This window comes from Hylobates moloch, unplaced genomic scaffold (genome assembly GCF_009828535.3).
Source record: "Hylobates moloch isolate HMO894 unplaced genomic scaffold, HMol_V3 SCAFFOLD_12, whole genome shotgun sequence".
NCBI classification, from domain to species: Eukaryota; Metazoa; Chordata; class Mammalia; order Primates; family Hylobatidae; genus Hylobates; species Hylobates moloch.
Genome location: NW_026652287.1, coordinates 11,481,433 through 11,542,380, shown reverse-complemented (window position 1 = coordinate 11,542,380; position 60,948 = coordinate 11,481,433). Strand labels below are relative to the sequence as shown.

At 43.9% G+C, this 60,948-nt stretch overlaps 1 protein-coding gene across 3 annotated transcripts; it reads right to left on the bottom strand.

The window, feature by feature from the left end:
* Nucleotides 1-7,574: 7,574 nt before the first annotated feature.
* Nucleotides 7,575-53,207, bottom strand: ANAPC5 (anaphase promoting complex subunit 5). 3 transcript variants are annotated; one of them, XM_032168483.2, is made up of 17 exons: nucleotides 52,904-53,207; nucleotides 48,374-48,453; nucleotides 47,469-47,578; nucleotides 46,408-46,600; nucleotides 42,331-42,397; nucleotides 36,206-36,307; nucleotides 34,452-34,642; nucleotides 30,370-30,451; nucleotides 29,574-29,663; nucleotides 27,314-27,495; nucleotides 26,084-26,219; nucleotides 19,776-19,850; nucleotides 19,092-19,213; nucleotides 17,933-18,040; nucleotides 17,709-17,856; nucleotides 8,927-9,089; nucleotides 7,575-7,909 (listed from the first exon to the last, which is right to left on the bottom strand). In XM_032168483.2, the coding sequence occupies exons 1-17, from the start codon at nucleotides 53,108-53,110 to the stop codon at nucleotides 7,698-7,700; spliced, it is 2,268 nt and encodes a 755-aa protein (XP_032024374.1). In that variant the 5' UTR covers nucleotides 53,111-53,207; the 3' UTR covers nucleotides 7,575-7,697. The 3 variants fall into 3 exon arrangements, with proteins under 3 accessions (XP_032024374.1, XP_032024375.1, XP_058281085.1); XM_032168484.2 differs by having other exon boundaries at nucleotides 27,314-27,456; XM_058425102.1 differs by lacking the exon at nucleotides 7,575-7,909 and adding an exon at nucleotides 10,901-10,998 and having other exon boundaries at nucleotides 9,003-9,089.
* Nucleotides 53,208-60,948: the final 7,741 nt, after the last annotated feature.

Below are 60,948 nucleotides of genomic sequence, written 5' to 3'. Positions count from 1 at the left end.
TCATGTTACTAAATTGCCTAGGTTTTATTAGAACACTGTAGCTCACACAGGCAGAAACTTAGACATACACACAGCTGTGTAAACTTAAAAGCCAATTAAGTAAGAAAGGTTGGGAAGTGCCCCTACAAATCCAAACCCTAGCTCAAGAGTTGCTTCTCCTGATAGTTTCCTGAAATGCTGTGCGCCAAGCCCTCCCTGCCCTCTCCTCTCTCTGATGTCTTAAAGCAAGGACTGTACCATTTATCTGATGCTCAGCCACCTCCCTTCCTTCTTTATTCCTTCATTTTTCACTCTTGTGTTTTGACTTGCCAGTAGACCTATATCTTCCTGGCGTCTAGGCAGGTACCACATCTGAAACCTTTGTATACTCTCCGCATTGTGGGTGACAGCAATGACCTTGAAGTCAGATAGATTTTGTTCACATCCCAGTTTCACTAGTTACCAGCTCTGTGGCCTTGGGCAAATGATTTGATCTCTCCCAATTTGGTTTCGTCAGCTGTCAAATGGGGATAATAATAGTAACTAGCTCACAGGTTTCCCATGAGGTTTAAATCTAACGATGTATATATGTAAAGATACTAGCTCTGTGCTTGGTACATAAGTCTTCAATGATGCTAACTAATTAAAATTAGCACAGAGCTAAAACTCCCATCAATGTATGTGCCTTCCTTATGAAAGTGAATTAGAACAAGACAGAAACATCACAGTTGCAATTCTTTTTTTTTTTTTTTTTTTTTGAGACGGAGTTTTGCTCTTGTTGCCTGGTTGCCTGGTCTCACAGTTGCAATTCTTCTAAGAATCATCCCACTGCCAGGCGCAGTGGCTCACACCTGTAATCCCAGCACTTTGGGAGACTGAGGTGGGTGGATCACCTGAGGTCAGGAGTTTGAGACCAGCCTGACCAACATGGAGAAACCCTGTCTCTCCTAAAAATACAAAATTAGCCAGGCATGGTGGCGCATGCCTGTAATCCCAGCTACTTGGGAGGCTGAGGCAGGAGAATCGCTTGAACCTAGGAGGCAGGGGTTGCAGTGAGCCGAGATCACGTCATTGCACTCCAGCCTGGGCGACAAGAGCTAAACTCCGTCTCAAAAAAAAAAAAACATCCCACTTAAGGAAACCATTTTCTTCTTAGAAATATGAAAATAAGAATTTGCTTTGTTTTTTGGATTTTTCTCCTCCAAGAACACCAGAAAATTCTATTCTAGGCAAACAGATCTTGTTGTCCTGACAACAGATTGCCAAGAAAATAAGTAAACAAAGCATCTGAATCATATTTTTACAGAAAACTTGAAGAGTACAGGGGAGGGGCTGGAAGCAAGAGTGTAAAATTACCTCACCCCCCAGGACAGCACTGTAATTTCCTGCGGGGGTTTCATCCTTCCTTTCTGAACCGTGTGCCACTCATGTTGCTCACTGGAATGTTCCACCTCCCAAACCTTGAACCTCCAGATGCAGACAGCAGGATTCATCACACCAATGTACTGGGAAAGGAAGAGAAATCTGGGGACCCCAAACTCACTAAGCCAAAGGGAAAAGTCAAGCTGGGAATTGGGTCATGCAAACCTGCCTCCCATTTTGGTTCCTAAATAAGGTGGCTACAAAGATGAAAAGCGACACACCTCCCTCACATTTTGCCCACAAGGAAATTCCTGGTGGTCCCCAAGATCTTTACTCTAAAGCAGTTCTGTTGAAGTTCTCCAAGGCAATGCAAATGGATAGCTTATCTTCACAGGTGCGGGGGACATAGGACAGAACTCAAAGTCATCCCTCTACTCACCTGAGACAAATGCATATCTGATTGCTTCCTCGGCCCTATCTTCTGTGTTATCTTATATAAAAATTCAGATTCACCAAGCCAGGCAAAGGGATGAATGACTATTTTTCCCCTACCCACTCTCACATGAAAATTGTGTATTTCTCAATATCCTGCCCTTTCCCCTTTAAATACTGAAGCCCTCAAAATCATTTTCGGAGAAAGGCATACACCTATCTCCCAGGCAGTTCCTTAACTTTGGCAAGTAAGCCTCCTAAAATGACTGAGATTTGCCTCGGTCATTTTCTTTGATTTACAGCACTTGTTGAACTTTTTTTTCCCATTCACCAGGACAGTAGAAAAACATTGTCACTAGCTAGGCGTGGTGGTGGGCACCTGTAATCCCAGCTACTTAGGAGGCTGAGTCAGGAGAATCACTTGAACCCAGGAGGCGTAGGTTGCAATGAGCCGAGATCGCGCCACTGCATTCTAGCCTGAGGGACAGAGCCAGATCCTGTCTCAAAAAAAAGAAAGAAAAATGCTGTGGAGCTGGGCACAGTGGCTCATGCCTGTAACCTCAGCACTTTGGGAGGCCAAGGCAGGGGATCACTTGAGGTCAGGAGTCCGAGACCAGCCTGGCCAACATGGTGAAACCCTGTCTCTGCTAAAAAATTCAAAAATTAGCCAGGTATGTTAGTGCGTGCCTGTTATCCCAGCTACTCAGGAAGCCGAGGCACGAGAATCGCTTGGACCCGGGAGGAGGAGGTTGCAGTGAGCTGAGATCGCGCCACTGCACTCCAGCCTGGGCCACAGAGCGAGACTCCGTCTCAGAAAAAAAGAAAAGAAAAAGAAAAGGAGAAAAATGCTGTCAAGTCAGGCTCAGAGGCACGGGCATGCAGTCCCAGCTACTTGGGAGGCTGAGGTGAGAGGATCACTTGAGCCTCAGATTTCAAGGCCAGCCTGGGCAACATAGCGAAACTATCTCTAAAACGAAAAGAAAAATGCTGTCAGAAAGAAGAAGAAGATCTTGAGACGTTTCCCTTCAACAGGCAGTGAGATTACTAGTCCCAAACATAAACAACATCATAGAAGAAGTGATAGGGGCACAGGTGAGGAAGCTTTATTTGTCTCAGCATACATCTTCAAGGAAAAAAAAAATGGCCGGGCATGGTGGCTCACACCTGTAATCCCAGCACTTTGGGAGGCCAACACGGGCGGATCACCTGAGGTCAGGAGTTCTAGACCAGCCTGACCAACATGGAAAAACCCCGTCTCTACTAAAAATACAAAATTAGCCAGGCGTGGTGGCACATGCCTGTAATCCTAGGCTGAGGCAGGAGAATCACTTGAACCTGGGAGGCGGAGGATGCAGTGAACCAAGATCACGCCATGGCACTCCAGCCTGGGCAACAAAAGCAAAACTCAGTCTCAAAAAAAAGAAAAAGAAACAGGAAAAAAAAAAAAGCCAGTGTAACCACCCAAAAATATTAGGACCAAATTTAAAACACTTTGAACAAGTAGAAATATTCAGAGTATGGAGGTGAATACGAAGGCAGCCTGGTGATGAGAGAAAGAGCCTGGGCTGTGGAACCCGTCACACCTGGGGCTGAATCCTGATTCTGGTCCTTACCAAGGTAGGGGCTGGGTCAGGCTCAACCTCCAGGGCCCGCTTTCCTGCCTGTAAAAAAGGGGTGATGTTTAGCTCACAAGCATTAGAGATGGTATGTGTGAAAGTATGTAGCAGTGTCTGGCCCATATTGGGTACTACATAAATAACAACTAATATTATTGTTTATGTGTTCAACAAACTGAAAAACAATGTTCACAAAAACAGGACAGTACTTTTCAAAATTCTAAGGGTAGGCCCAGCTCTGGAACCTATCAGCTGTGTGGCCTTGAGCAAGTGACTTAACCCCCTGATGCCTCCATCCTATCCTGTTCAATGGAATTCATGCTATTGCTAACTCTTGGAATTACTGTGAAGATTAAATGTGTTAATATAGCTAACAACTTAAAACAGGGCACTCGGCTGCTGGGTAGAGTTCCCACCGTGCCACCAAGTCAGAACACCTTTTTCCTTCTCTCCCTTAGAGGATATATCCTGAAGATCTCTGGTATAGACCTGAATGCTGCTGCTTAAAAAGCTTCAATTCCGGCCAGGTGCGGTGGCTTATGCCTGTAATCCCAGCACTTTGGGAGGCTGAGGCGGGTAGATCATGAGGTCAGGAGTTCAAGACCAGCCTGGCCAATATGGTGAAACCCTATCTCTACTAAAAATACAAAAATTAGCCAGGCATGGTGGCGGGTGCCTGTAGTCCCAGCTACTAGGGAGGCCAAGGCAGGAGAATCGCTTAAACCTGGGAGGCAGAGGTTGAAGTAAGCCAAGATTGTGCCATTGCACTCCAGCCTGGGCAATAGAGTGAGACTCCATGTCAAGAAAAAGAAAAAAAAGAAAAAGTTTCAATTCCCTCCTCATTTAACCCTTTCCCCATTTAACCAGATGATCAATTCTTATACCCTTAAACCACTGATCATCACATCATTATGAAATTATTGATTCCTTTTTTTCCCCCCCACCAAATGCTCTATCAGGAGAAAAGCCAGTTAGCTGTCACCCCGACAGTTCTGAGTTTTGGGATCACAAATGTCTCTACTTTTCATTCAACCCACTCTTCCATCAGGGAGGAGACAAGCCCCTCAGTCAATAAATCTAAGTCACAGATAGCAGGAGACCCCAGACCCCTTCTATTAGCTTTGGATTTAGGCCCTGTCTCCCTGCTAGGGTGAAGTTGCCATCAGCTGAGAGCCGCTCTGGGCAGGCTGACTTTTCAGGTGTGCAAACTGTGCAGGGCTGTGGGCTCAGAAGGGCCCTATATTTGTTTAAGGCTCTGCCGTTGCCGTTTTGAAATTATTTTATGTATTTTTTATTTTTTTATTTTTTTTGAGACGGAGTCTTGCCCTGTCGCCCAGGCTGGAGTGCAGTGGTGCAGTCTCGCTCACTGCAACCTCCACCTCCTGGGTTCAAGCGATTCTCCTGCCCCAGCCTCCCGCGTAGTTGGGATTACAGGTGCGTACCTCCATGCCCAGATAATTTTTGCATTTTTATTAGAGACGGGGTTTCACCATGTTGGTCAGGCTGGTCTCGAACTTCTGACCTCGTGATCCACCCACCTCAGCCTCCCAAAGTGCTGGGATTACAGGCATGAGCCACCGCGCCCAGCCTGTATTTATTTTTTTTGAGACAGGATCTCACTCTGTCGCCCCAGGCTGGAGTGCAGTGGTGCAATCTCAGCTCACTGCAACCTCCGCCTCCTGGGTTCAAGCGATTCTCCTGCCTCAGCCTCCCAAGTAGCTGCGATTACAGGCACCCACCACCATGCCCAGCTAATTTTTGTGTTTTTAGTAGAGATGGGGTTTCACCATGTTGCAAAGGCTGGTCTTGAAACCCTGACCTCAGGAGATCTGCCCACCTCAGCCTCCCAAAGTGCTGGGATTACAGGTGTGACACACACTCGGCCTTTGATATTTTTACTTTTTAATAGAGGCCTCACATTTTTAGTTTGCACTGGATTCCATGAGTTGCATAGCTGGTCCTGGTCAGGCGTGATGACATCAAGCTTTTATGTTGGTATCTGTGGGGTCACCTGACCCCATTTCTTCAACCTTCTGCTGAGGCAGAGTAGCTAAGGCCACTTCTTAAATTGAAAGGCTCTTACTTTAAATACATTAATCAAAAATGACATCAGATGAAAAAATATACTTGAAAGAATAAAAAAGGAACTGATAATAGTTATCTCCTAAGAGGAAGTAGTACTTTTTTTCTTTTTCTTGAGATGGAGTTAAGCTCTTGTCACCCAGGCTGGAGTGCAATGGCGTGATCTCGGCTTACTGCAAACTCTGCATCCTAGGTTCAAGTGATTCTCCTGCCTCAGCCTCCTGAGTAGTTGGGACTACAGGCGCCCGCCACCACACCCAGCTAATTTTTTTATTTTTAGTAGAGACGGGTTTCACCACGTTAGACAGGCTGGTCTCAAACTCCTAACCTCAGGTGATCCACCCGTCTTGGCCTCCCAAAGCGCTGGGATTACAGGCGGAAGAATTACTTTTTACTACATAGCCTTTAATATTACTCAATGTTTACCATCTCTATATATAACCTTTCAAATGAATTTAAGGAAAGATTTTCAACCAACATACCAATTAGTCTCTATCTCTCCGCCAAGTCTCTTGTTTCCAGAGCAGCTGTCTTTGGCCAGCAAATGTACCGTAATGGATACAACTGTTTTACACTGCTTCAAAGAGCCCTGAAGAGAAATTACAGAAAGTTTTTCTGATGGGAAATTTAACAGAGAAAGAACCAATAACAGGAGCTGCAAAATTTAGTTGGTTCCCTGTTGCTTTATTAAGACTATTTGGGACGGGCACGGTGGCTCAGGCCTGTAATTCCAGCACTTTGGGAGGCCGAGGCAGGTGAATCACCTGAGGTCAGGAGTTTGAGACCAACTTGGTCAACATGGTGAAACCCCATCTCTACTAAAAATACAAAAATTAGCCAGGCGTGGTGGTGCATGCCTGTAGTCTCAGCTACTCGGGAGGCTGAGGCAGGAGACTCCCTTGACCCAGGTGGATGTTGCAGTGAGTGAAGATCACACCACTGCACTCCAGCCTGGGCAACAGAGCAAGGCTCCATCTAAAAAAAAAAAAACAAAAAAAAAAAAAAAAAAAAAAAACAACTATTTGGATATAGCTGCTGCTTTGGACTTGAAACAATGGCATTTTACTGTGAACACTCAAGGATAAGAAATTCATGAATAGAAAAAGCAATTAACTGGCTCCTGCTTACTTGCAGGGTTAAGAAATGTAAACTATAATACATTGTATATTTGGTGATAGCATCTCACACCTCTGAGCTTTGGACCCTTTTTTTTTTTTTTTTTTGAGACAGTCTTGCTCTGTCGCCAGGCTGGAGTGCAGTGGCGCGATCTCGGCTCACTGCAACTTCCACCTCCCAGGTTCAAGCGATGCTCCTGCCCCAGCCTCCCGAGTAGCTGGGATTACAGGCGGTGCACCACTGTGCCCAGCTAATTTTTGTATTTTTTTTTTTAGTAGAGACAGGGTTTCACCATGTTGGCCAGGCTGGTCTCCATCTCCTGACCTCGTGATCTGCCCGCCTCGGCCTCCCAAACTGCTGGGATTACAGGCGTGAGCCACCGCGGCTGGCCCCCTTAATTTATAATCACCTTACTCATGATGAATTCCTGGACTTAATTTATCATCATCCCTCATTTATAGAGTTAAATATAGAAAAAAACAAAAAACAAAAAAAAAAAACGTGCCCATGCAGAATATGTAAGAAAGCCAACACCTAGAAAGGGACTGAAAAATGCTCCTGGTCATTGGTCCAAAAACCATGAAAAAATCTTTTCCTTCTTAATCTCCAGCCGGGGGCCAACAAGTACTCGTGAGCAGCCACGGGAACCACAAGCGCTGGTTCAGTCCAACAAGGCAGGGAGGCCTCAGAAGAAAGTCCAAGCCTCATCCCGACCTGCACTGGCCACCCTGGAGAGATCCACCAATTCCAGGAAGAGCTCTTGTCTGAGAATAGGAGCTAAATGAATTTACATAATGATGGAGTGTATACAATTTCTAATCAAGATATTGGCAATTTTGCCCAGAGAGAACATAATCTGAGATGCCTGCACTAACTTGTTAGGAAAATACCCACTTATTAACAAAAAGTTGGTGTCCTTTGCTACCAAAAGGGAAGAAAAGGGGAATAAAACAAATACGTAGTTACTAGCAACAAAATAAGACAAACTAATCAGAATGCTGTTTATTGACAAGATAGGGTGTCACAAATACATCATTTATAGGGAGAGAGGGGACATGAACAAGTCCAAAATCTTATACTCTGCACAGCAGCCCAGCAGGGATGTCCTCTCTAGAGATGGTTTATCAAGGGTACCCCGTGAGAGGGCAGCTCCTGATGCAGCTGCCGGAAGAGCATCGCACACCGGTTCCTCTCCTGGGTCTTCCCCAGGGTATGGTAGAGTCTGGCCTGGAAGTAAACGACGTCCCTGATTCGCTCTTTGCAGTCAACCTTTGCAAAATAGTTCTTGGCTTCATTGAGGTTCTCAATGGCGGCCTCCAGAGCTGATGGAAAGGGGAAAATAACACACACATTTAACTCAACACTTCACATATAGTTTTCAAAACTTGGTATTTAGTTTTATTTGTTCAACAAGTACCAGAAGATTCTTTTATATTCTCCATTCTTTGAGAGAGAAAAAACAAACCACTAGGGTGAGGTTTTCAAAAAGGTCTTTAAGACTGGGTGCAGTGGCTCATGCCTGTAATCCCAGCACTTTGGGAGGCCGAGGCGGGTGGATCACCTGAGGTCAGGAGTTCGACACCAGCCTGGCCAACATGGTGAAACCTCATCTCTACTAAAAATACAAAAATTAGCCAGGTGTGGTGGTGGGCACCTGTAATCCCAGCTACTTGGGAGGCTGAGGCAGGAGAGTCACTTGAACCCGGGAGGCAGAGGTTGCGGTGAGCCGAGATTATGCCACTGCACTCCAGCCTGGGCGACAGAGTGAGACGCTATCTCAAAAAAAAAAAAAAAAAAAAGGCCGGGCGCAGTGGCTCACACCTATAATCCCAGCACTTTGGGAGGCTGAGGTGGGCAGATCACAAGGTCAGGAGTTCAAGATCAGCCTGACCAACATGGAGAAAGCCCTACTAAAAATACAAAAATTAGCCAGTCATGGTGGTGCGCGCCTGTATATATTCAGGAGGCTGAGGCAGGAGAATTGCTTGAACCCGGAAGGAGGAGGTTGCAGTAAGCCGAGATCGCGCCACCGCACTCCAGCCTGACCTACAGAGTGACACTTTATCTAAAAAAAAAAAAAAAAAAAAGGTCTTTAACTGCCGACTTCTAGCCTGGTACTTGGCTCTATAAGGTTAAAATAACCATTCACTTGTCCTCAATCTTTCTGCCAATCATGCATGTGAAAGCACTTTAAATGCTGCATGAAATTTTAATATATATTTGTGAACACTCAGAACTTAAATGCTGTCCCAAATTTAATGTCTTTTCTTCTTCTGGGTCCTAAACTTTCAGTGCTTTCTGGAATAGCATTGCCTAACAGTCTTCGTACAGCTTCCTACCTTCTGCTTTCTTCGGCTGATCATAGGAGGCTGCTGAAGCCACCTGGCACTTGGCCACTAAGAACATGGCACGACCTTTGTCCAGGATAGCCCCATCAGCCAAGATGGGCTCGATGGCCATGTGGAGAAGACTTAAGGCCTGTTCTGGGATTCCAAGAATGAGCTGAAAAAGAAACATCATGGCATTGTACATACCCAAACCCACTGCCCTTCACCAGGAAGGGTTTCGTTTCTGGCAGTTCTCTCCTGAATGGCTATCTCTGGCTTACCTTCTACCTGACATGTACTACATTAAAACAGGAACCACATTCCTAGAAAACACATGTGACAATCTGATTTCAGACTATGACAAATATAGCAGGGGGTGGTTATTCACACTATGGAAAGGTTCCTGTCTTTACAAAAAGATCCAGCATTAATATCCTTTAGCTTGGTGATTCTGAGGGATTGAACTAGGTGGGAGAAAGGTAACAATTCAGAAAATAACTCAAAAGAATAGAGCAAAAGAAACAAGAGATTCCGGTTGGTGTTAGTATGTTAAAAAAAAAGAGAGAGACAGAGAGAGAATTAAAATGGTACACTAGAGCTGGGCACAGTGGCTCATGCCTATAATCCCAACACTTTGGGAGCATGAGGCAGGAAGATCACTTGAGGCCATGAGTTCAAGACCAGCCTGGGCAACACAGCAAGACCCTGTCTCAAAAAACAAATTTAAAACAATTAGCTGGGCATGGTTGCACGTGCCTGTAGTCCCAGTTACTCAGGAGGCTGAGACAGGAGAATCACTTGAGCCCAGGAGGTCAAGGTTGCAGTGAGCCACAATCGTGCCACTGCACTCCAGCCTGGGCAACAGAGCAAGACCTTGTCTCAAAATAAAATAAAACTAGAAAACATCTACTTAACACACAAGAAAGCAGTAATGGAGGAACTGAGGGACAAAAAAGATATGACATATAGAAAACAAGGCAGGCGCAGTGGCTCATGTCTGTAATCCCAGCACTTTGGGAGGTGCAGGCGGGCAGATCACTTGAGATCAGGGGTTCGAGACCAGCCTGGCCAACGTGGTGAAACCCTGTCTTTACTAAAAATATGAAAATTAGCCAGGCATAGTGGCATGCACCTGTAATCTCAGCTACCTGGATGGCTGAGACAGGAGGTAATGGATGCAGTGAGCAGAGATCACACCACTGCACTCCAGCCTGGGTGACAGAGACAGACTCCATCTCAAAAAAAAAAAAAATCAAATTAGAAGTAATGACATTAAATGTAAGTGAGTTAAACTCTCTAATTAAAAGGCAGAAATTGTCAGAATAAACTTTTTAAAAAAGTGTCCACTGTATGCTGTCTATAAGAGACTCACTTTAGATTAAAAGACACAAATCGTATTTTAAAAATTAGTCAGGCATGATGGTGCTCTCCTGTAGTCCGAGCTACTTGGGAGACTGAGGTGGGAGGATCCCATCAGCCCAGGAGTTCAAGGTTACAGTGAGCTATGATTGCAGCACTGCACTCCAGCCTGGACGACTGAGTGAGACTCTGTCTCTAAAAAAATAAAATAAAGACACAAATAAGCTGAAAGTAAAAGGATAGAAAAATACTCCATGCAAACAATAACCAAAAGAAAGCTGGAGTGCCTATATGAGTATCATACAATATAGAGTTTAAGTTAAAAACCGTTACAAGAGACAAGGAAAAAGGAGGACATTATATACTCATGAAACAGTCGATTCATCAAGATACAACAATTATAAACAAACCAAACAACAGTGCTCCAAAGCATATGAAGCAAAAACTGACAGAATTGAAGGGAGAAATAGACAATTCAACAATAATAGGCCAGGCACAGTATCTCACGCCTGTAATCCCTGCACTTTGGGAAGCTGAGGCAGGTGGATCTCTTGAGACCAGGAGTTTGAGACCGGCCTGGGTAACATGGCAAAATACAAAAAATCAGCTGGTTATGGTAAGGCACACCTGTAATCCCAGATGCTCAGAAGAGTGAGGTGGGAGGATCACTTGAGCTCGGGCAGTTGAGGGTGCAGTGAGCCATGATTGTGCCATGGTATTCTAGCCTGGGCAACAGAGTGAGACTCAGTCTCAAACAAAATAAAACAAAAACCACAATAATAGTTGGGGAGCTCAATATCCCACCTTTCAATCACGGATAGCAAAATTAGAAGATCAGCAAGGAAAGAGAAGACTTGAATGACACTACAAATGAACTGGCCCTAACATATATATATAAAGCATGCCACCCAATGATACATCAGAATACAAATTATTCTCAAGTGCATATGGAACATTTTCCAGGACAGACTGTGTTGGGCCACAAAATAACACTCAATAATTTTAAGAAGAATGAAATCATACAAAGAATCTCCTCTGATCACATGAAATCAAAAATCAGTAACAGAAGGAAACTAGAAAATTCACAAATATGTGGAAATTAACATACTCTTAAATAACCAATGTGTCAAAGAATAAATCACAAGAGAAATTAGAAATGCAATGAGGTGTATAAAAATACCACAGACTGGCTGGGCGCGGTGGCTCATGCCTGTAATCCTAGCACTCTGGGAGGCCAAGGCGGGTGGATCACCTGAGGGCAGGAGTTCGAGACCAGCCTGGCCAACAGGATGAAAGCCCATCTCTACTAAAAATACAAATATTACCCGGGTAGCCAGCCAGAGCGGCTCACACCTGTAATCCCAGCACTTTGGGAGGCCGAGGCAGGCAGATCACGAGGTCAGGAGATTGAGACCATCCTAACACGATGAAACCCCATCTCTACTAAAAATACAAAAAAAAAAAAAAAATTAGCCCGGTGTGGTGGCACATGCCTGTAGTTCCAGCTACTCAGGAGGCTGAGGCAGAAGAATCGCTTGAGCCCAGGAGGCAGAGGATGCAGTGAGCTGAGATCGCGCCACCGCACTCCAGCCTAGGTGACAGAGCGAGACTCCGTCTCAAAAAAAAATTACCCTAGTGTGGTGGTGTGCGTCTGTAATCCCAGCTACTTGGGAGGCTGAGGTAGGAGAACTGCTTGAACTCAGGAGGCGGAGGTTGCAGCGAGCCAAGATTGTGCCACTGCACTCCAACGTGGGTGACAGAGCAAGCCTCTGTCTCAAAAAAAAAAAAAAAAAAATACACAGACTCTCATTTATGAAATTTGTGGGATAAAGTACAAATTTATGAAATATAGTTCTCAAGGAAATTTATAACTATAAAGGCCTACATTACAAAAGAAGGAAGATCTCAAATCAATAAGCAAATCTTCCACCTTAAGAAACTAGAAAAAGAGGCTGGGCGTGGTGGTTCACGCCTGTAATCCTAGCACTTTGGGAGGCTGAGGCGGGTGAATCACCTGAGGTCAGGAGTTCGAGGCCAGCCTGGCCAACATGGCGAAACCCCATCTCTATTAAAATTACAAAAATCAGCCAGGCATGGTAGCATGCGCCTGCAATCCCAGCTACAAGGGAGGCTGAGGTAGAATTGCTTGAACCTGGGAGGTGGAGGTTGCAGAGAGCTAAGATTGCACCATTGCACTCCAGTCTCGGTGACAAGAGCTAAACTCCATCTCAAAAAAAAAAAAAAAAAGAAAGAAACTAGAAAATGAAAAGCAAACTAGACCTAAAGCTAACTAATAGAACCAAGGAAAAAATAAGGATTAAAGTGGAGATAAACAAAATGGAGACTAAGAGAATAACACAGAGAATCAATAAAACCAAAAGTTGGTTCTTTGAAGAGATCAATAAAATTGATAAACTGTTAGACTGACCAAGAAAAAAAAGAGAGAAGACTCAAATGACTGAAGTCAGGGATGACAGTGGGGACTTTACCAACAACCTTACAAAAGTAAAATGGATTATACAAGAATACGTAAAGTGAACAAATTCCTAGAAAGACCAAACTACTAAAATTGACTCAAGAAACAGGAAATCTGAATAGACCTGTAACAACTAAAGAGACTGAATTAGTAACCAAAAAAACTTCCAACAAAGAAAAGCCCAGGGCCAGACTGCTTCACTGGTGAATTTTACCAAACTTTTAAAGAATTAACACCAATCCTTCTCAAATTCTTCCCAAAAAAGGAGAGGAGAGAATACTTTCTAACTCATTTTGTGGGGCCACTATTACCCTAATACTAAAGCCAAAGAAAGATATCACAAGAAAACTACAGATCAACATCCTTTATGAATACAGATGCAAAAATTCTCAACAAAATACTTGCAAACCAAATCCAACAGCACGTTAAAAGGCACGTACACTATGACCATGTGAAATTTATTCCAGGAATGCAAGGTAGTTCAATACACAAATATATAAATAAAATGAAAGAAAAAATCGGGGCTGGGTGCAGTGGCTCACGCCTGTAATCCCAATACCTTGCGAGGCAGAGGTGGGTGGATCACGAGGCCAGGAGTTCGAGACCAGCCTGGCCAACATGGCAAAATCCTGTCTCTACTAAAATACAAAAATTAGCCGGGTGTGGTGGTGCACACCTGTGATCCCAGCTACTTGGGAGGCTGAGGCACAAGAACTGCTTGAATCTGGGAGACAGAAGTTGCAGTGAGCCAAGACTGCACCACTGTACTCCAGCCTGGGCAACAGTGACACCTTGTCTCAAAAACAAACAAACAAAAACCCATATGATCAAATCAATCAATGCAGAAAAAATATTTGACAAAATCCAATAACTTTTCATGAAAAAAACACTAAATAAACTAGGAACAGAGGGAACTTCCTCAACCTCTATAAAAAACCCACAGTTAGCATGATATTTGATGATGAAAGACTGAAAGCTTTCCCCCTACAGGAACAAAATAAGGACATACACTTTTTTTTTTTTTTTTTGAGAGGGAGTCTCGCTGTTGCCCAACCGGTAGTGCAGTGGCATGATCTCGGTTCACTGCAACCTCCACCTCCTGGGTTCAAGTGATTCTCAGTCCTCAGCCTACCTAGTAGCTGGGATTACAGGTATGAACCACCACTACCCTCAGCTAATTTTTCTATTTTTAGTAGAGACGGGGTTTCACCATGTTGTCCAGGCTGGTCTCGAACTCCTGGCCTTAACTAATCTGCCTCGGCCTCAAAAAGTGCTGGGATTACAGGTGTGAGATACCGAGCCAAGACACACATTTTTGCCACATTTATTCATCATGTATTGGAAGTTTTACTCAAAGCATTTAAGCAAGAAAAAGAAATGCAGGGCATCTAAGTGGGAATGGACGAGGCAAAACTGTCTCTATTTGCAGATGACATGATCTTATACATACAAAACCATAAAAAAACCCCAAAACGTGTTACAGGTAATAAGTTTGGCAAAGTTACAGGATATAAGATCAATATAAGCTAGCAATGAGCAATCCAAAAACAAATGTTTAAAAAAATTTCATTTAAATTACCATCAAAAAGAATAAAATACTTAGAAATAAATTTAACCAAGGAAGTGAAAGACTTATATACAGAAAGCTACAAAACATTGTTGAAGTAAGTTAAAGATCCAAATAAAAGGAAAGACATCCTGTGTTCATGGGTTGGAAGAGAATAGCATTAAGATGGCAATGTTCTCCAAACTGACCTACAGATTCAAATACAAGCCCTATCAAAATTACAACTACCGCCGGGCACAGTGGCTCACGCTTGTAATCCCAGCACTTTGGGAGGCCGAGGCGGGCGGATCACGAGGTCAGGAGATCGAGACCACGGTGAAACCCCGTCTCTACTAAAAGTACAAAAAAATTAGCCGGGCGTGGTGGCGGGCGCCTGTAGTCCCAGCTACGCGGAGAGGCTGAGGCAGGAGAATGGTGTGAACCTGGGAGGAGGAGCTTGCAGCGAGCCAAGATCACACCACTGCACTCCAGCCTGGGTGAGAGAGCGAGACTCCGTCTCAAAAAAAAAAAAAATCAAAATTACAACTACCGTTTTTGCAGAAATGAAATAGCTAATTCTAAAATCAACATATAATTGCAAGGGATGCTGAATAGCCAAAACAATCCTGAAAAAGAACAAAGAAGACTCCCACTTCCTGATTACAAAACTTACTACAAAGCTATAGTAATCAAAACAATGTGGTACTGGCATAAGGGTAACATATAGATCAAGGGCATAGAATTGAGAGTCCAAAAATAAACCTACATATCTACGATCAATTGCTTTCTTTTTTTCTTTGATCAACTGGTTTTTAACAGGGGTGCCAAAACCACTAAATGGGGAAAGAGGAGTCTTCAACAAATGGTGCTAGAATAACCTATATCTGCATGCAGAAGAATAAGAGTGGAGCCCTATCTCATAGTATATACAAAAATTAACTCAAAATTATTCAGACTTAAACATAAGCATTAAAACTATAATACTGTGAGAAGAAAACATAGAAGAAAATCTTCATGACATTAGATTTGTCAATATCTTAGATATGATACCAAAAACACAAGCAACAAAAGAAAAATAAATTGGACTTCATAAAAAGTTTAAACTTTTGTATATCAAAAGATACTATCAAGAAAGTGAAAAGACCAAACACAGAACAGGAGAAAATATTTGTAAATTATATATCTGATAAGGGTCTAGTATCCACAATATATAAACAATTTTTACAAGTGAATATCAAAAAGATAAACAACTCAGTTAAAAAACAGGTAAAGGATCTGAATAGATGTTTCTCCAAAGAACATATGCAAATGGCCAATAAGCACATGAAAAGATACTCAACATCATTAGTCATTAGAGAAATGCATATCAAAATCACTATGAGACACCACTTCATACCCACTAGGAAGGATATAATAATAAAAAATGGAAAATAACAAGGGTTGGCAAGATTGTGGAGAAATTGGAATCCTCATACATTGCAGGTGGAAACAAAATGGTGCAGCCACTGTGGCATTTCCTTAAGAAGTTAAACACAAAATTATCATGTCTCAGCAATTCCATTCACAGGCATCAAATGAAAACAGGTAGTCAAGGCTGGGCACGGTGGCTCATGCCTGTAATCCCAGCACTTTGGGAGGCCGAGACGGGCGGATCACGAGGTCAGGAGATCGAGACCATCCTGGCTAACACAGTGAAACCCCATCTCTACTAAAAATACAAAAAATTAGCTGGGCGTGGTGACGGGCGCCTGTAGTCCCAGCTACTCGGAGAGGCTGAGGCAGGAGAATGGCGTGAACCCGGGAGGCGGAGCTTGCAGTGAGCCGAGATTGCACCACTGCACTCCAGCCTGGGTGACAGAGCTAGACTCCGTCTCAAAAAAAAAAAAAAAAAAAGAAAACAGGTATTCAAACAAAAACTGTACAGAAATGTAAAGAGCCGCTATTCATAATAGCCAAAAGGTGGAAACGACTCAAATGTCCATCAGCTGATGAATGGATAAGCAAAATGTGATCTAACCATACAGTGAAATATTCTTCAGCCATGAAAAAGAATGAAGCACTGATACCTATTGCTACATGGATAAAACCTGAAAACATCAAGCTAAGTAAAATAAGCCAATCAAAAAAGGCCACATTTATATGAGTCCAATTATGCAAACTGTTCAGAATAGGCAAACTCATAGAGATAGAAACCGGTGAGAGGTTACCAGAGGCTGGGGGAAGGGAGGACTGGGGAAGGACTGCTTAATGGGTACAGTTTCCTTTTTTGTGTAATGAAAATAGTCTGAAATTAGACAGCAGTAATGGTTGCACAATGTTGTCAATATTCTCAAAACCCCTGAAATGTACACTTTAAAATGGTTAAAGTGGTAAATCTTGTGTTATGTACTTTTTTTTTTTTTTTTGAGATGGAGTCTCGCTCTGTTGCCCAGGCTGGGAGTACGGTGGCACGATCCCGGCTCACTGCAACCTCTGCCTCCCAGGGTCAAGCGATTCTCCTGCCTCAGCCTCCCGAGTGGCTGGGATTACAGGCATGCACCATCATGCCTGGCTAATTTTTGTATTTTTAATAGCGATGGGGTTTCACCATGCTGGCCAGGCTGGTCTCGAACTCCTGACTTTGTGATCTGCCCACCTCAGCTTCCCAAAGTGCTAGGATTACAGGCATGAGCCACCACGCCTGGCCATGTACATTTTATCTCAAGAAAAAAAAAAAAAGAATCACTAAGGAAGGTGGTAAGAAACAGATCCCTTAGCTCCACCCCTAGAGATTCTGACTCCGCAGGTCTGAGGCAAGGCCTCAGGTACGAAGATATTTTTTTAAATCTCCACAATAATTCTAATGTACAGCCAGTGTGGACAACCTCCGCTTTAATTAATAAATTCTTCCAGTGAGTTTGACCTTCACTCATTCATTGATTAATATTTATTGAAAGCCTTCTATGTGTAGGGCCTATAAGGTACCAGGGAATATAGATGAAAATGAAGAGTCAATTCCTTCGTGGCCTTTACTGGGGGAAAAAGAAAACAAACATAAAATACAATTTGATTTCCAAAAGCTTTCAGTGAACATCTGTGTTCCTCATTTCTTTATTCACATCCCCTTGTTGCTAAATCAAGCATCACTCTGTGTCAGCTAATCATTAATATGATGCAGGTGTTCTCACTGAAGAGGCGAGTCCTCCTTACTGAATACACAGCTCAGGAAAGCCAGTGCCACTGGAAGGTGTCAGTTTGTCACCAGGTTCACACCTCCACAGGCTTCCTTGGAGGGCTTGCACATGAAGACTACCTTTCCAGACTTCAATATGAACAAATGAAAACTCATTATTATCCTTTCAATACTCAAACGTAGTCACAGACTCACCAGCTCTTGAGCACAAATATGTGCTATAAAAACAGAGTCGGCTTACCTGCGCAAAAGCCAAGTTCAGCACTGTTTCAGAGGCCAAGTACTGTAACCGGTACTCCTTGGAGAGGGCCAGAGCCTGCAGGAGCATGGGCAGCGCGATGGTAGGGGAGGAAGATCGCCAGTACAGCTCTGCCACGGACAGTAGGACACTGACCGTAAAGAGGAAAACACAGGATGAGAAGATCCACCACCACATCTCCGTGAGATGCACAAGAGACCCCTTACCTGATCACCATTTCTGTGTTCTTCAGTTTCTGACAATGAACCAACAATTTTTGTAAAAGCTTATGTGCCTCTGACATTTGGTTCTGAGCTTGTAATACAACCGCTTTCCTGAAACAGAATCAAAATGAACACAAGTGTTTTAACTAGTCACTTTGAGGGTAAGAATCTCAATTTATTCAACTGCGCTATAAACCTCCCAAGGGAAAAAACTGTGCCTGATTTAATTTTTGTTGAAAGAGGCTGAGCACGGTGGCTCACACCTGTAATCCTAGCACTTTGAGAGGCCGAGGTGGGCGAATCACAAGGTTAGGAGCTCGAGACAAGCCTGGCCAACATGGTGAAACCCTGCCTCTACTAAAAATACAAAAAATTAGCTGGGCGTAGTGGCAGGCGCCTGTAATCCCAGCTACTCGGAAGGCTGAGGCAGGAGAATCACTTGAACCCAGGAGGCAGAGATTGCAGTGAGCTGAGATCGTGCCACTGCACTCCAGCCTGGGCGACAGAGTGAGACTATGCCACAAAAAAAAAAATTTTTTTGTTGTCGAAAGAATAAATTGTATGTGTGTATGAATGTGTGTGTGAGCATGTATGTGAGCATGCTGTGTATACACACACACACACACGCATGCAGGAAAAATTCTGGAATTATAGATAACAGCATGTTAATGATTATCTCTGGGAGATACTTATTTTCTTCATTTTGCTTATCTGTATTTTCTTTTTTTTTTTTTTGGAGATGGAGTCTCACTCTGTTGCCTGGGCTGGAGGCAATGGTGCGATCTTGGCTCACTGCAACCTCCGCCTCATGGGTTCAAGCAATTCTCCTCCCTCAGCCTCCCAAGTAGCTGGGATTACAGGCACCCACCACCACGCCGGCTAATTTTTTGTACTTTTAGTAGAGAGAGGGTTTCACCATGTTGGCCAGGCTGGTCTCAAACTCCTGACTTCAAGTGATGTGCCCGCCTCAGCCTCCCAAAGTGCTTGGATTACAGGTGTGAGCCACCACGTCCAGCTGCTTACCTGTATTTTCTTATTCCCAGTAATAAATAGGAAAAAAAGTTTTTTTCTAAGCTAAAATAAATTAATGCACATATAGAACAAAAACAAAACCATTTAACAATTATTTTATTCTGGGGTTAGAGTTTTCAAGGTTTCTTACCGATAAACACCCTCTATGCTATTGAGAGCTGTGATTCCTGTAACAAGTGAATCAGCCAAATGATATTTGCCATCATTCATTGCTCTGTCAAACTGTATTTTCTGATCACATAGCATCCATAACTAGTAAGAAAAAAACACAATTAAGTACAAAATGGCAAATGTTCATCTTACTTAATGGGTATATGAAAGTATTTTGGATTGCTTAGCAAATATCCTTACAATAATTCACACACATTCTTTTTTGGGGGGATTTAAAATTTTTTTTAAATATCTCAAGTATGTGAAGAAGCACAGAGAATAAAATAGCAGATACATGTGTGCCAACCATCAACTTTGTCAACTCACATTTTGCTTTATCTGCTTCATATACTATTAGATACCAGTGAAGTCCTTTGCAAATTCTACTTCTTTCTCTTTTTTCAAAGTAGGCACTCAGTTTGGTATTTATCATTCTCATTCATGTTTTTTACACTTTTACAACATATACCCTTGTCTCTAAACAACAGAGTATGAGCCTGTTTTTAAACTTTATATAAATAATATCATACTTGTAAGCATCCTTTGACAAGTTCCTTTTTAGCTCAATATTATTTTTCTGAGGGGAGATTATGTCCCACTTTATATTATAATCAAAGCTATTCTTATCAGAAATAAATCTATTGCCATGCAAAAGGCAGATTACCTGGGCATGCTGACTATTAGGCGGAAATCGTTCCTTCAAGTGCTTTAACACTTCAGAAGCTGCAGCAAAACAGCCCTAAAGTGGAAAGACACAATTTGATCAGCATAACCTGTGTTGAAGCCACACCTGCTGTACCATGCACAGATGGTGACAGATTCACCTGTTCCTGTTCTTGATGCAGCAACCTGAGAGATACTGGTCAGAGACTCAAATTTCTTTTTTTTTTTTTTTTTTTTGAGACAGAGTCTCGCTCTGTAGCCCTGCTGGAGTGCAGTGTCACGATCTTGGCTCATTGCAAGCTCCGCCTCCCAGGTTCACACCATTCTCCTGCCTCAGCCTCCTGAGTAGCTGGGACCACAGGTGCCTGCCACCATGCCCGGCTCATTTTTTTGTATTTTTAGTAGAGACGGGGTTTCACTGTGTTAGCCAGGATGGTCTCGATCTCCTGACCTCGTGATCCGCCCGCCTCAGCCTCCCAAAGTGCTGGAATTACAGGCATGAGCCACCGCACCCGGCCAGAGACTCAAATTTCTAAGGGCCATTTTTTAAAGCTAATACATTTTATTTTTAAAAAAATTTTAAGGCCAGGCATGGTGGCTAACTCCTGTAATCCCAGCACTTTGGGAGGCCAAGACGGGTGGATCACCTGAGGTTGGGAGTTTGAGACCAGCCTGACCAACATGGAGAAACCCCATCTCTACTAATAATACAAAATTAGCTGGGCATGGTGGCTCATGCCTGTAATCCCAGCTACTTGGGAGGCTGAGGCAGGAGAATCGCTTAAACCCAGGAGGCAGAATGCCTTGATCACTTAGGCAAAAACAAAACCGTCTAAAAAAAAAAAATTTTTTTTTTAATTACACACATAAGACATATCCATTCTAGAAAATGAGACAGGGTCTTGCTCTGTTTCCCAGGCTAGAGTGCAGCAATGGCTTGATCTCAGCTCACTGCAGCCTCAACTTCCTAGGCTCAATCAATCCTCTCATCTCAGCCTCCCGATAGCGGGGAATACAGGTGCATGCCACCACACCTGGCTACACGAAATCCTTTTTTTTTTTTTTTTTTAAACAAGAGTCTTGCTCTGTCACCCAGGCTGGAGTGCAGTGGTGTTATCTTGACTCACTGCAACCTCTTCCTCCTGGGTTCTAGCAATTCTGATGCCTTAGCCCCCACCTCCCGAGTAGCTGGAATTACAGGTGCGTGCCACCATGCTCAGCTAATTTTTGTATTTTTAATAGAGGCAGGGTTTTGCCATGTTGGCCAGGCTGGTCTCGAACTCCTGGCCTCAAGCAATCCACCCACCTCAACCTCCTCAAGTGCTGGGATTACAGGCATGAGCCAATGTGCCCGGGTGACAAATTACTTTTGGGTTTTGTTGTTGTTGTTGCTCTTTTTTTTTTTTTTTGAGACAGAGTCTCACTCTGTCACCAGGCTGGAGTACAGTGGCATGATCTCAGCTCACTGCAACCTCTGCCTCCCGGGTTCAAGCGATTCTCCTGCCTCAGCCTCCCGAGTAGCTGGGATTACAGGTGCATGCCACCACGCCCAGCTAATTTTTGTATTTTTAGTAGAGACGGGGTTTCACCATGTTGGTCAGGCTGGTCTCAATCTCGTGACCTCATGATCCACCCACCTCGGTGTCCCAAAGTGCTGGGATTACAGGCGTGAGCCACTGCGCCTGGCTTACATATATTTTTATAAATTACTTATAACACTGTTTACCACATGGTAAGCATCCAATGAATATTTGTTGAATTAATAAATCTTTCAATGTCAATAAATACAAATCTATATCATCATAGTATTTTATCGGGAAAATCAATTATGGTACATGAAAATAATCTAGTTTTTGATATTTTGGTTATTTCTAATATTTTCCATTTAAAAAATGCTACAACGAGTATCTTGGTGCATAGAGCTTTGCATACTTGTCCAATTATTTCCTTAGCATAAAACCTTAGAAGTAGGCTGGGTGCGGTAGCTCATGCCTGTAATCCCAGCACTCTGGGAGGCCAAGGAGGGCAGATCACTTGAGGCCAGGAGTTTGAGACCAGCCTGGCCAACATGGTGAAACCCCGTCTCGACTAAAAGTACAAAAAAATAAGCCGGGCGCGGTGGCGGGCGCCTGTAATCCCATCTACTCAAGAGGCAAAGGCAGGAGAATTGCTTGAACCCAGGAGGCAGAGGTTGCAGTGAGCTGAGATCATGCCACTGCACTCCAGCCTTGGCCCCAGAGTGAAACTCCACCTCAAAAACAAAAACAAACAACAAACAAACAAAAAACCTTAGAAGTAAAAATGACAGGCACTTTTAAGTTCTCTGAGATATATTACCCTATAGAAATGTACCAAGTACTTTCATACCAGAACTCTATGTGCTTTTCCTCCTCTGATACTGAAGTATCTTTGCTTATATAATTGGTGAAAGTAGTAACTTAACTGCTTTAAATTTAATTTCAATGACTAGATTGAAATGTTTTCATGTTTTTGGGCCATGCTTTTTCTCTGAATGTACATTCATGGCTTTTTTATACTCTTATATTGTCGGGATGTTTATCTTTTTTTTTGAGACAAGGTTTTGCTCTACTGCCCAGGCTGGAGTGTAGTGGTGCAATCTCAGCTCATTGCAACCTCTGCCTCCTAGGCTCAAGCAATCCTCCCACCTCAGCCTCCCTAGTAGCTGGAACTACAGGCGTGCACCACCACACACCACACCCAGCTAATTTTTGTATATTTTGTAGAGACGGGGTTTCGCCATGTTGCACAGGCTGGTCTCAAACTCCTGAGCTCAAGTGATCCGCCTGCTTCAGCCTCCCAAAGTGCTGGGATTACAAGTATAAAGATAAACAGCACCCAGCTGGGAGTTTTATCTTATTGATCCTGAAATCTTTTCAATTTGTCTCAATCCTTTCATGAGGTAATGCACTTTTTGTCTACATAGAAGCTCAGACCACAAGTGGAATTTTATTTGAAGTGAATAAGCAGAAATTACAGAGAATTACAATAAAAGATCATTATTCCCGTGATTTTAACTGGCCAGTCTTGCCAATTATTTTCATGACTGCCACAGGGAGTCGGGCATGGGGATATAGATCCTGCAGTATCCCCCAAAAATATTCCCATCGTGGCCTGCAATTCCTGAGACTGAGAGAGGAGTGATATAATATGAGCTAGAATTACACAGAAAGAGCAAAGGAGAATGGTTATATTCGAAAAAGAACTCACTCTACCTCCTCTGAGTTGCAAGAGGAAGCTCAGAAAGCAGTTCTGAGCCCCATAACTTATTTATAGGTTTACTGAAACCCCAATCACTCCCATACCACAAAACAAAGTGCACCATCCAATTTACTTGGAGGAAGTTTCAGAAGCAGATACAAAAGAAAGAAAAGAGTAACTGGAGACTCATGATAAAGCTGCCTTCTCTGCAGCTGGCCAAACTTAATTTCACAAGTATGAGTCTAACTTGTCTAATTAAAAATGTGACAGTCATCAGCCCAGTAAGTATATATATCCACATGGTTGATGTTCTAAAACTAGAAAGATCTAAGGCAAGATGAAGAAAGGGGTAAAGGACTGACTTAAAAAAAAAAGGCAGCTACCTTCTAGTTGTGTACTAAAAGGCTTCCTAACACACCCTGGCTGTTGAAGCCAAACAATGATTGGGTCAGCAGGTTTTTCACATAAGCCTAGAGGTGAAAGGGAGATGAAGATGGCATTATTAATATAGACCCAAAGAGCATGGTTACTTTTTAGGGTCTTACTCCCAGAAAAAAAAAGACACAAAATTCTAACAAATGGCCTTGAACAAAGTTACAAGGCTAAAGAATTGAGCCACAAGGCACTGCGACTCACACCTGTAATTCCAACACTTTGGGAGGCCAAGGCACGAAGATCACTTGAGGCCAGGAGTTCAAGACCAGCCTGGGCAACACAACATAGAAAGATTCCATCTCTAAGAAACAAGAATTAAAATAATTAGCTGAGTGAGGTGGTGTGCACCTGTAGTACCAGCTACTAGGCAGGTTGAGGTGGAGTTCAAGGCTGCAGTGAGCTATGATCGTGCCACCGCACTCCATCCTGGGCAACAGTGAGACCGCATCTCTTAAAAAAATAAAAAATACGCTGGGTGTCGTAATCCCAACACTGTGACGCTGAAGTGGGAGGAATGCTTGAGCCCAGAAGTTTGAGACTGGCCTGGGCAACACAGTGAGATTCCATCTCTACAAAAAGATATTTTAATTAGCTGTGTGGTAGCATGCTCCGGTAGTCTTAGCTACTCAGGAGGCTGAGGTGGGAGGATCACTTGGGCTCAAACCCAGAAGGTTGAGGCTGCAGTTTGCTGTGATTGCACCACTACATTCCAGCCCTGGTGATAGAGCGAGACCCTGTCTCAAAAAAAATTAAAAATTGGCTGGGTGCGGTGGCTAACGCCTATAATCCCAACACTTTGGGAGGCCGAGGCAGGTGGATCATTTGAGGTCAGGAGTTTGAGACCAGCTTGGCCAACATGGTTAAGACCCCATCTCTACAAAAAATACAAAAATTAGCTGGGAGTAGTGGCACACACCTGTAATCCCAGCTACTTGGGAGGCTGAGGTAAGAGAATCGCTTGAACCTAGGAGGCAGAGGTAGCAGTGAGCTGAGATCACACCATTGCACTCCAGCCTGGGTGACAAGAGTGAGACTCCCTCTCAAAAAAATAAAATTAAATTTAAAATTAAAAAAAAAAGAATTGAACCAAGACTAAGGTTTTTGAAAAGTTTTCTATTCTAATAGTAAAAAAAAATAATTTCGCCAGGCACAGTGGCTCACATCTATAATCCTAGCACTTTGGGAGGCTGAGGCAGGCGGATCACCTGAGCCCAGGAGTTCGAGACTATCCTGGCCAACATGGTGAAACCTCATCTCTATTAAAAATACAAAAATTAGCTGGGCATGGTGGTGTACACCTGTAGTCCCAGCTATTCGGGAGGCTGAGAAACAAGAATTGCTTGAACCCCAGAGGCGGAGGTTGCAGTGAGCTGAGATCACGCCACTGCACTCCAGACTGGGCAACAGAGCGAGACTCTGTCTCAAAAAAAAACTAAATACTTCAGTATGTTCACCGACTCATTCATTACCAGATGCTTCTCTTATCCAAGGCACCAGGAAAGGAAGAGAAGTGATGTTAAGGAGGAGCCAGTGCCACGAAGAGAGAAGAAACAAGTGAGAGACAGACCTGCAACATTCCCAGGGAAAGGCAACCAGCCAGCCCTTTCGACCTCAGAAAACATGGGCAGTGCTTCCTAGACATGGGAAGAAATCAGCTGGCAAAGGCGCCATGGAACCCATCAGTCAGGGCCCATCCACCCCTCAGTTTACACAGCCATGTAAGAGACTGTAAAATGCTAACATGTTTGCTATAGGGAAGTATTTCTAGACTTCTGAAAGGAGTGGAAACCACCCAAAAATCTTTAGGCTGCAATTAGGGAATGTTGAGTGTTATGATGCAATCTAACAGTAACAGGTATCACAAAGAGTAAGAGAAAAATATGATCAAGGAAACATCTGGATTGCCACGGCAGTGTTTACTGAGATGGAGGGCTTTAGATAAAATAGCTTTCCCTGACTCTTTCCCATGAAAGAAGATATTTTGAATAAAGGGAAGATAAAGCCTACAGTAGCAGAAGAGATACTTTAATTGATCCCTTATAAAGAGAATCTCGTCAAATTACTTGGGCTGTAAGTCATCAAGATTATGTCCCATTCCCACTGCTCTTCTTCGGAGTCAACCAGGTATCGGTTGGAGACCTGCCTCTGACATTTACGGGTGTTGGATACAGGATTTAGCTCCCAGGACCTCAGTCTTTAGTTCTGTGAAATAGGGATAACAACAAACCTGAGCCCATGAAGTAGATTCTATGAGACAGTACCCATAAAATAGGCACAGGGACTGGCACAGAACAAATTTACAACCAACATTAGTTATTATGATCTCATCTGTACTTCCATTATACTCTCCTCTCTCCTAAAACACACAAACCTCTACTACCTTAAATGTCAAAGAATCCTATTTATTTCCTCAGTTACATGAAACTGGCTGACCTCTTACAATTCTCTTCACTGATGCCAAAAAAAAGACCCCAAATTCAACCAACTTTGCAGACTCCATGCTTGGTCCCCTTCCACTGGTGGGATTTCACTCTTTCAGCCAGTGTCGAGCAGACCTGTCCCAAGACGTGTCCAGTGCTTTCCTCAAGCACTAGAGGAAAGAAACGGTAGAGCCTCCATTGCCCCAGAAGCACGTGGGCCTGGCCACCTGCCTACCTGCTCCGCGTGTAGCTCTGCGAGGTGGCAGAGTGCGACAGCAAAGGACTCCGTGTTGTTCTGCTGCACGCCCGCATTCACCGCCTCCAGGCTGTTCATGCTCAGCAACATCTGGGCCTGTTGCAGTGCCATGGTGCTGGGTGGGGAGAGGGAACAGGATTTCCTTTCAGCAGCAGACCTGGCTGCGCTTTGGCCATGCCCGTCAGCTATCTTGAGTGGAGGTGTAAAGTCAAACACCTCACAGGCTCTGGCTTTCTTGGGAGTAGCTGCCTCCCAGTGCCAGCAACCTTGCCCTCAGGATAAGAAAAGCAGAAAAGCATCCTGGATGTGCAGCGCGAGGAGACACGTAGTGGTTAGGGCACAGCTGGGAGTGCGTGCTCCCAGATCCCCCCGCCCCCACCCCATGTTCCCTGCAGTCATAGTATGTTAATTAGTTTTCACGGGTGAATTCAGACCCGATGCCATCCTGGCACAGGCTGCTCTGGCAATGTAAGCAGTGGCCAGTGTCTGCAGCTGTTTCAGAGCACACCGTGCCAAAAAATTATCTGAAATACAAAAACAAGACTGGTAAAAAAGGCACTTCCTTTCATTACTGAATTCCTAGAAACAGATTGTCTAAGTGAGGGGTGAGGTAGCGACAGAACTCCAGGATTAAAATGCGGCAACAAAGTTTACTTCCAGGCTAAAAGTGGCTAAATGTGAAAGTACACAAGAAGCTGAAAATATTCCACAGAAAACACCTCAGTTAACAGAAAAGCAACTTTCTTTGCACAATAGCTTTGGGGTTCAGGTGACACTCAACTAGAGCAACCATGGATCATGCCTCCTATAAATAGGAAGAAAGGTTCCTGTCACAGAGCAGAGGAGCCCGGTGCTTGGAGTCAGATGACGTGGGTTTGAGTCCTTTCTCTGTCACTTGTTAACTGCGTTTGTGATCTCGGGTAGCTCAGATGTGTGAACCTTGGTTTACTCTCCCAGCATGGAGATCACCCACCCATTACCTCACAAAGTGGTTGGGAGGAGTAAGAAGGAACATGCACGGGAAAAAACTTTTCAGTCTGTGCAAAATACAAAATGTTTTAGACTATAAAACATTTTGTCTAATCCCCTGCAGGAACAACACCTATCCAAGGCAGGTAAATCTCGTATGTATGGCCTTTCACAGAACCAGCTTGCTAGCTCCTGCTTCTCTCTAAAGAATTCACACCCCCAGGGCCTTGGGAGACCTACCTGCGGCCATACAGCCTCCAGATGGCCGTTTTCTGTGCGATGCTGATGTCGATGAGCTCTGACAGGCTGTGTTTCCAGTGCAGGAGGTCAGAGTCCTTTAGGGCATCCATCAGCTTGTTTGCCGTCTTCCCAGCAAAAGCTCTCTGTTGAACAAGGGACTGTATTCCCAGGGAGGCGAGGTACTAAGGGGACAGATATACCCACGACCCAAGATAGAGATTACATGACAGAATTTGTTTTGCTCTTCAGAAATGTGGTGGATTTCACATTTCAGCACATGCACAGTGACAGCACTATTTAAAAGGAAAATACCTATAACCTGGCCTTAACCCTGATCCATACGAGATGTGTTCCTGAAAAACTGGGTCTGGGAGAGAGGCAGAGGGTACACGGGAAAGAGCCAGCAGGGCTTTAGCATTAGATGGACCTGGACTTAAACACTGCCTCTGCTACTTACTGTGTGACTTAGGGCCAGTCACTTAGCTTCTTAGCTAAGCCTCAGCTTCCTCATCTGTAAAATGGGCATCAAACCTATCATAAAGAATTATCGTAAGGATTACAATGAAATAATAGATGTCAAACAGTGCTGTGCACATATGTAATTGGAGATCAAAACAGGATGCTTATCATGAGCAACAAAATTATCTTGTCATTAACTTTTGGTGTCATCTTCAAGGATGAAAGCTCAACTAAAAAATGCCAGCTTAAATTCATGGCAAAAATTGTAGTTAAGCCTACACTTACTTCAAGGAGCCACTTTTGTCATTGTAATCAATTCTGTACATATAAATTTCTTTCCCAAGTGTGAATCAATGGACAAGCTACAGATTTGTTTTTTGGTTTTAGGGTTGTTTTTGAGACGGAGTCTTGCTCTGTCGCCCAGGCTGGAGTGCAGTGCTGCAATCTCGGCTCACTGCAACCTCTGCTTCCCAGGTTCAAGCAATTCTTCTGCCTCAGCCTCTGGAGTAGCTGGGATGGGACTACAGGCACCCGCCACCACGCCCAGCTAATTTTTGTATTTTTAGTAGAGACGAGCTTTCACCATACTGGTCAGGCTGGTCTCAAACTCCTGACCTCATGATCCACCCGCCTCGGCCTCCCAAAGTGCTGGGATTATAGGCGTGAGCCACCACGCCAGGCCGATTTTAAAGTGTATACATTAAATTACTGCATGTAATTACTTTCCCTTTTACTGAAGTCTGTCACAAACTTCATAAGACAGAATGCTTAAGCAGTCCCACTGCCTATGGTCTAGTTTTCAACAGGTGTTTCTGAGAGAGAATAAGGTTCTCCAAGCTTGTGCTTTTTTTTTTTTTTTTTTGAGATGGAATTTCATTCTTGTCCAGGCTAGAGTGCAATGGCGCAATCTCGGCTCACTGCAATCTCCGCCTCCCAGGTTCAAGTGATTCTCCTGCCTCAGCCTCCTAAGTAGCTGGGATCACAGGCATGTCCCACCACACCCAGCTAATTTTGTATTTTTAGTAGAGAGGCGGTTTCACCATGTTGGCCAGGCTAGTCTCGAACTCCTGACCTCAGGTGATCCACCCACCTCAGCCTCCCAAAGTGCTGGGATTACAGGTGTGAGCCACCACGCGTGGCTAGATAAGCCTTTCCAATGCCCCTCTGTGTATGTCATTGAGGACTATAATTCACGGCCTTCCCTATCAAAATGAGAAAGGACAAATTTGCCTGTCAGGTTTACTGGTTCCTGGCTTTGTTTATTGTTTAAAACAAGGATCAGCAAACTTGCTCTATAAAGGGCCAGAGAGTAAATAATTTCGATTTTTCAGGCCACATTGGTTTCTGTCACATATTTTTTCTCTGTTGTTGATTTTTTTCCCACAATCACTTAAAAATGTAAAATCCACTCAGCCTGAAGTCCCTAAGTAGGCAGAAAGCCAGATTTGGCCCAAGGGCTGGGAAAGTTCACCAATCCCTGGTTTAAAAATAAGCCTTTGCTAAAATTTTTCTAAGTGACTGTGCTAAATTAATGTTGCTCAATAAACTGAACAATGATCTCTTATCAAATTGGTAAAGGGAATTTCCACAGATGTTATTAGGATACAGGGAACAGAGAGAAACCTACCACACAGAATTTAGTGGTTTGATTAATAATTAAAGTCATACGAAACTGCCAAGAATAAAACCACACTTTGAAACCCATTCTAAATCTATCGCTGGTTAATGACAGAGGTGGGCAGAAAAAGAGACAAAGGCTCGACCATTTATGGAAACAATCTCACAGAAAGATGAGCCTTACCGGTAACCCAAAATGTACTGCCTTCTTCACAGAATGCTCCAGCAGAACATAGCTATCGGATCTCTTCTGCCCCAGCACATAAAGCCAGCTCTGGCAAGAGAAATCATCAAAATATATCATAACAGTGGCAATGGCTGATGTTCTAGTGAAATATCAATGTGGTCATAAGAAAGAATTTAAAAGAGACAAAATGAATCCTCTCAAATACTCTTTCAAGAAATATCGTATAATGATAATAAATAAAAAGAAATATCAAGAATCTCAATGAGACCTATCAAACATATCAACATCATTAAAACCAGGCTGAAATAAATGAGTCATTGTTCTGCTTCACCTGACAGCCACTGAGTGGCAGGTGTTTCAGAAAAAAAGCATGAAGCTCCTATATGGCCTTTAATTGAGAAATAAGATTCTCAGGCGCTTGTCAAATAGCTTCTGTGTTCCACTTGCGCTGGTGATTTTGCTATTACAGGACAACATCTCACCCAGTTACTAAGTGTAGCATACACCTTTTGTTAATGCCAGTGCTAAATGTGATAAAGGTTTCTCTTCTTTCATGCCAAGTTGCATTAAACTTTGTAGACCAGATAGATGCCAAAAGCAAAACAGATGTCATGAATTAAGAAAAATGAGTAAAGATAGGTTGCCCTTTCTGAATTCCCACGACCACCTAACTTGTTTCCTTTTGCTGCTGAAGATCTCTGCTCCAACTGCAAAACAACCCAATTCAAATGGGGCCTTGTGAAGGCCGATTCAACCCGTGAACAAAACTCCCAAGACCAGAGGATGGCCTCACCAAACAGTGCTGGAGACACACGTGATCGTTGGACTCCTGGGCAATCCTAATTGCCTCCTGCAGGGCGAGCTCTGCCTGTTGACTAATGACAGACTAAACATTAATATCCCATTAATAATCACAAACATGCATAAGCAACCATAGCAGGAAGTCATCTGTACACAGTCATCCAAATGCAGGTCTCTGGGTTGGAAGCTGTAACTATTTCTGGGCTTATTCTCTCAGAGGCGTGCCCCAACCCTAGCAGCAGAAAACACTGACAGTGGAAATGTAGGACATGTCTCTTCTAAGGGGAATTGCTACGAAAAGGGCATAAAGCAAAGGCTTTTATCTCTGCTCCTAAGATGTTTATTTTAAAGGTCCACTGCTGAGGGGAAGGGCAAGGAGAGGACATAATATTTTACTTTTCATGGCATTCCTTCCTACATTATTTGACCTTTTTTCTTACTATGTGCATTTGTTACTTTTATCATTTTTTCAAAATCACTTTTTTGTTTGTTTTTTAGAGACAGGGTCTCCCTCTGTCACCCAGGCTGGCATACAGTGGCACAATCCTAGCTCACTGCAGTCTTGAATTCCTGGACTCAGGCGATGGACCTCAGCCTCCTGAGTAGCTGGGACTAAGGCACTCACCACCATGCTTGGTCGGCTAATCTTTTAAAAAATAGATAGAGTCTCACTATGTTCCCCAGGCTGGTAACTCCTGGCCTCAGGCGATCCTCCCACCTCAGCCTCCCAAGTAACTGGGACTACAGGCTCATATCACCATGCCCAGCTAATTTTTTTAAGGAGATAAAGTCTCACTGTGTTCCCCAGGCTGGTCTCCAACTCCTGGCCTCAAGCGATCCTCCTTCTTTGGCCTCCCAAAGTGCTGGGATTATAGACACGAGCTATGGTGCCCAGCCCAAAGCTAGTTTTAGAAAATATTTTGAGGATTCCCACTTCTGTTATATTTTTTCCTTTAAATCTCTGTTCAAATATTAAGTTGGCAGAGATCAAGGAGGGCTGATCTGTTACCTTTCTATTTAACCAGAGATTTACAAATTGAAGGAGTTGAGTGACCTATGCATGTATCTGGAGTAAGAGTGTTACTCAGGAAAACAAGAGCACTTCACCTTCACTTTCTAACCTCTTATCCTGGTCTATCACTATCTGAGATATTACAACTATGCTTAGCATTGTTTATTCCCTATTTCCCCTGATATAAGCTCTATAACAGGGTTTTTTTTCTTTGTCACTGCTGTATCCCTAGTACCTATAATAGTGCCTAGTATACAGTAAATGCTCAATAAACAACTGCAAGGATTTTCAAGAAATCCTTTTAGCTAAGTGACAAAGATTTACACAGGCCCATAGATCCAGGACCAGAAACAAAGAAGCCTGGGCCTGAGTAAATCAGGAATTAAGGAAAATGTACACATTAATAAAAATCTACCTCTCCTCGTTTATATTGTGGCAATTAGCTGTCTACCCATTGATAATATTGTAAACATAGACAAATTCTGAGATGGGTGCAGTAGCTTATGCCTATAATCCCAGCACTTTGGGAGGCCAAGGTGGGAGGATCACTTGAGACCAGGCATTCAAGAACTACCTGGGCAACATAGCGAAACCTTGTCTCTATATTTCTAAAAATAAAAAGAAGAAATTTTGTTCATCAAAATATTATTTGTGGCCAGGCGCAGTGACTCATGCCTGTAATCCCAGCACTTTGGGAGGCTGAGGCAGGTGGATCACCTGAGGTCAGGAGTTCGAGACCATCCTGACCAATATGGTGAAACCCCATCTCTACTAAAAATACAAAAATTAGCTGGGTGTGGTGGCATGCACCTGTAGTCCCAGCTACTCCGGACGCTGAGACAGGAGAATTACTTGAACCTGGGTGGCGAGGTTGCAGTGAGTTGAGATCGAGCCACTGCACTCCAGCCTGGGCAACAGAGCAAGACTCCATCTCAAAAAACAAATAAATTAATTAATTAAATAAAGATTATTTGTATCCAGAAGGCTGTGTACAAATTTCTAACCCCCAGGGGAAGCAGTTCCTTACTAAGTTAAATAGGTTATTGGTAAATATTAAAAATGGCATTTCTATTATTTTTGAGTACATAAAAAAAATGAAAGGCTCTGATCAAGAGGTTATTAAATGTGGGAAGACCAAAAGAAGTTAGTTATTACAAGATATCATGGAATGTTGCAAAAATCATGGAGTTTTGAGGAGCCTTAAACATATTTGGGTACAACCATCAATCCGATGTTTGAATACCCTTAATAACATCTTTGGTCTAGGCCTCAGCACCCCACTGACACCTTCCTCAGAGGGTTCAATAAGGGGAAACTGTTTCCTTATAATGAGCAGAAATATTTTCTCCTTTAACCTACACTTACTTACCAGCTCTCAATCTTCTCCTGTGGCCATACCCTCGATCAGTCTAAGCTCTTTTCACATGACTTTTTACTACATGAAGATGTCAAACACATGCTTGGATAAGTCATTTTTTTCCAGGCTAAACATCTCATATCCCTCCCACATTACTTATATGATATGGCTTTGAATGTCTCAACACCCTGAGACTGTTCCCCACACAAGCTTCAGCTTGTCTACATCTCTTTTAAAACCTCACAACTGGGTGGGTCCAGTGGCTCATGCTTATAATCCCAGCACTTTGGAAGGCCAAGGTGGGAGGATTGCTTGAAGCCAGGAGTTTGAGACCAGCCTGGTTAACATAGCAAGATCCTATCTCTACAAAAACTAATTTTTAAAAAAATTAGCTGGGCATTGTGGTGCATGCCTGTAGTCACAGCTAGGAGGCTGAGATGGACTGCTTGCTTGAGCCCATGAGTTTGAGGTTACAGTTAGCTATGATCACACCACTGTACTCCAGCCTGGGTGACTGAGTGAGACCTTGTCTCTTAAAAACAAAAACAAAAACCTGACAACCAGAAATAAAAAGAATTCCCTAGGTGCTGCCTGACACACAGAGAAAGGGATAGAAGTCTCCATTATTGAACTGTGAACACTATGCTCCCATTAATACATGCTATAGTCTGTATAGAAGGATGCCTATAGCAAAGACCACACTTGTCTCAACTGGTAAAAAGCCACAGGGCAGGTTAGGGGTGAAGGGATCTTTGAATTAGTAATTTCCCACCTTTCACCATTATTTACATTATTTCATTATTTCCAAGATAGCCTCCATGTTTTAAAAGTTGTTTTATCTACTTAATTCTATTTACTAAAAAATAATTGATCGATTTTCCTATTTCTATTCATTAAAAACAGAGGCATACTGAGGCAACAGTATAAACCAGTGTCACCTGACTGAGCAGCCTGAATTCTACCTGAAAGCAAACGTGACTTTTAGTAAGCCTATGTAGTCTTTCATCCAGTAAAGGTACAACTGCCTTCTGGCTTTTTGAAATACTAAAAATAGCTTCTGCATCCCCATTTTTACCTCCAAAAAATCCTTTAGGGACTCTCTGGCCTAATGACCTAATTTCCTTTTCACTGAACGGCCTGTTGTTCTTAGAAGTAATGAAAGAGGCTAGGCACTAAGACGGCAATGTTACATAGTGACACTAGGGGGCAGACTATTTAGGCAGAAGGTTTTCATTAAAAATACATTTTTTAAGAATGCATCACAATTAACATTTGAGAATTCATTTCTTCCATTTCTTTTCCCTTTTCTTTTCTCCACAAAATAGCAAATCTTTATTTATTTTTTCTTTTTTTTTGAGACAGAGTTTCACTCTTGTTGCCCAGGCTGGAGTGCAATGGCGTGGTCTCAGCTCACTGCAACCTCCACCTCCCAGGTTCAAGCTATTCTCCTGCCTCAGCCTCCTGAGTAGCTGGGACTACAGGCGCCTGCCACCACACCTGGCTAATTTTTGTATTTTTAGTAGAGATGCGGTTTCACCATGTTGGCCAGGCTGGTCTTGAACTCCTGACCTCACGTGATCCACCCGCCTTGGCCTCCCAAAGTGCTGGGATTACAGGCGTGAGCCACCACCCCTAGCCAAATAGCAGATTTTTTATTGTCATCAGTTTCTTCAATTTGCGCAAGGACGAAAGTCTATAAACTTACTAGTGACCGAAGCGGCAGTGCAGGGCGGCAAGATTCAGAGCGGCGTATCTCAAGCTCCGGCCATAGCCCTCTTCCCCATTACTTTTGCTTTCAGCTCCGGTAAGAATCAGACGATCAAAATAATGAAGGAGACTGTGTGTTGAACTGAAAACATCTTGGACACGGAGGTTGTTTAAGTAGCTGAGATAATGCTAAAACAAGAAATAATCAATGTATTTTAAATGTTGTAAATATCTCTGGTGTAAGACAACTGCAGAGAGTCCCACTGGCTACAAACACTAGTGTATCCCATACCATTCTAATAAGATGGTCATAGTTCAGCGTAATCTTCTCCCTAGAGGCAGAATAAAACAGCTTCAAGACACATTCCCCCTAGAGGGAGTCCACAAATTAAAAATGGGAGTTCCATTAGTATTTGTGTCAGTTTTATCTCAAATATACTCCACTATGCCACTGGTTACATGAGTGATAGATGAGAATACTGGGCCTTACCTAGTTCAAATATTGAGGAAAACTGAGAGTTCAGAATTAAAGATCCTAAAACCTGAATTCATATATAAATTATAAAATTAAGTTTTATTAATGTACAAGTTAAAACACACTGAGACTTACTAGTTTACTAAGTTAATTATTTTCATTTTTTTTTTAATGACTGAAACTTCCCTAACAGGCAGATCTCAGTTACTAGGAAGCAAAATAGATATATTTCTACACACAAAGTCAGATGGAAAATCCAAATACTATTTAAGAAAATTTTCCGAGTAAAAAATCCATTAAGGAATGGAATTATTAGAACTTTAAAAATAAACACTGACAAAAGAAGAGAAAGGAAAAGAGTTTTTCAGCCTCAAAACTGTCATTTAGGCTGAGCGCAATGGCTCATGCCTGTAATCCCAGCACTTTGGGAGGCCAAGGAGGGTGGATTACCTGAGGTCAGGAGTTTGAGACCAGCCTGGCCAACATGGTGAAACCCCGTCTCTACTAAAAATACAAAAAATTAGCTGAGCATGGTGGCACGTGCCTGTAATCCCAGCTACTGGAGAGGCTGAGGCAGGAGAATCACTGAGAACCCGGGAGGCGGAGGTTGCAGTGAGCCAAGATTGCACCACTGCACTCCAGCCTGGGCAACAAGAGCGAAACTCAGTCTCCAAAACAAACAAACAAACACTGTTTTTTGTATCAGTCTAGTATATTATCTCCAGTCCAAACTTTACAACATCAGGGAGATGATGACTGAAAGAGAACATCAAGAGTTTGAAGAAATCGCCTATGGCCTGGGGAGGGAGGGAGGAGCTTTGCAACCTATACCGAGTTGTTTGCCTGCCAAGAACATGATTTCCTTCAAGAAACTGGGCCAATGGGCTGATTCTCATTTGCACAGCTACTCAATATAAAAAGTAGCCTTGGCCAGGCGCAGTGGCTCACGCCTGTAATCCCAACACTTTGGGAGGCCGAGGCGGGCAGATCATGAGGTCAGGAGATCAAGACCATCCTGGCCAACATGGTGAAACCCCGTCTCTACTAAAAATACAAAAATTAGCTGGGCGCGGTGGCACGTGACTGTAATTCCAGCTACTCGGGAGGCTGAGGCAGGAGAATCACTTGAACCAGGGAGTCGGAGGTTGCAGTGAGCCAAGATCATGCCACTGCACTCCAGCCTGGCAACAGAGTAAGACTCTGTTTCCAAAAACAAACAAAAAAAGTAGCCTTGTCATTCCTTTCCAACACAGCAACAAATTCTGGGAAAGACTTACCGCTTCGGCAAAATCAGGATTAAATTTCAACAAATTGTTTAATTCCTTCTGCAAGGAAGCTGGAGTGAGGGCCTTAGTCTCATCATTCTTTAGCAAAGAAGCCTGAAATTTAAAAATGGTAACTAAGTAGAAAGACAGGGTCAATAAACATATGAAAAGATATACTAACTAGCATCACCTGATTATTTTCTTTTCTACAGGGGTCCCTTCAGGCTCTGGCCCCTCATCTTGCCAGCCTTGGCTGGCCTTCCCTCACTCTAGGTACACTGAAGGTGGACCCTGCCACATGCTCTCCTCTTGACCATATACAACACTGTTTCCTCTTCCAGAAACACCAAGCCTCCCACCCATCGCTCCCCAGCCATATACTACCCAAAGCTGAGCAAACCCACACCCACGCCTAGCTCATCCTCTGGGCCACCTGCTTCTGTCACCTTCTAGATGAAGGTGAGATCCTATAAGCCCCTCCATGTTCCCATAAGCCCTCTGCACTTACCCTTCCTGTAGCACTATCAAACTATAGTAAAATTGCCAATCTGACCCCACCCCAGACTGTAAGCTCCTTCCAGGCAGGTAACGTGTTTGCTTCTTGTATCTCCAGTGTCTGTATGGGGCCTTATGGAAGCCAGGTGCCTTGCCCCAGCCCTACTTATTTGTTTCATATGGATGATATCAGCAACAATTACATAAAATATGTAGAAAGTTAGCTACAAATTAAATGTTTACATTTAACTGGGTTATAGACACTTAACTCCAATTTTCCCTAGATGAGTTTTTCTATAAGTAAAGTAATTTCTAAGGGCAGAGTATGGTGGTTGATGCCTGTAATCCCAACACTTTGGGAGGCAGAGGCCGAGGCAGGAGTATCACTTGAGCCCAGGAGTTCAAGAACAACCTGGGCAATATACTGAGACCTCATCTCTATTTAAAAATAATATTTAAAAAATTTTTTTAAGTAAAAATAATTTCTAATTCCATTGTTAATTTGTCATTATAGAAAATTATTGGCCAGGTGTGGTGGCTCACACCTGTAATCCCAGCACTTTGGGAGGCCCAGGCGGGCAGATCATGAGGTCAGGAGTTGGAGACCAGCCTGGCCAACATAGTGAAACCCTGTCTCTACTAAAGATACAAAACATTAGCCTTTCCTTTCTTTCTTTTCTTTTTTTTCTTTTCTTTTCTTCCCTCTGTGGCCCAGGCTGGAATCTAGTCGGCTCGCTGCAGACTCCCTGCCTCTGGCTCCCGTGATTCTCCTGCCCCGGCCTGCAGGCTGCCTGGGATTGCCGGCGCGCGCCACCACCGCTGCCTGCTTTTTCTCCTTTGGCCAGAGGCGCGGTTTCGCCATGTTGGCCAGGCTGGTCTCCAGCTCCTGACCCCGAGTGCTCTGCCCGCCTCGGCCTCCCGAGGTGCTGGGACTGCAGACAGAGTCTCGCTCACTCGGTGCTCGGTGTTGCCCGGGCTGGAGTGCGGTGGCGTGGTCTTGGCTCGCTGCAGCATCCACCTCCCAGCCGCCTGCCTTGGCCTCCCAGGGTGCTGGGATTGCAGCCTCTGCCCCACCGCCGCCCCGTCTGGGAGATGGGGAGCATCTCTGCCTGGCCGCCCATTGTCTGGGATGTGAGGAGCGCCTCTGCCTGGCCGCCCCGTCTGGGAGGTGAGGAGCTCCTCTGCCCAGCCGCCACCCCGTCTAGGAAGTGAGGAGCGTCTCTGCCTGGCCAACCATCGTCTGGGATGTGAGGAGCACCTCTGCCCGGCCGCCCCGTCTGGGAAGAAGTGAGGAGCGCTTCTGCCCAGCCGCCCCGTCTGGGAAGAAGTGAAGAGCGCCTCTGCCCGGCCGCCCCGTCTGGGAAGTGAGGAGCCCCTCTGCCCGGCCACCCCGTCTGGGAAGTGAGGAGCGCCTCTGCCCGGCCGCCCCGTCTGGGAAGTGAGGAGTGCCTCTGCCCGGCCGCCCCGTCTGGGAAGTGAGGAGCGCCTCTGCCTGGCCGCCCCGTCTGGGAAGTGAGGAGCCCCTCTGCCCGGCCACCACCCCGTCTAGGAAGTGAGGAGCGTCTCTGCCCAGTCGCCTCATCTGGGAGGTCTACCACGGAGGCCAGAAGCAATGTGGGGGCTGGACGTGGTGGCTCATGCCTGTAGTCCCAGCACTCTGGGAGGCCGAGGCGGGTTGATCACTTGGGGCTAGAAGTTCGAGACCAGCCTGGCCAACATGGCGAAACATATGAAAAATACAACAGACAAACCAACCAACCAACCCAGCGACAACAAAACAGGTCTACCCTGGAGTCATACTCTAATTTTTTCTATTTTCCTCCCTTTCTGATCCTTTATCCCACTTTCTTTTTCTTCCTCTTCCTTCTCCTTCTTCTTTGTCAAATAGAGGATTGAGTTATTATCATTGATCCATACAAAGTCCCTCTCTCATTTATTTTCTTTAATTCCCACTCCCCATTTCTATTCCCCGTCTTCCCATGTGCAACCTTCCTAATATGTTTGATACACATCTTTTTGTTTGTATGTATTTTTAGAAAATGTTTAGTTTTGTGTGCAAAAAATTAATTTAAAAAAATGTAAAACAAAACAAAACAAAACATTAGCCGGGTGTGGTGGCACACACCTGTAATCCTAGCTACTCGGGAGGCTGAGGCAGGAGAATCACTTGAACCCAGGAGGCAGAGGTTACAGTGAGCCGAAATCACACCACTGCACTCTAGCCTGGGCGACAGGGCAAGACTCAGTCTCAAAAAAAAAAAAAAAAGAAAAGAAAAAATTATTATGTAGGTGTAGTATGGGGAAAAATTATTCCAAAAATATAGAAAACCTACAGAAGTAAACAAAAATCTTCTGCAATCTCACTACCCAGAAATAACACTATTAATACTTTAGTGTATATTATCCTAGTCTTTGTTCTGGATGTGTGTATATGTTACATATCATATGCTGATTTTGTTAAAAATATGTGTGTATACACATTATATAAATTTACAATATACCCTGTATTGTAAACATATGTTGTGCATACACATTATATTTTTAACAAAATCACAATATATGTTTATAATACAGGGTGTATTCCAAATTTATATGTGTATATACACATTATATTTTTAACAAAATCAGAATATGATAGGTAACTTTATTTCCTGTTCTTTTCATTTTATATTGTAAAATTTGTCTCATCGTCAAACACATGATTTCTTTTTTTTTTTTTTTTTAAGACAGAGTCTTGCTCTGTCGCCAAGGCTGGAGTGCAGTGGCACAATCTTGGCTCACTGCAACCTCCACCTCTCAGGTTCAAGCGATTCTCCTGCCTCAGCATGCCAAGTAGCTGGGATTACAAGCATCCACCATCACATCTGGCTAATTTTTTGTATTTTCGGTAGAGACAGTACTTCTCCATGCTGGCCAGCATGGTGATCCACCTGCCTCTGCCTCCCAAAGTGCTGGGATTATAGGCATGAGCCACCGTGCCCAGCCTGAAAATATGATTTCTAAACCAAAACCAAAATCTAAACTTTAACTGTCATATTTATTGTAAATACTTTTTCCCAAAGTATTGGAGCCCAAGAACACCTTTGTTATTTGCCTTTTAATTTTTGAATTTTAATTTTATTTCTTTTTGAGAAGGAGTCTCGTTCTGTCACCCAGGCTGAAGTGCAGTGGCGAAATCTTGGCTCACCGCAAACTCCGCCTCATGGGTTCAAGCGATTCTTCTGCTTCAGCCTCCCAAGTAGCTGGGACTACAGGCACACCGCCACCACATCAGCTAATTTTTGTGTTTTAATAGAGACGGGGTTTCACCATGTTGGTCAGGCTGGTCTCAAACTTCTGACCTCAAATGATCCACCCGCCTTGGCCTTCCAACTTGCTGGGATTACAGGCGTGAGCCACCACGCCCATCCTGTTTGCCTGTTAATTATGTTAAAACAAGTCCTGACATGGAGATGCTTTCAATTTTTATTCTGAAAATCAAATTATCTTCTCCTACATGTTTTCTTCCACAGTTTTTTTTTTTTTTTTTTTTTTTTTTTTTCCAGATGGAGTGTCATTCTTGTGGCCCAGGCTGGAGTGCAGTGGTGTGATCTCGACTCACTGCAACCTCCGCTTCCCAGGTTCAAGCGATTCTCCTGCCTCAGCCTCTGAAGTATTCCACAGCTTTTATGTTAGAAAGCTCTGGCAAGGCGCAGCAGCTCACACCTGTAATCCCAGCACTTTGGGACGCCGAGGTGGGCAGATCACCTGAGGTCAGGTGTTTGAGACCAGCCTGCCCAACATGGCAAAACCCCGTCTCTACTAAAAGTACAAAAAATTAGGCAGGTGTGGTGGCAGGCGCCTCTAATCCCAGCTACTCAAGAGGCTGAGGCAGGAGAATCGCTTGAACCCGGGAGGCGGAGGTTGCAGTGAGCTGAGATCACTACCGCACTCCAGCCTGGGCAACAAAAGCAAAACTCCGTCTCAAAAAAAAAAAAAAAAAAAAAAAAAAAACCAACAATGTGTAGCTCATTCTAGCCTAATTACCTAATTAAAGCTGTAAATATTTACGTTTAACCCTGTAATCCATCTGTAATATACTGAGGTACAAGGTAAGGTAAGGAAGGATCCAGCTGTACTTTTTCCTTACAGTTAACCAATCATGTAGACAGGTTTTTCTAATCTGTTTGAAATTCATCTGCAGAGGTAATTCCGTAATTTTTTTTTTTTTTTTTTAGACGGAGTCTCACTTCGTCACCCAGGCCAGAGTGCAGTAGCACAATCTTGGCTCACTGCAACCTCCACCTCCCGAGTTCAAGCGATTCTCCTGCCTCAGCCTCCCGAGTAGCTGGGATTACAGGCGGGCATCACCACACCCGGCTAATTTTTGTGTGTGTTTTTTTTTTAGCAGAAACAGGGTTTCACCATGTTAGTCAGGCTGCTCTCAAACACCTGACCTTGTGATCCACCTGCCTCAGCCTCCCAAAGTGCTGGGATTACAGGCGTGAGCCACCGTGCCCAGCCTCCATCACTTTTGTCTAGATATAAACATTACATCTTTCTGCAGAAAGCTCATAACAAAATTAGGGAAAACTAGAAAAATAGAGCAAAAACTAAAAATTCTATGCTGAAAATAACACAGAAAAAGGTTCAGATTATGTTTCCAAGAAAATGAAAAAATATGGCTGAAAAGCATCCATAAGAAATGTTTGGGCTGGGCACGGTGGCTCACACCTGTAATCCCAGCACTTTGGGAGGCAGAGGTGGCAGTGAGCTGAGATTGTGCCACTGCACTCCAGCCTCAGTGACAGAGTGAGACTCCATCTCAAAAAAAAGAAACAAAAAAGAAATGTTTGGGGCATGGTGGTTCATGTCTGTAATCCCAGCACTTTGGGAAGCCAAGGCAGGTGGATCACCTTAGATCGAGAGTTCAAGACCAGCCTGGCCAACGTGGTGAAACCCCATCTCTACTAAAAATACAAAAATTAGCCGAGTGTGGTGGTGCACACCTGTAATCCCAGCTACTTGGGAGTCTGATGCATGAGAATAGCTTTAACCCAGGAGGCAGAGGTTGCAGGGACCCGAGATCATGCCACTGCACTCCAGCCTGGGCAACGCTCTAGTCTGGGCAACAGAGTGAGACTCTGTCTCAAAGACAACAAAAAAAGAGAGAAGTGTTTGGAGCAAAGTGTATTAATATCTGCAACTGGAAATATATATCAAAAAATAAAATGAAATGGCTGGACAGAGAGTGGTTAGATAAGTAATAAATAGAACAAAAATATTATTGTAGAATCGAGGTAATAGGTATGAGTAGTTACCATACACTTATTTTCAGGCTCTCTTTATGTTTGCAAATGTCTATAATAAAATGTTGAGAGAAGGGTTAAATCACAGGGTTTTAGGCTGTTAGTCACATACCATTACTAAATGAAACCTGGATTATAACTTTAATAAAAAAATAAAATCACACACAAAACAGGAAGGGGCACAGAGCTATAAGCGCTTCGTTAGTGAGGCAGAGGGGACCAAGAGTAAAGGCTGACACAGACTGACTAATAAACCTATGCACATAACGGGCCTATGCCACGACACACATCACAGAACTAGACACATCACAGGACTAGAAGAGAAGTTCATGATAAATTACAGAATTCACATACCTGTTGAGAAAGAAAAAATTCTGCTTGTTTTTGGGACAGAGGCCCACTGCAAGATACCTCCTCTTCTCTGGAAAAAATAAAAAAACAAAAATAGTAAAGAATTACACAAAAGTGAAAATGATAACATTTAAAATCAAATGGATTCTTGTATCGAAAGAGTTCAAAAAATTTAATTCTCTCCTCAGAACTAGGAAAGAAAAACATAAAAAGTGATGTTGAGATCAATGCACAGAGCCCAGAAAGAAGCCCTGTCATGCATGGTCAAATGGTTTTTGGCAACAGTGCCAAGACCATCTGATAGGGAAAGGACAGCCTTTCCGACCAATGATGCTGGGAAAACTGCACATCCACATGCAAAAGCATGAAGGTGGATCCTTATCTAATACCATATTCAAAAATTAACACACAAGGACTCAAAGACCTCAATGTGAGGCCAAAAACTGTAAAACTCTTAGAAGATCTTCCTTCCACCTGCTAGTAATAAAAAATAAATAATACATTTTTAAATAAAAAAATTAAAAACTCTTAGAAGAAAACATCAAGGAGGCCAAGCACGGTGGCTCACACCTGTAATCCCAGCACTTTGGGAGGCCAAGGCAGGTGGATCACAGGGTCAAGTGATCAAGACCATCCTGACCAACATGGTGAAAACCTGTCTCTACTAAAATACAAAAAATTAGCCAGGCGTGGTGGTGCGTGCTTGTAGTCCCAGCTACTCAGGAGGCTGAGGCAGGAAAATTGTTTGAACCCGGGAGGCAGAGGTTACAGTGAGCCGAGATCGCGCCTGCACTCCAGCCTGGCAGCAGAGCAAGACTCCATCTCAAAAAGAAAAGATCACAAAAAGAAAAAAATTGAAATTTTCCTTTAAAAAAGAACTAAGAAATATATGTAAGTATAAAATAAAAAGGTTCTCTAACAAAGTAATTTCTTTTAGACAAAGAATTATAATCATTAGTTAGATTTAAATTTAAAGAATACATTTCTTAGGCCGGGCGCGGTGGCTCACGCCTGTAATCCCAGCACTTTGGGAGGCCGAGGCGGGTGGATCACGAGGTCGGGAGATCGAGACTATCCTGGTTAACACGGTGAAACCCCGTCTCTACTAAAAACACAAAAAATTAGCCAGGTGCGGTGGTGGGCGCCTATAGTCCCAGCTACTAGGGAGGCTGAGGCAGGAGAATGGCGTGAACCCGGGAGGCGGAGCTTGCAGTGAGCCGAGCCACTGCACTCTAGCCTGGGCGAAAGAGCAAGACTCCGTATCAAAAAAAAAAAAAGAATACATTTCTTCAATTTTCATGATGAAATTCAGTTTACTAAATATGCATGATTTTCTGAAACCATATATCTTTATAGAAAATATATTGGATTATACATAAATGACTTCTTAGAATAAGATAAAAACAAAAAGACAGAGTTAGACCTAAATCAATCACGTTAATTTAAGAGAAAACCAACCCAAATAAGAAAAGTCTGAATTTTAACATTTCTGCAGAAGTGACACTTTGCTACTTTAAGCATATAAAGTAGCTAGAAAAAGGATTACACTGTAGCCTAGAAGCATTTCTGAGGGGAACTAACTAAAAGAGAAAGTAGAGAATAATAATAGTTAACATTTCTAGGCACAGTTCTGAATACTTTATATGAATTTATCATTTAATTCTGACAACCCTCTGGGGAAGTGGTATGAGCCCCATTTTGCAGATAAAGAGCTCAAAGCACAGAAAGGGTGGGTAACTTGCCCAAGGTCTCACAGACCAAAGGCAGAGGAGCAGCAGGCAAACCTGGGGATCTGACTGCAGAGCCAGACTCTTAACCCCAAACTATGTTGTCTTTCCACCAGACAAGAAGCATTTGTAAGGAAATGAGTTTTGGGGAGCAGTTAATGGTACTATTATCCTCTTGCTCTCAATATGTGCTGAACAAATCATTTAACAGTACAAAAACTACTCATAGAAAGTGTGATAAGCATTCCCCATTTATAAACAATGTCACCCCCTGCCACCCTGGGGATTACAGTGGCCTAACAGCCTGCAATGCAGTAAATAATAAGCTCCCAGGAAATGATAAGGTCCCTTGACCACCTCCTTAGGGCAGGTGGGGCTTACTTCTCTCAGAGCTCTGGACAGCGTATCTGTTTACTTGTCAGCCTTCCTCACCAGATCACAGGCTCTTTGACACCAGGGAATATGAAATACATACATATCTTTTTGCCTGCAAGTACAAGTAGTTTATTTGGAAGCAATCCCAGATAACAGTAGTTGGGGAAGGGGAAGTAAAACAGCAAAAGGAAGGACAGTTAATACAAAGTGTGTTACTGGGCCAGTTACCAGTATGGGTGATGGACTATATATTGATTCATCCAACATTCAGGTACAGAACACATTCTATGAGTCAGGCACTCTACTAAACACTGGGGAAATGTGATGAAACAAGACAGAGAAGGGTCTCAGTTCTCAAGGGGTGAAGAGGCAGGGGAAACAGATAAGCAAGCAAGCAAGTAAATTAAGAAGGTTACTTAGTGATGAGAGGTATGGAGGAATAAAGAAATAGAAAGTATTTGGGGCCGAGTGCAGTGGCTCACACCTGTAATCCCAGCACTTTGGGAGGCCAAGGCGGGTGGATCACCTGAGGTCAGGAGTTTGAGACCAGCCTGGCCAACACAGTGAAACTCTATCTCTACTAAAAATACAAAAATATTAGCGGGTGTGGTGGTGGGTGCCTGTAATCCCAGCTACTTGGGAGGTGGAGGCAGGAGAATCGCTTGAACCCAGGAGGTGGAGGTTGCATTGAGTCAAGATCGTGCCATTGCACTCCAGGCTGGGCGACAGTGAGACTCGATCTCAAAAAAAAAGAAAAAGAAAGTATTTGGGATAGGGGCTACCTCATGGTCAGGGAGGCCTGTCTGAGGAAAGTTGAGCTGCGATCTGAATGGTGAAAGGGAGCACACGAGGTGAAAAGCCAGGGAAGAGCATTCTAGGCAACCTGAGGCAGAAACTGACTGGAGTAGTCAAGAAACTGAAGGATAAAGTCAGAGCAGTCACTATGCTGAGAGTGAAGGAGAAAGTAAAGAGAAAGGGGTCAGGGACGTTCATCGGGCCAGGTTATACAGGCACTGAGGCCATGGTAAGCTCAGACTCCTCTCTAAGTTCCAAAGGGTTTAGGCAGAAAAGTGCTGGGATCTGATTAATATTCTTAGGGGCTTCCCCGGATGCTGCCTGAAGAACAGATGTAGGGAGACGGGAGTTAAGTCAAGGAGAAAAGTGATGCTAGTGCAGGTTTGGTGAGCAGATTTGGTGCTTAGACTCCAGGAACAGCAGTGGCCATGAGATAAGTGAACAAGTTCCAGACATAGCAGGGAGGAAGTACTGACTGGATCTGCTGAGGGACTGGGGTGAAGGACAGGGAGGAATCAAGGATACTACTGCATTTTGGGCTTGACCAACTAAGTGAGTAACTTCCTTACAACAGCTTCCTTAGAGGCTAGACCTTAGAAGGCATTCAATAAATTTTCACTGAATTAATCAAGTGTTATTTCACTCTGATGTAACAAACAATACCAGTCAGGGACCCAGCAGAAAACAAAGAACACATTCGAATTGAGTAGTCTGAGAAGAGTTTAACAAAGGATCAATTTACAAAAGTAGGGGAAAGGACAGAGAAGTCATAAGAGACAATACAGTCCCCAGGACTGATAATAGTGGGGTACCTTTCACCTGGGGCCTGCAAACACTTGCTCCTAGTTACCGAACCCCCTGAAGGAGTGCAGAAAGAGCGACCTGACAGAAGCTGTGACCCTACAGCCAGCCCCCCAGGACCCCCAAGAAAGGGAGCCAATGAATCCACACTCCACCTCATTCTCCCTGGCCCTTGGGATTTCCTGCCAGTGCCTCCCATTGGCCAATCACAAGTCAGAGGGCAAGGGACCCACTGGTGCAGCCCTTATCAGTTAACTTCCCAGATCTGGAAGGGTAAAAAGGGCATAAGCCAGCACGTGAACTCTAAATGAACAAGGACTTATTGCACTTGAAATTATACTATTTCACAGGAAAAGGATCCCTGTCAGAAAAGCCAAATTACCTTACAGATACATCAAGTTCTTCTTTTTCCATTTTTCTTTCACCCTCATCTCTACTGGTCAGTTCCATATCAGCATCCTCCACTGTCTTTTTCTCACCATTCTGGAAGTACTGCTGAAGGGCAGTGTACAGTTTAAACACTTGGCTGAAAGAAAGCTTACTGTAGGCCAAGATCATGTGACGCAGAAACAAACCTACAAAATAAGACCAGAGACAAGGGGAAAGCATTAACTGACATCCAGGCTACACAATGGCAACTCCACAATGGCAATGACTGTTTGCTGCAATTCTTCCTTCAGAAGAATAAAAAAGAGACACTTGCAGTTGCCATTCCCTCCTCCTGGAATGTTCTTCCCCAGTCCTTTACAAAGCTTGTTTCTTCTTATACAGGGCTCAATCTACCCACCCCACCTCCACCTGAAGGCTTCCATTTTACTTTCTTCATGGCAGTTACACTATCTGAAATGATATTTATGTGTTTACTTTTACCAACTGGCTCCCCCAACCAGAGGTAATCTCCGTAAGAGGAAATTCCATGTCTATCTTACACGTCCAGAGCCTGGCACATAGGAAGAGATAGAGAAATAGCTCACGCTGAATAACATAAAAATTACCATGCAAAAAAGCCAGAGGGATAGAGCATGGGATAAAGATAATAGAGAAGCATCAAAGAAACACCACGCACGTATGCCCTCATTTTGCATACTATACCAATAATGTATTTTTACTTACCTCTGTTCACAAGTCTGGGCTGGTGACCCTCACTTACAGATGGACCATGCAGGCAAGTGATCCAGAGGACTGTGAGAAAGAGCTGGGAACCCCTAAAAACCCCAGGACCAGGCTCTGACTCTTACTATTGTAGACAAAACAGAAGGTGCTTTTCCACAGTTAATGACTTAAATATAGATCAAAACAGTAAGGCAATAAATACAAACTGCAACACCTCCAACATCCCCACTGTGTCTGTTCACAGATATAGCAGAGCAATGATAGACATGACTTAGAAAGCTGCTCACTTCAATGAAAATACTCTCTGCTCTTCTTAGAAGAGTTTCATACCTACTACACTTGTTTTGTGAACCTCTGGTTCAGTTCCAGAGAAAGAATCTGAAAGGTCATCAAAAAACTGTTCCATATCCTTCAACTCGCCTTCAGCCATCAGTTTGATTCTGAATGAGAAAATCGAGGTGCATATTTTAGAAAGGCCCTTTGAACAACTTCTCATGCTTCATATTCCTCAATTATCTCAAATAATGTATTTTACAGGCAATTCAAAGATTTGTATAAAATGGTGGCTCATAAAACAAACTTCATAATTCAAAATGTTACTCCCGTATTTCTGAAAAGTATCATTGTTGTTTTCTTGATCATAAAATTTGTCAAACTATCGCATCAACCAATAAACATTCAATTATCTGCAATGACTAAAAAGAATAAGATGGATCCATAAAGAATAATAAAATTTGGGGAAAAAAGCTATGAAACAGTATGTTTAATGTTACCCATTTTTCAGCCAGGTGCGGTTGCTCAAACTTGTAATCCCAGCACTTTGCGAGGTGGAAGCGGACGGATTGCTTGAGCCCAGGAGTTCAAGACCAGCCTAGGCAACACAGCAAAATCCCATCTCTACTAAAAATACAAAAAATTACCCAGGTTTGGTGGCGTATGCTTGTAGTCCCAGCTACTTGGGAGTCTGAGGTGGGAAGATCACCTGAGCTCGGGAAGTCCAGGCTGCGGTGAGCCCTGATTGCACCATTGTACTCCAGCCTGGGCAACAGAGTGAGACCCTGTCTCCAAAAAAAAGCTATCCATTTTTCAACAAAAAAGAATTAAGTAAAGGTTCTTGGGAAAACAACCTAGAATAATAAAGGTATCTTTTTAAAAGAATTAACTACCACATACCCTTTTGTGATTTTCATCTACCTTGACACCTTTTCATATATAAAGAAGAAAATGAAGTTTACCTGATCTGCACTGAATTCGCCAGCTGTGGACAAGATTCTTCAATTAACTTGTAAAGTTTTGACAGTGTAATATCTGGGCCCTGTGTAAAGGAGAGATAGGGAGGTATGGATTTTAAAGAGCTGGAGACTGATAAAGAATTGCAAACGCCGGGCGCAGTGGTTCACGCCTGTAATCCCAGCTCTCAGGGAGGCAAGAGGCGGAAGGATAGCTTGAGCCCAGGAGTTCGAGACCTGCCTGGGCAATATAGCGAGACCCCATTCCCCAGAAAAAGAAAAAAAAAAAAGACAAAAAAAAAATAAGCGTAAGAATTGCAAACATAAATTCATTTATCAACCCCTCTGCTTTAATAATCACTCCAATATGCAAATAAGGATTTTTCTATCTACCTAAAACACTAAAGTAATACTTTACATTTGCATACCATTTTTGTCTAGTCAGTGAAATGGTCTAAAATAGAAAAAAAGCATAGGATTTATAGTCTGAGGATCCATTGTTCCTTCCTTCTTAGCTTTGTAATCATGGCAAAATTGTGACCTCTGAGTCCTAGTTTCCTTCATCAGTAAAATGGAGATAATAATATCTCCCTTGTTTTTGGCAAAGATTAAATAAGATAATACAAAGTGCTTTGTAAACTGGAAAACACTATACAAATACTATTTTTCACAAACACAATCTCATTTGATCTTCTCCCAAACCTTGTAAGGTAGGCAGACATACTATGTGCTGAAATCTATAAAGAGTACCATGAGAGGCCGGGCACAGTGGCTCATGCCTATAATCCCAACATTTTGGGAGGCCAAGGTGGGCAGATCACCTGAGGCCGGGAGTTCAAGACCAGCCTGGCTGACATGACAAAACCCCGTCTCTACTAAAAACACAAAAATTAGCCAGGCATGGTGGCACACACCTGTAGTCCCAGCTACTCGGGAGGCTGAGGCGGGAGAATGGCTTGAACCCGGGAGGTGGAGGTTGCAGAGAGCCAAGATCATCCCATTGCACTCCAGCCTGGATGACAGAGCAAGACTCTGTCTCCAATAAAAAAAAAAAAAAAAAAGAGTACCACAAGGAACAAAGAGTATGCAACCTCAGCTACCAAGAAGATTACAGTCTAGTTGAGATTTAAAACTAAATATAGAATCTTTTTCAGAGAATAAGATGACTGCATATATGCCAACTTTAGATGTGGATAACCCAGCAATTGTACTTCTAGGGAAGTTATTTTGGCATACATTGTTTGAAATGAAGAAAAACTGAAAAGAGCCTGTAAGTCCAATAAAGACTTAATTTATAATACAGAGTTGAATTATGTTGCTTTTCTTACTGTGAAATATAACGTGGCCATTAAAAAGACCATTCGGGGCCTGGCACAGTGGCTCATGCCTGTAATACCAGCGCCTTGGGAGGCTGAAGCAGGCAGATTACTTGAGGTCAGGAGTTCGAGACCAGCCTGGGCAACATGGTGAAATCCCATGCCCAGGCTGCTCTTGAACTCCTAGGCTCAAGTGATCCTCCCACCTTGGCCTCCCAAAGTCTAGGCACCCAGCCAAAAATTAACTAATTTAAGAAATCAAACAGTTAGTAAAGGAGTTGAGGTCTGGCTGGGATGCTACTAGATGAACTCTACATACATTTTGATTAAAACTATACAGTAGGGGGCCAGGTGTGGTGGCTCATGCCTATAATCCCAGCACTTTGGGAAGCTGAGGCAGGTGGATCCCTTGAGCCCAGGAGTTCAAGACTAGCCTGAGCAACAAAGGGAGACCACATCTCTACCAAAATTTTAAAATTAGCCAGGCATGGTAGCAGGTGCCTACAGTCCCAGCTACTTAGGAGACTGAGGTAGGAGGACAGCTTGAGCCAGGGAGGTGGAGGCTATGGTAAGCTATGATCGCACCACGGCACTCCAGTCCAGGTGACTGAGGGAGTGAGATCCCTAAAAAATTTTAAAAATAAATAAATTTTAAAATAAAAAATTAAATAAAATAACTATATAGTAGTTAGCCAGGTTAAAAACCAGAAAGAATTCCAAACAGCAAAAAACAACATAAGCGGGAAGGTGAGAGTTAAGAGACCAGAATCACTGTTTCTTTTTTTTTTTTGGAGATGGATGCCCAGGCTGGAGTGCAGTGATGTGATCTCAGCTCACTGCAACCTCCGCCTTCTGAGTTCAAATGATTCTCCTGCCTCAGCCTCCCGAGTAGCTGGGACTACAGGCGCACATCACAATGCCCAGCTAATTTTTTTGTATTTTTAGTAGAGATGGGGTTTCACCATGCTGGCCAGGCTGGTCTCGAACTCCTGACCTCAAGTGATCCACCCACCTCAACCTCCCAAAGTGCGGGGATCACAGGTGTAATCCCACCCGGCCTTTTATTTACCAAAATTTTAGTATTATAACTTTAATAATGGATATATATATTTATATTTATATTGCATTTATAATATATATATATTGCATTTATAATAATAGCAAACGTGGCTAGCCCTGGGAGCTACAAATTATAAAGACATCCCTTTTATGTAACTGGGTAAGTCTCTTAACCATGGTGTCCTCAGTTCTCCCCTCTTCCCATTCCCCTCACCCACAAATACAAGTGATAAATTTTTTTTAAAATCCTTTATAAACTATACTAAGGAATATAAATGCAACTCTAGATACTAATTTTATTAGGTTTATCTTTTAAGATCCCATAATATGGAGGCCCAGGAACCCAGATCTGTTTCTGCCATCGCTGTTACTCAACAGACAATGCTTATCCATCAAGGCACAGCTTCACACTTTCTGTAAGAAATCCTCAGGCCGGGCTCAGTGGCTCACACCTGTAATCTCAGCACTTTGGGAGGCTGAGGCGGACGGATCACGAGGTCCAGAGATCGAGACCACCCTGGCTAACACGGTGAAACCCCATCTCTACTAAAAATCCAAAAAATTAGCCGGGCGTGGTGGCGGGAGCCTGTAGTCCCAGCTACTCGGGAGGCTGAGGCAGGAGAATGGCGTGAACCCGGGAGGTGGAGCCTGCAGTGAGCCGAGATCGTGCCACTGCACTCCGGCCTAGGCGACAGAGCGAGACTCCCTCTCAAATAAAAAACAAAAAAATCCTCTCCATTCACCTGAGTGCACTCATCCACCTCTATCGCATTTCATTCATTTTACAAAAAACTACTCAGGCATTTTAGGAGGCTTTGGGGATGTACCAGTAAACAAAAACAGGACTAAGTACTGAGCTCTTGGAGGTTACCGTCTAATGGGGGAGAAGGCCATCAATCACGTAATCATGAATATAAATGGAAAAACCACAACTGATATAGGGGAAGGTATATGCCCTATGTGAACACACTAAAATGAAAATACTAGTAATATTGAGCATTTACTACATGCTAGTAACAGTTTCTACTATTGTTCCCATTTTACAGAGAGAAAACTGAGACCCAAATGAATTAAGGAACTTAATTATCTGAGCTAGACCTGTATCTGCAAAATGAAATAACACATGACCGCCGGGCGCAGTGGCTCACGCCTGTAATCCCAATACTCTGGGAGACCAGGCAGGAGGATCTCTTGAGTCCAGGAGTTCAAGACCAGCCTGGGTAACATGGCGAAATCCCGTCTCTACAAAAAATACAAAAAAATTAGCTGGGCGTAGTGACCCGCGCCTGTACTCCCAGCTACTTGGGAGGCTGAGGTGGGAGGATCACTTGAGCCTGAGAGATCGAGGCTGCAGTGAGCCGCAATCACACTACTGCACTCCAGCCTGGGTGACAAAGCGAGACCCTGTCTCAAAAAAATAGTAATAATTTAAAACAAATTTTAAGTGAAGTGCTTAGCACACAGTTAAGTATTCAATCAGTGCTCGTCCTTGGCTTTATGCCTTTTTTGAAACGGAGTCTTGCACTGTCGCCCAAGCTGGAGTGCAGTGGCGCAATCTCGGCTCACTGCAACCTCCGCCTCTCAGGTTCTAGCGATTCTCCTGCCTCGGCCTCCCGAGTAGCTGAAATTTCAGGTGCCCGCCACCACATCCAGCTAATTTTTTGTGTTTTTAGCAGAGACGGGGTTGCACTACGTTGGTCAGGCTGGTCTCGAACTCCTGACCTCGTGATCCACCCGCCTTGCCCTCCCAAAGTGCTGAGATTATAGGTGTAAGCCACCGTGCCCGGCCCAGTTTTATGGCATTTTTACTGTTTATTACGGTCCTCTAGGATAGGGAGACTGTATGACTTATCCCTGTGTCTCCAACGCTCTATTGTATAGCCCCATTCTAAAGAAGATACAGGATCTGAGACTCTAACTCTCAGCTAATAAATACTGGAGCCAGACATGAACTTGCAAAAAAAAAAATGCATGTAAAGCGCCTGGCCCACCGTAAGCGCTCAGTACGTGTTAGCTACCGGTAGTAGCTTTATTTCTTCACGTTCTTCCAGGCAGGGAGAGTATCTGATGGACACGCGTGTCCCCAAGCCCAGGGTTCCGCACAGAGCAGATGCTCAGGAAAAGTTTGCTGCACCAGCAGGAGCCAGCGGGCGCCTCTCACCTGCAGCAGTGGCAGGAGCAGCTGGTTAAGCCTCCGCCGCTCCATGAGGCTGACGGCGCCCTCGCCTGTGCGGCTCATCTCGTTCAGCAGCACCAGCACCGCGATCTTGTACGGCGTCACCCAGTCCTTGATGCCGAACACATTGGCGTGCACCACCCCATTGGTCATCATGGGATTGAAGTAGAGGCTCTCGTGGACGCTGGCCATGGCGGCCCGAGACTAAGTCTCGGGCCCACGGCGCGCTGCTGCCAGTTTTCACCACAAGGAACAACACTACCGGGTCTACATCTCCGCCCGCCCTCACAGTATCCCAGGAAACAGACATCTGCGTGCTCGCGGCATGTTGTTAACCAATCAGAGCAGTCTGTCAGAGCACATGGGAGAGCGACAGCCAGTCAGAATGTACAAGACTGCGTAGAGGGGTGCACCAAAAGACTGATTCCCTACAGAAATTTTTGCCGAGTGGGAGCAGGTTCCCAGGCTACGTGGACAGGGACCGGATGGGAGGGGAAGTCGATGCTTGGGGTCAGGGCTGAAGGGACTGAGGAGCTCCCAATGTGGTTTTGTTGTTGTTGTTGGTTGTTGTTGGTGGTGGTGGTGGTTGTTGTCGTTGTTGTTTGAGACGATATCTCGCTATGTTACCAAGACTGGAGGGCAGTGGTTATTCGTAGGCGCCCTCGAAGACCTGGGCTTGAGCGATCCTCCCGCCTCACCTTCCCGAGAAGCTAGGACTACAGGCAGCGCGCCTGGCTTGTTCATAGAATTTGAAAATAGTTCAAATTGAATGTTTAAATGATTGTGTTTAAAAGTAACGAAATTAAATTTGCACCCTTAAAGTATGTATTTAATTCATTATGTTACTTTTAAACTCAAATGTTTAGGAGTTTCATTTAACTCTGTCTTTTTAAAGATAGGAACATGAGATTTTTCTTCAGCGTTTCACAAATGCCATTTGCAGACAGCCAGATCAGGTTGCCAGTGGTCATGTATCCTTACGTGAAATAGATTAGCAATATCACCTCCCTGTGCTGAGTCAGTTTCCTACCTAATAAACTACAAAATCTATACTCTGCATTTCAAAACCCTCCAAAAGCAATCCCCAGCCAATATTTTGAACCTGATTTTTCACAATTCCCCTTCCGTTCATCTGTACCTCTCCCAAGACACTTAGTTCTCTATACCCTGAATTATTATTAATGATCTGGTATCCCTATTAGTCTTTATGTCCCTTGAAAGAAAAACCACATACCATTCAACTTTAGCTACCCACATGCACACACTGTGCCTTGTGCCTTTTGTTTTGTTTTGTTTTGTTTTGAGACGCAGTCTCCTCTGTCGCCCAGGCTGGAGTGCAGTGGCACGATCTCTGCTCACTGCAAGCTCCACCTCCCTGGTTCACGCCATTCTCCTGCTTCAGCCTCCCGAGTAGCTGGGACTACAGGCACCCGCCACCACGCCTGGCTAATTTTTTGTATTTTTAGTAGAGACGGGGTTTCACCGTGTTAGCCAGGATGGTCTCGATCTCCTGACCTCGTGATTCGCCCGCCTTGGCCTCCCAAAGTGCTGGGATTACAGGCGTGAGCCACCGCGCCCGGCCTGCCTTTTGCCCATATTTACGTTTGTTTAAATTATACTTTCTCTCTCTCTCATTCTGCCACCCAGGCTGGACTGCAGTGGCATGCTCACGGCTCACTGCAACCTCAGCCTCCAGTTAAAGTAGGTAATTAGACATGAGCAGGGCAGGAGACCCCCTCACCCTCAGGAATGCCAGGCTCAAGCAATCCTCCCACCTCAGCCTCACGAGTAGTTGAGATTACAGGCTTGCGCCACCATGCATGGCTAATTTTTTTTTCCCGAGACGCAGTCTTGCTCTGTCGCCCAGTCTCGAGTACAGTGGCTTGATCTCGGCTCACTACAACCTCTGCCTCCCGGGTTCAAGCAATTCTCCTGCCTCAGCCTCCGGAGTAGCTGGAACTACAGGCACACACCACCACGCCCGGCTAATTTTTGTATTGTTTGTAGAGATGGGGTTTCACCATGTTGGCCAGGCTGGACTTGAACTGGTTGAACTCCTGACCTCAGGTGATCTGCCCACCTCGGCCTCCAAAAGTGCTGGGATTACAGGCATGAGCCACTGCGCCTGGCTGCATGGCTAATTTTTTTATTTTTTGTAGACACGAGGTCTCGCTGTGTTGTCCAGGCTGGTCTCCAACTCCTGGACTCAAGTGATCCTCCTGCCTCAGCCTCCCAAATTGCTAGGATTAAAGGCATGGGCCACTGCATTCAGCCTCATGCCTGGTTTTTGTTTTCTCAATCACTATTTGTTTAATGAATAATGAATGAATATGCATTATTAGTTCACAAAAACAAAAAAGAAGGCAGATGCGTGTAAGCTAAATGATGCTGTCAAAAAAGAGACATTGATATCTTGAAATACAAGCTTTCCTATCTTGAGAACTCTGTATGTTTTAGTTACCATACATAATTATTATATAACTATCTTTTATTTGTGAAAGGAGAAGCTGGCTTTTGCCAGGAATTTAATACTTACTTAACCTGTTTCTTTGCCTCGGTTTATTTTTATGCCTCACTCCATTAATGAAAAAGCACACTTACAATCTCCCAGCTCTTTAGGATATTTTCGCATATGTGTATACCATAAATAAGGTTTGACAAAGGGTCTATGTGGAATAAACTAGTATTCAACCTTAAAATCCTGAGTAGGAACACTTAATGAATGGAAAGAGGAAAGTAATTTTACAAAATCCTAAATCACAATTTTACTCTAAATTGGTAAGACTTTCAAGCCATTGATTCATTTATTCAGTAATTCTGTGCTAAGCTCCTGCTATATTTAAGGCACTGTTCTAGGTGATGGGGACCAAAAGGGATGAATTTCTAAACCAGAAGTTGCAAACTGAAGTTGCAGTCTAAACTAAATGCGGCTCATTAGATATATTTTATTTGCTTTGTATGGTGTTTGCCAACACTTAAAAATTAGGATATTTCTGCCAACAAAGAACTACATTTCCAGCTTCACTTGAAAAATTAGAAAATTTGGTAATGTGATTTATTCCTAGATGGTAACAACTGACTGGATATGCACAGCATAAGCTGCCTTGGCCAGGCACAGTGGCTCATGCCTGTAATCCCAACATTTTGGGAGGCCAAGGCAGGCAGATCACTTGAGGTCAGGAGCTCGAGACCAGCCTGGCCAACATGGTGAAAACCTGTCTCTACTAAAAATATAAGAATTAGCCAGGCATGGTGGCAGGTGCCTGTAATCCCAGCTATTCGGGAGGCTGAGGCAGGAGGATCGGTTGAACACAGGAGGCAGAGGTTGTAGTGAGCCGAGATCATGCCACTGCACTCCAGCCTGGGCAACAAGGCAAAAACTCCTTCTCAAAAATAAATACATAAATAGGCTGGAGGTGGTGGCTCATGCCTATAATCCCAGCACTTTGGGAGGCCGAGGTGGGTGGATCACTTTGAGGCCAGGAGTTCGACACATGCCTGACCAACATGGTGAAACCCCGTCTCTACTAAAAATACAAAAATTAGCCAGGCATGCTGGGATGCACCTGTAATCCCAGCTACTTGGGAGGCTGAGGCCGGAGGATGCCTTGAGCCCAGGAGTTCAAGGCTGCAGTGACCTATGATTACCACTGCACTCTAGCCTGAGTGACAGAGTGAGACTCTGTCTCATAAACAAATAAATAAATAAGCCACCTTTATTTAGGGCATGCCATTTCCAACTCACTACAATCCTCATCAATCGTTATTGGGCTTTTTTGTTTTGTTTTGTTTTGTTTTTTGGAGCCAGGGTCTCACTCTGTGGCCCAGGCTGGAGTGCAGTGGCATGATCACAGCTTACTGCAGCCTCCACCTCCTGTGCTCAAGCGATCTTCCCACCTCAGCCTCTCGAGTAGCTGGGACCACAGGCATGCACCACCACATGTGGCTAATTTTTAATTTTTTTGTAGAGATAGAGTCTCACTGTGTTGCCCAGGCTGGTCTGTTAACTCCTGGGCTCACAAAATCCTCCCACCTCAGTCTCCCAAAATGCTGGGATTACAGGTGCCAGCCATCACGCCCAGCCTAGACTTTTCTATTTGTATATATCTGATTTTAAGAACATGGCTAGGCCAGGTGCCGTGGCTCACGCCTATAATCACAGCACTTTGGGAGGCCGAGTCAGGTGGATCACCTGAGGTCAGGAGTTCGAGACCATCCTGACCAACATGGTGAAACCTTTCTACTAAAAATAAAAAATTAGCCAGGCATGGTGGCACATGCCTGTAATCCCAGCTACTTGGGAGGCTGAGGCAGGAGAATGATTTGAACCCAGTAGGCAGAGGATTCAGTGAACCAAGATCATGCCATTGCACTCCAGCCTAGGCAACAAGAGCGAAACTTCTTCTAAAAAAAAAAAAGAAAAAAAAAGAACACAGCTAAATGTCAAAACCCTGAAAACATTGGAACTCTTTTGGACTTACTCCATCATCTTAGAGATCATGTGACCATTTTCGTAGCACTTTGTTCAAGCTTCGTTTACTATGTGTATGATTTTATATCTATGACTTACTTAAGTAACTGCCTCCTCTGATGGACTGTCATAGGCAGTGAGCAGGTTTGCTTTTTTAAAAAAATCTTTGCATCCTGAGTTTCTGACCCATTTCGTATATGCTCAGTTATTGTCAATATGCCTTTGAGTCAACTGTGCTGCAAATCCTTACATTCACTCGACAAATATTTTTGATTACGTACTATATGCCAGATATTGTGCTAAGTCCATGTGGGTACAGCAGTGAATATACAAACTAGGTGCTTGATCTCATGGAGGAAAACAATTGTCATAAGAAACTACCCAAGGCTGGGCACAGTGGCTTATGCCTGTAGTCCCAGCACTTGGGAGGCCGAGGGTGGGAGGATTGCTTGAGCCCAGGACTTTAAGACCAGCCTGGACAACATGATAAGACCCTGTGTCTACAAGAAATTTAAAAAAAAAATAGCCAGGCATGGTGGTGTGTGCTTGTAGTCCTAGTTACTTAGGAGGCTGAGGTGGGAGAATCACTTGAGTCCAGGAGGTCAAGGCTGCAGTGAGCTGTGAGCATGCCACTGTACTCCAGCCTGGGTGACGGTGGGACATTGTATCAAAATGAAAGAAAGGGAGAGAGAGAGAGAGAGAGAGAAAGAGAGAGAAGGAGGGAAGGAAGGAAGGGAGGGAAGGAAGGAGGGGAAAGAAAGAGAGAGAGAGAGAAAGAGAGAAGGAGAGAAGAAAGAGAAGAGAGAGAGGGAGGGAGGGAAGGAAGGAAAGAGAGAAAGAAAGAATGGAGGGAGGGAGGGGAAAGAAAGAAAGAGAGAGAGGGAGGGAGGGAAGGAAGGAAAGAGAGAGAGAGAAAGAAAGAACGGAGGGACGGAGGGAGGGAAGAAAAGAAAGAGGCCTGGGCGCGGTGGTTCACGCCTGTAATCCCTACACTTTGGGAGGCCAAGGCGGGTGGATCACCTGAGGTTAGGAGTTCGAGACCAGCGTGGCCAACATGATGAAACCCTATCTCTACTAAAAATACAAAAAATTAGCTGGGTGTGGTGGCGCATGCCTGTAATCCCAGCTACTCAGGAGGCTGAGGCAGGAGAATTGCTTGAACCCAGGAGGCAGAGGTTGCAGTGAGCCAAGATCACTCCACTGCACTCCAGCCTGGGCAACAGAGTGAGACTCCATCTCAAAAAAAAAAGAAAAAAAGAAAGAGAAAATGAAGGGAAGGAAAGGAAGAAAGAAAAGAAAGAAACTAGCCAGAAGTCCCTTTGATAAACCAGTCTCTGTCTCCAGGAGACTAAGGAGGACCTGCCATTATAGATGGATGATTGGCTGCTATAAATGCTGTTCCTTACACCAACATTTCAAAGCAGCACTCCAAGGTAATAAAGGAAGCAGGGCTTTGTAACCTGCAGTGGACTTTGGTTTATTTATTTTTATTTATTTAGTTTGCCCAGCATACTCTACTGTCCTCTCCACAAATGTGTTGTTTTTAATTTGCACGAAGTTGTATAACATGTCCCTCTGGATACAGGGATGGGCATGGAGCCCTAGCAGAGCTAATCAATGCTTCTCTGGGATTGCACTATGGACTCTAGAGAAAGAAGCGCTCTCTTTCTCCTGAGGTTGCTAAGCAAAGCTGTAGATGGCATATTCTTTGCTGCCTGTAGAGAAAGAGAAGAAGGCCAATCTGCAAAGAGAAACAGAATCAAGCATAAAGAGAAAAACCATGATTCAAGAATATTTGTGATTGATGAGACAAAAGAGCTACCCTGGGAATCAGAACCCCCAGGTTCTAGTGTTGACCTTGAAACCAGCTCTGTAATTCAAGCAACAACCTAGTTTTTTCTCTTGGGTTAATCGCCTTCGCAATGAAAGGTCTGTACTAGATGATGTGTTAAGTCATCTGCAGTGCTAAAATTCTGACTTGTTACTCTTTATTTTTATTTAAAAAAATTTTTTGTTTGTTTACTTATTTGTTTTGAGATGGCGTCTCACTCTGTCGCCCAGGCTGGAGTGCAGTGGCGCGATCTCGGCTCACTGCAACCTCTGCCTCCCGGGTTCACGCCATTCTCCTGCCTCAGTCTCCAGAGTAGCTGGGACTACAGGCGCCCAGCTAATTTCTTTGTGTGTTTTTAGTAGAGACGGGGTTTCACCGTGTTAGCCAGGATGGTATCGATCTCCTGACCTTGTGATCCTCCCGCCTTGGCCTCCCAAAGTGCTGGGATTCCAGGCGTAATCCCAGTAGCCTGTAATCCTAGCTACTGGGGAGGCTGGGGCATGAGAATCACTTGAACCTGGGAGGCAGAAGTTGCAATGAGCTGAGATCAGACCACTCCACTCCAGACTGGGTGACAGAGAGAGACTCCATCTCAAAAACAAACAAACAAAAATGTTTTAAAAATAAAAAGTCAGCCAGTGGCCAGACGCAGTGGCTCACGCCTGTAATCCCAACAATTTGGGAGGCAGAGGCAGGTAGATCACTTGAGCTCAGGAGTTAGAGACCAGCCTGGGCAACATGGTGAGACCCCCTCTCTACTAAAATTAGTCAGGCATGGTGGTGCATGCCTGTAGTCCCAGCTACTCAGGAGGCTGAGGTGGGAGGATTACTTGAGCCCAGGAGGCGGAAGTTGCAGGGAGCCAAGATCGCACCACTGCACTCCACAGCCTGGGTGACAGACTGAGACCTCATCTCAAAAAAAAAAAAAAAAAAATTAATGTCAGCCAAGCACAGTGGCTCATACCAGTAATCCTAACACTTTGGGAGGCCAAGGCAAGAGGATCACTTTAAGCTAGGAGTTCGAGACCAGCCTGGGCAACATAGTGAGACCCCATCTCTACAAAAATAAGTACAAAAATTAGCTGGGCATGGTGGCGTACACCTGTAGTCTTAGCTACATGGCAGGCTGCGGCAGGAGGATGGCTTGAGCCCAGAAATTTGAAGCTGCAGTGAGCTATGATCATACCATTGCACTCCAGCCTGGATAACAGAAGGAGACCCTGTCTCTAATAATTACAGTAATAATAACAATTTAAAGATCAAACATAAACATTACTATTCTAGGGCCAGGAGCAGTGGCTCACACCTATAATCGCAGCACTTTGGGAGGACAAAGTAGGAGGACTGCTTGAGCCCAGGAGTTTGACAGCAACTTAGGCAACACAGTGAGACCATGTCTTTCCAAAAAAAAAAAAATTACCATTTTAAGCCAGGCGCAGTGACTCATGCCTGTAATCCCAGCACTTTGGGAGGGTGAGGTGGGTGAATCACTTGAGATCAGGAGTTCGAGACCAGCCTGGCCAACACAGCAAAACCCTATCTCTACTAAAAACATAAAAATTAGCCGGGCGTGGTGGCATGCACCTGTAATCCCAGCTACTCAGGAGGCTGAGGCACGATAATCGCTTGAACCCGGGAGGTGGAGGTTGCAATGAGCCGAGATCGGACCACTCCACTCCAGACTGGGTGACAGAGGAGACTCTATCTCAAAAAAAAAACCTACCATTT

What these genes read in the sequence shown, in the direction of transcription:
- ANAPC5 (XM_032168483.2), bottom strand. Translation starts at nt 53,110, where the DNA reads ATGGCCAGCGTCCACGAGAGCCTCTACTTCAATCCCATGATGACCAAT. An exon ending in TCACAAAACAAGTGTAGTAG is followed by an intron (nt 46,601 to 47,468) that starts GTATGAAACTCT and finishes CTTATTTTGTAG; the next exon opens with GTTTGTTTCTGCGTCACATG. An exon ending in CAGTACATTTTGGGTTACCG is followed by an intron (nt 27,496 to 29,573) that starts GTAAGGCTCATC and finishes CTGTCCCCTTAG; the next exon opens with TACCTCGCCTCCCTGGGAAT.